At 34.4% G+C, this 60,948-nt stretch overlaps 6 protein-coding genes across 12 annotated transcripts; 3 read left to right on the top strand and 3 right to left on the bottom strand.

The window, feature by feature from the left end:
* Nucleotides 1-202: 202 nt before the first annotated feature.
* On the top strand, nucleotides 203-7,459 carry LOC101210668 (pentatricopeptide repeat-containing protein At2g13600). Of its 7 annotated transcripts, XM_011656208.2 has the most exons (4): nucleotides 203-528; nucleotides 620-710; nucleotides 972-1,108; nucleotides 1,641-5,244. In XM_011656208.2, the coding sequence occupies exons 3-4, from the start codon at nucleotides 1,059-1,061 to the stop codon at nucleotides 4,180-4,182; spliced, it is 2,592 nt and encodes an 863-aa protein (XP_011654510.1). In that variant the 5' UTR covers nucleotides 203-528; nucleotides 620-710; nucleotides 972-1,058; the 3' UTR covers nucleotides 4,183-5,244. The 7 variants fall into 7 exon arrangements, 6 of the variants coding, with proteins under 6 accessions (XP_011654510.1, XP_011654503.1, XP_031740502.1 ...); XR_004216216.1 differs by lacking the exon at nucleotides 972-1,108 and adding an exon at nucleotides 7,096-7,459 and having other exon boundaries at nucleotides 203-710; nucleotides 1,641-7,006; XM_011656201.2 differs by lacking the exon at nucleotides 620-710.
* Nucleotides 7,460-7,624: 165 nt separating this feature from the next.
* LOC101208386 lies at nucleotides 7,625-13,478 on the bottom strand. Its single transcript, XM_004139448.3, has 9 exons — nucleotides 13,240-13,478; nucleotides 12,467-12,627; nucleotides 11,699-11,803; nucleotides 11,438-11,494; nucleotides 9,516-9,596; nucleotides 9,147-9,181; nucleotides 8,725-8,814; nucleotides 8,487-8,646; nucleotides 7,625-8,276 (listed from the first exon to the last, which is right to left on the bottom strand). Exons 1-9 carry the CDS (start codon nucleotides 13,358-13,360, stop codon nucleotides 8,160-8,162), a joined length of 927 nt encoding a protein of 308 aa, XP_004139496.1. The 5' UTR covers nucleotides 13,361-13,478; the 3' UTR covers nucleotides 7,625-8,159.
* A 2,922-nt stretch (nucleotides 13,479-16,400) lies between these two features.
* On the bottom strand, nucleotides 16,401-30,043 carry LOC101208142 (mitochondrial fission protein ELM1). The gene is made up of 10 exons (XM_004139447.3): nucleotides 29,660-30,043; nucleotides 29,173-29,411; nucleotides 28,993-29,089; nucleotides 22,226-22,375; nucleotides 21,997-22,123; nucleotides 18,592-18,704; nucleotides 18,451-18,514; nucleotides 18,256-18,349; nucleotides 18,038-18,146; nucleotides 16,401-17,001 (listed from the first exon to the last, which is right to left on the bottom strand). The coding sequence occupies exons 1-10, from the start codon at nucleotides 29,840-29,842 to the stop codon at nucleotides 16,900-16,902; spliced, it is 1,278 nt and encodes a 425-aa protein (XP_004139495.1). The 5' UTR covers nucleotides 29,843-30,043; the 3' UTR covers nucleotides 16,401-16,899.
* A 4,151-nt stretch (nucleotides 30,044-34,194) lies between these two features.
* LOC116401791 (N-carbamoylputrescine amidase-like) lies at nucleotides 34,195-43,805 on the top strand. The gene is made up of 10 exons (XM_031880347.1): nucleotides 34,195-34,443; nucleotides 34,752-34,853; nucleotides 35,519-35,567; nucleotides 36,330-36,421; nucleotides 36,583-36,734; nucleotides 36,818-36,864; nucleotides 36,968-37,001; nucleotides 38,511-38,677; nucleotides 42,676-42,772; nucleotides 43,375-43,805. The coding sequence occupies exons 2-10, from the start codon at nucleotides 34,765-34,767 to the stop codon at nucleotides 43,440-43,442; spliced, it is 795 nt and encodes a 264-aa protein (XP_031736207.1). The 5' UTR covers nucleotides 34,195-34,443; nucleotides 34,752-34,764; the 3' UTR covers nucleotides 43,443-43,805.
* A 922-nt stretch (nucleotides 43,806-44,727) lies between these two features.
* LOC101210424 (protein FAF-like, chloroplastic) lies at nucleotides 44,728-45,498 on the bottom strand. The gene has a single exon (XM_004139537.1). The coding sequence runs from the start codon at nucleotides 45,496-45,498 to the stop codon at nucleotides 44,728-44,730; it is 771 nt and encodes a 256-aa protein (XP_004139585.1).
* A 12,604-nt stretch (nucleotides 45,499-58,102) lies between these two features.
* On the top strand, nucleotides 58,103-60,783 carry LOC101210173 (peroxidase 60). The gene is made up of 4 exons (XM_011650158.2): nucleotides 58,103-58,377; nucleotides 59,015-59,194; nucleotides 59,290-59,446; nucleotides 60,147-60,783. Exons 1-4 carry the CDS (start codon nucleotides 58,147-58,149, stop codon nucleotides 60,557-60,559), a joined length of 981 nt encoding a protein of 326 aa, XP_011648460.2. The 5' UTR covers nucleotides 58,103-58,146; the 3' UTR covers nucleotides 60,560-60,783.
* The last annotated feature ends 165 nt before the right edge of the window (nucleotides 60,784-60,948 follow it).

The raw sequence follows: 60,948 nt of genomic DNA, 5'->3' as shown, positions 1-60,948 counted from the left end.
GCAATTTAGAAAATAGAGTGAGATGAATCCTATTATCATAATTTCTATTTTATTTTTCTATTTTTGAAATGTCTCTCGGTAACATTAACCATATAATTTTAATTTTGAGGTTGATCCGTTTGAAACGAAAAGGGTGGGCTCCAATACCCGACCCGTTATAGGCTCTATAAAATGAAAGGAAAAAAAGAAGTATAATTTCCCCTCGCTGCTCTTCTTCCCTCCCACTCCCACTCCCACTTCGAGCAGGCCCTCACCTTTCTCCATTTATCTCTCTCGCTCAGATTCCCCTTTCTTCTTGCTTTCTCACTTTTTATCTCTCTTCTTCAACCTTCTTTCTTCCTTCCACTCCAATGGCTTCCGTTTCTGGAGATAAATTGTTTCCCGATCCGCCCACCTCCAACGACGCCGAGCTGCCTTCAATCTAATTTATTCCGCCGCCACGGTCACTCCCTCTCACATTCTCTTGCCTCTCCGAGCAACCAAAGTTTCTTATTCTGTTTTTTCTCTCGCTTCTCCGACCCTCCCAAGGTTTTATCTTTTCTTTTTGTTTGTATGTTTGTTTGTTCACTTTTTTGGGCTATGTTTTAGTTTATGACGCTTGTGTACCCTCTGTTTATAGTTTTGATTTGGTTCGAAGTGTTTGGAGTGAGGTGTAAGGCTGCTCTGGGCAAGATTACTTATTCCAAACACTTTTTCAGACTTCGAATAAGGTTCTAACCAAGTCCTAACTGTGATACCTTCATTTTATTAATCCAGGAGTTTTTTCTAATAATTTAGAAGTGCTTTATAATTCTACTTGATAGGTTTGTTTGTAGTGTAGCATGCTGCGTGTTTTTACGTACTTTTATGTTATTTTTGTGCTTTCGCCATCTGCCACCAATTTTGAGTTACTAGACAAGATTTTTGTGTATATATTATACGTGAATTAATGTATTTAAGTAAATTTCTTTGTTGGATGGGATTTGTTACAGGTAGTTAAAAGGTGATATGATGTATTAGTGATTCCGAGTGTTTTTACATTTCCTGGTTTGGCATAGGAAGGTTAATATCATACACAAATGCAGTGTTACACAAAAGTTGCATTATACACATCTCCCTCCAAAACAAGGTTATATCCCTCACTCCCTCCTGTCTACGGCTCTACCATAGACTGTAGTTCTATACTTTTATTCTTTCTCTACTTTTTGGGAAAGGCTAAATTACAGAAAACGTCTGTCCAAACTGTGTACTTTGTTTTAACAATGCCTCTAAACTTTTTAAAGTTCCTTTTGTTGGATTTACTCTTTCCTCTTTCCTCTTCTGGTGTATTCTTGCTCATATGTTTCTCAATCAAAACTCAATTTCTTATTAAAATAGTTGCTTTAACACGTATTAACTTCACATTATAATATTTTAGAACTTATCATATAAAAAATAGCAAATAAAAGATTAAACTTGACATAGAAGATACATCAAATGGTAATTAATCTTTGATGTTTATGACCAGTCAATATTTTTTTTAAACGTCAGTGTTATAAAATCTTAATCTTTTTTCGGTATCAAGTGAATTTTAACATGACCGTCGTCACTTTTTAAATTTAACTATCTCCGTTGGACAATCTAGTGCTAACTGTATTCATACAAATTCTAATTATTTCCAGGATCATCCTCAGGCTCTTCTGTGGCCTCCCACTTCAGGTTCATCATTGTCCAACTCAGGAACATTTCCTCTATGGAAAGCTCAATCTCTGTTACGACCCCTTTGCTCAGCTTTCTTACATGGAAGTCTCCCAAAATTTCTTTGAGGCTATGAAAGCTTGTACATATCTTGGATCAACATCCATTGCGTCAAAGCTTCATGGCCAACTTATTTCCACTGGTTTGTGCTCCTCTGTTTTCCTCCAAAACCATCTCTTACACATGTACTCAAAATGTGGGTTAATAAATGAGGCTCTTCAGATTTTTTTGGACACCAAGCAACGCAATGTCATTACTTGGAATACTATTCTTAATGGGTTGTTGGATTCTGGTCGTGTGAGGGACGCAGAGAAGATGTTTGATGAAATGCCCCTTAGAGATCCTGTTTCTTGGACTGCAATGATGTCGGGCTACTTCCGTAATGGTCAAGCTATGGATACTATTAAACTTTTTGTTTTGATGTTTCAGGATTCAGATTATGTTCCTGACTTGTTTTGTTTCTCTTGTGCAATGAAGGCTTGTAGTAGTGTTGGTTACATAAGGATTGCTCATCAGTTGCACGGTCTGTCAGAGAAATATGGCTTTGGAAACAACAAAGTCATCCAAAATTCTATCATCGATATGTATATTAAGTGCGATGCTATTTATGCTGCTGAGCAAGTGTTTCTAAGGATAGAAAAGCCAAGCTTATTTAGTTGGAATTGTATGATATATGGTTACTCTAAATTGCACGAGATGGGACGGGCAATTGACACTTTTAGACAAATGCCTGAACGAGATTCTGTCTCTTGGAACACAATTATTTCAGCATTTTCTCATCATGGTTTGCACATACAGAGCCTTGGTACGTTTGTTGAGATGTGGATTCAGGGTTGTCAACCAAATTCAATGACATATGCAAGCGTTCTTAGTGCATGTGCTAATATCTATGATTTTCAATGGGGTAAACATTTGCATGCTCGAATTGTCCGCGTCGAACCCTTTTTGGATGTTTTGGTAGGGAATGGATTGGTCGATATGTATGCAAAATGTGGACTTATTGATGCTTCAAAAAGGGTATTTAACACATTAAGGGAACACAATGTAGTAACATGGACGTCACTAATAAGTGGAATTGCACACTTTGGTAGTCAAGAAGAAGTTTATGACATTTTTTATCAAATGAGAAAAGATTGTGTTATTATGGATAATTTCATTCTTGCAACCATTCTTGGTGTATGTGAAGGGGAGACAAATATTTCAATTGGGGAGCAATTACATGGATTCACGGTGAAGACTGGGATGAATTCATCTGTGCCCGTAGGCAATGCTACTTTGTCAATGTATGCAAAATGTGGAGATTTTGAGAAGGCAAGTCTTGCTTTTGAAACGATGGCTGCTCACGATGTTATTTCATGGACAACAATGATCACTTCGTTCTCCCACAGTGGCAATGTAGAAAGGGCACGAGATTATTTCAATCGAATGCCGGAGCGTAATGTCATAAGTTGGAATGCAATGTTAGGTGCATATTGTCAGAACAGTTTTTGGGAAGAAGGTTTAAAATTGTACATTCTTATGCTAAGACAGGAAGTTAGGCCAGATTGGATCACCTTTGTTACCATGATCGGTGCTTGTTCTGAGTTAGCGATTTCAAAACTTGGAACACAAATTCTATCCCAAGCTGTTAAAGTAGGACTTGGTTCTGATGTTTCAGTTGTTAACAGTGCAATCACCTTATATTCTAGATGTGGTAGAATTGAAGAAGCGCAAAATCTTTTTGACTCAATACAAGAGAAAAACTTGATTTCTTGGAACTCAATAATGGGAGGATATGCTCAAAATGGTGAAGGCATGAAGGTGATTGAAATTTTTCAGAACATGTTGATGGCTGGTTGCAAACCTGATCATATCACGTATATAGCAATTCTCTCAGGTTGCAGCCACTCAGGTCTTGTAAAAGAAGCAAAATATCATTTTAACTCCATGACTAAAGATTTTGGCATCTCTGTAACTTTGGAGCATTTTGTGTGTATGGTAGATTTGTTTGGTCGAGCTGGGTTGCTAAAGCTGGCTTTGGATATGATTGATCAAATGCCATTTAAGCCGAATGCCAGTATATGGGGTGCTCTACTCAGTGCTTGTAGGATCCACCATGACACTGAAATGGCAGAGTTGGCAATGAAGAACTTGCTAGAATTGAACACTGAAAACTTTGAAAGTTACATTTTGCTTGCAAATACCTACTCTAGTTTTGGGAGGCTAGAATGCGTTTCTGAGGTGAGACAAGTGATGAAAGAGAAGAGAGTACAGAAAGATCCTGGCTGTAGTTGGATAGAGGTGTGCAACAGGGTCCATGTCTTTACTGCGAATGATACAAGTCATCCACAAGTCAAGGATATTTACAAGGCATTGGAAGACATTGTTAAGAAGATCAAAGATGATTATGGTTATTTTGATAGGTCGAGTTTTGTTGGGTATCGTAGTGAAGCTTGCTATTGCTTTTGGTTTGATCAACTTGCTTGATTGCATGCCAATCTATGTGATGAAAAACCTTCGAGTTTGCAATGATTGTCACCAGGTGATGAAATTGATTTCTCTTGTTGTCATGAGGAAATTTTTTATGCAAGATAGGTATCGATTTCATCACTTGGAGAAGGGAAGTTGCTCTTGTGGAGATTATTGGTAACTATAAAGTTAGAGTTTCGATTCTTTGATTTATGAAAGGAAAGATGCTTGGAAGAGAGATTGAAAAGAAATTGTGGATTGGGTTTGAAAGGGATAGACTTGTTGGAAAAGAATTCTTCTCTAAAGGTGGTAGTGGTAAACTATGTACTTAGCGTCGATTTTCCCCTCCGCATTCCATGGTCTTTTGTGTCCAACATTTGACTCAAAATTTAAATGGTACTTATAAGAATGACATTGTAGCTACTTTATTTTACAATGCATCGAAAACATATCGTGAATCAATGTTCTTAGAATTGTGGAGAAGTATTCTTGTATTCCCTAATGGTTTAGGAAAATATTTAAACGACGTTGGAATAACAGGATGCTCTCGTGTTCACTGCCCAGGAAGATAATATAACATGATGACAACAAATAAAGCACAGTCCATGAATTCTATACTGAAAGAACCTAGAGATTTGCTTATTGCTTATTGCTTCATTCCTTGAACATGTTCGAGCTTTGCTACAACGTTAGTTTTGGGAGCGTCGAGAAGAAAGCATTAGAGTGATGTCTACATTGACTAAATGGGAAAAGTTAGTTCTACAAAAGAAAAACAAGAACGAGCTTTGATAATGGTCAACCCAATTGACTGTTACCAATTCAATGTTAAAGATTTAGATAAAGAGGAGGTCGTAAATCTTCATACTCAAGAGTGCACTTGTAAGGAGTTTCAAGCTAAGCAACTACCATGCGCTCATGTCATTGCTGCAGCACGAGATCGCAATATAGATGTTTATAGTTTATGTGCTAACTATTACACTAATCCAGTCGGAAATCAGTCGGATTGGAAGACATGTGAAGAATTTGTACATATGACGCCTTACCTCCAAAAGTAGTCAAAAGTGCATTTTTATTTTGAAACTCCTACTGAAATTTTAATAGGTGCGAGATACATGAGAGATAAAACATTAAGGTGCGAGATAAAATATTAGGGCCTAATAAACTTGCATAGAACCATTCTAAACGCTTTAGAAATGGTAGCAATTTCATTTTGAAACTCTTACTGAAATTTTGGTAGGTGCGAGATAAAACATTAGGGTCTATTAAACTTGCTAAACATGCATAGAACCATCTAAACGGTTTAGGAAGAGTAGCATTTTCGTTTTGAAACTCTTAGTGAAATTTTTGTAGGTGCAAGATAAAACATTAAGACCTAATAAACTTGTTAAAGATGCATATAACCACTCTAAATGGTTTAGGAATGATAGGAATTTCACTTTGAAACTCCTAGTGAAATTTTGAAATGTGTGAGATAGGTGCAAGATGCATGTGAGATACACAAATTCATAAGAGGCTTACTAAATCAAATTGCTTGCACTTCTAAACCTATATTATAACACCTTTACTAAAATGATTAATAGTAGAAGGAAAGCCTATAGTTCTTATATTTAGGTTTAGGAACAAAACTCATTGAATCACTTGTTTTCACAGGACGAATCTTAAATAAACTGGTTGCACATGGGACGAATTAATATGGGGAACTGCTTGGTTGTACAAGATAACTAACCAATATAACAAAGATTACATTTTATTGAAACTATATCACTAAAAACATCAACAAAGTCAATAACAATAATACGACTTTTGATTATAATAACGTGATTAATTCTAAAAATGATAATGTCTTTTAACATTGTTCTACTAGTAGCTTTGCTGAATTTGGATGAAATACCAAATATGCTAGGATTAATGTCCTAAACTCCAAGGTGTATATATATATATATTTGTAGCATACGGAGGATGAAAATATGTGTGTCTGTAGGACATATGCATTTATTCTCTATAGGTATGTTACTTCCAATCATGAATTTCTTACTCACTAGAAGTTATGCATTTCTTCTCACAGTTTTACAAATAATTTTTATAAATCAAATGTGAACCAATCATGAGAAAATAAAACAATCATCATAACAAATTTCTTGCATTCCTTTAGTACATAATACTGTAGACATATGCATCAATTTGTTTGCTGAAAAATCTCAATGACATCAAAGAGAAGGGTCAGACAAATTTAATGGTATATCTAAAATGTGCTTAACAAAAATCTCATATCTCTACAGACAACTTAAACAACAATGATATATAAAAGAAAATAAAAACTCAGATTTTATTACTCACTTGACTTCAAAGAAGATGAATACGACATTGATAACGGAGAGAGGTGGAGAAGAAATGAAGAGGTCCGATGAAAACGACGCTGAAGTCGAAACTATTGGCTCGAAGAGTTCACTATAGTTTAAGTCGAAACTAAAAATAGAGAAGCGTTCACGGAAGTTGAAGTCGAAACTAAAAACAGAGAGGCGTGGAGAACAAATAGATCTAAGAGGCGTTCAATGAAGGCACCAAAGTTGAATGAAGTGGAAGTGAAGTTAAAGTGGAAACGGGAGAGTTCAGAAAGAACGAGATTTTTAGGTTAAAGAGAAGAAAAGGAGAGAAAATAAACAAAGGACAATTTGGACCTTTCACTCTCAATTTGTCCTAAAAATCTACTTTTTCAAAATCAATCTTAAAACTCATTTACTCCTTTCTTTTTTACCCTATTTTTGTCAATTTCCCAATCTTTTCTCCTTCCTTTGAATTCTTTCTCACTATCTGTTCATAATTTTTCCCTTCACAATTTTTGGTAAGTTTTTCTTTTTCATCTATATTTACCCTTCTCGCTTTCCTTCATCATTTCTCTCTGCTCACTCTACCATGTCCTCCATCTTCCAGGCCTTCCAAAAGACTTGCAGCTTCCTGGGCAATTCATAAATCAAAGTCCACATTCTCAACCGGGGATCTCAAAGGCATCTCCATCCAAGTCAGGAAAACACAACATAAAATATGTGTTTTTCAGTTTGATGAGGAATGAGAGGAAGCAATGACGAGCAAGAGAAAGAAACAAGACTAAATGGGAGCTGCATGCCTCATGCACATTCTTAAGACAAATATGTATTTCACATGTGGCTGACGTAATTAAGTGGAAAGTCCTTTTTTAACCTTGGACAAATTTTCACTAAGCCCCTAAAAGGAGTCATTTGTACAAATTGTCCAAGAAAACAACCTAAGATTACAGAAACTTTGCTGTGTTTTATTCTTTTGGATGAGCAAAATCACCTAGCATCAATCTCTCATTGCAATCCGTTTTTATCCTTTTCAACCTCACAAATTTAACAAAAATTTATACTGAAGAATTTGATTGATATAAGTTGATGCTTAAAAGTAAAATTGGAAGTTTAACCAGAAAAAAAAACCATAAATATTAACATACAACAAAAAAAATACATTTAGCTTTTATTGAGAATATCTTGTTTCCTATAAACAGATTTAAGAGTGATACATTTAAAAGAGCTACCAAGCAACTCCTTCCCCATGTATCCAGACCCTAAAAAAATATTAGTAACTCATAAAACGTATCAATCCCTGACCTATAGATTAAACTTAAAATGACCCACCCACTACAAGAATAACTGAGGTTCAGTAATGGCATAAACATGGCAGGCCATATCTTCTTTTGACAAAACGGCTAGCCTAGTAGTAAAAAAACAGACAGTTGCAGTAATTAAGGGGTCGTGTATTCAATACCTGGTAACCACCTACCTAGAAATTAATTTTCTATGAGTTTTTTTGGCACCCATGTATTATAGGATCAAATGGGTTGTTAATTGAAGAAGAAAAAAATCAACCAAACAAACATGAAATGGCATAGTACTTAGTCCCAAATACTTAACACAACCAACAGTTGCTTCATCAATGTGGGTGGATCAGTTTTTTACTTCAAAATTTGAGCGGTCCAGTCATGTCGAATCTCCATCATTTTCTGGAAAGACCAATCTCAAGTTTTCATTCTCCCTATAAACTTGAACAAGTGCAGCTGCTTTATAGACAAACATCCCAAGCATAGCTGGCGTAAGCTAAACACAGGAAGAAAATCACGACAACACATGAGTGCGTAATGTCCAGGGCTATAAGCTTCCATCTAAAATAAAGGTTTTTCGAATGCAATAAGGATAGTCTTTTTAACTTGAGCACAGCTTAATTGGTTAGGACACTATATTCTTCAACCAAATGGTCAAAAGTTCAAATTTCCATCTTTTTAAAATTAAAATGTAGTTTTTTGTTACCTGGAAGTCGAAGAAGTCGTTGGCAAGAAACTTATGGGAGAGAATCCATAATGCATATATTGCCGCAGGAATCATAAGCCTAGGAGATGAAAGGGCAACGCCACTTCCCTTCACTAATTTCTCAACCACGTTCTTGATATCTTCACTTCTTATTCCAATCCTGGTATAAGGAATGAATGATGATACAAACAAGTTATACACAATAAACAACTAGATCGACTATGGGATTTGTTCATACTTTTTTGTCTTTTTCTGAGTGAAAATATCAGGAATCATGTCTTTGGATAGTTTGTCAGCGTGCTGATATAATAGCTGGAGGTATAAGCAGCTGCATTAGATGTAATCCCATTAGTTATTGAAGGAGAGAAGTATTGGAGCTAAAGCCAACCTAATTACAAATCAAGAACGGACGCTACTTTTTTATTTTCTCCGTAGAAGGCAAAAATTGATTTGACTAAAGCTCACTTTGACTCTTACAAACTTCTCCAAGAAACTGTTTCAAACGAGTCCTGTTAATTAATATTTAGTATTCCATCCTGACCAAAAATCTTGCCTGAAAACTTCAAATTTTGGAATGAAAATCTAACTCGTGGTGGTGAAACATAGCACATCAAAATGAAGTTTCAAAGTAACAGCATCATTAAACTCATATCAACCAACCTCGAAAGGACTCCTACTGCATAACTAATGGCAGCCTGAACAGCAAAAACAAATAAAAAAATTCATCAGCAAGCATTCTCCACTCAAGACGTGAGTCATGTTTAGAGAAAGTGAGCTGTCACTTGAAAAAAAATGAGATGACTTAAGGTAATAAATGTTAATGATATAGACACTGGAGTCAACATTGTAAGTACCTTATGTTATAACTTGACTCCAACCTATAATTGTTACTCCCAATGGAAGAATGTATTAAATCAAAAACTACATCATGCCATTTCTACTTCCTTGTACTAAAGAATCGTAAATCAACTCAAACAAATTTACTGTAGCACACAAGACAATTCCCTTTCTTCTTCAATGAAAATATACCTGGAACGAAAATACTATCAGGCAATACCCACTGCATGCAGTTCCAATGCCAACAGATAAAAGCATTAGTTCCCTCTTGAGCTGTGTTAAAAGAAATTAATAATTAACTTCCAAATTTTTTAAACATCATTTTGAGCCATTATAAACTATTCTGGAGTTTCATAATGTAGCCAAAAAATAATTATAGAAAATGAAAGGGAAATTATTTCAAATGGCAAATCTACTTAAGATATTTACAAAATATAACAAAGTTTTAGAATCTATGATCTATCATTGATAGATAATTATTTTGATTCATTTTGCTATATTTGAAAACAGCCCAAAATGAAAAAGGAAGGGGAGAAAAATCTTTACATGCAGAGATTCAATAAGGGAGCACTTTAACATCCCATATCATCAACGCCCAAAACCACAGTAGGTTAGGGAGCGAAATTTCATTTCCACGTGAATTGAAATAGAAACATAAAATGGAAGAATCTATACACCAATAGGTATGCAAGTAAAGCATGTTTACATGTATTTTGGGTCTAAAAGGTTCAAGAAATTTCAAGGTCAACAGTCAACTAACAAATTATTAAATGAACTTCAAGAAATTTTTATGTTAAAGTACCATTTTGATCTATGTATTTTGGGTCTAAGAGGTTCTTCCTTGATATATCAATATCTTTCAACAAAATACAACATAAACACTTCGACCAATTGGAGTAGGTGGCAATCTCCCAACTGTTCTTCACTAACCACAGAGTCTACACAAAGTATAACTTGACTCAACACACAAACATAACTTTGCTTAAAGATTAACTAACATAAAGGACATAAAAGCCAGTTATTGAGGTGAATTGCCCGTTTTTCCTTCCTCACATAAGTATTTACCATTGAAGGCCTAACAATACCCTGAGAATGAGAGACACCTAGATCTTAATGTGGAGTTTAGGAAATTGGTTGTGAAAGTGATCGTAGCTTTCCCATGTAGTTTTGTGCTCAGGTACAACCCTCCATTGAACAACAGTTCCCATTCAATGGGATCATTGTTTTTCCTCCAACACTCCTAGAGACAAGCCTACTTAGCACAATCACAACAAGCAAACGAAAGGGGGACAAAAGGTCTCCCTATCTAAGACTTCTTGAGGCCAAAACCTTGTCCTTGGGCCTTAGGCAACCATTATTAAGGAAGGAATACACGATTCTCGTACATCTCCACATCCACATCTTCCATTTGTACCCAAAAACTTTCCCAAATCTTATCCAAGAAATTCCAATCCAAGTGGTCATAAGCTTTTTCAAAATCAATTTTGAAATATTCATAATGAATATTCTGTAGAATTATTAATGACTTATCATTGATTTCCATTAAAATCATGACCTTTGTCGAGGAGCTGCTATGGGCCTTGAATCCTTCACTTGAGATCTAAAATATTTTATATTATCCATTCACATTACACAATGAATATTATTTAGGGTTGCTTTCAAATATGGAAAAGTGAACCAACATATTACAAATACAACAAAATATCATTGATAAATATTGATGACACTGATAGACTATGAAATTTTGTTGTATTTGTAAATATTTTCAATCGTTTTGTCATTTAAAATAATTTCCAATTATTTATGTAGAGTTATTAATGACCAATATATCAATGATTTCCATTTTAAAAAATTATTTAAATTTCCTTCAATCAGTTATTAAAAATATAATGAGGTTGAGGGTTGAGAGCCTTCATTTTGCAGGCCCCAATCCAATCCAGCCCCAACTTATTTTGTGACCCATGCATATATGTACAAACATTGAAAGAAAAAGAATGAAAAACTGATTTTGGATAAGTTTAGTGAATGAAGTGCAGAGATCAAATTTTATATCAAGATGGTCTGATACGAAGTAAAAATTAAACCAATGAACATACTGTGTTTAAGCATCATACCGCTTCATATTTGAGAAAATTTAGTTTCTTCTTTCTTTCACGGTCATCTGACAGTATCTGTTAAAGAAAATAGAGGAATTAGAGAAAATCAGTCTACTACGAAAGCATCAATCATTGGTCTTATCTGGCAACTGATCCAGACCAATTAAACTGGTTGTTCATAAAAACAAAACATAAAATGACTTCTGTAACTACCACCTGAGACCGATGCTCGTGTGACCTTATTACCTTACAAAACATGTAAGAACTGGAGTAGCTCACCTTATTACCAGCTTTTTTATTGATTGGTGCAGAATTACCACCCGAGATCCATTTTTGAGTAACAGACAATTTCAAAAACCCACCATCATCATCGTTGTCATCAACCTACGAGTCGTAAATCAAGCATTAAGGGAAAAGAAACAAGAGTTTGCCTGATCCTCTGAAGAAGATAAAAGAAGCTGACCAGAATTTTAGTTATTGTCATAACCATTCAAAATATAGTTTAGTTTTCCAAAAGTTAGAAACGACCTCAAAGTTATCTGAGAGTCACCAATTTTGTGTAATGTACAGTACATCTATGATCTAATGCAAATAGAAATATCTTTCTTGCTCTTGACTGCTCTTTTCAGATTTTTCAAAAAATCAAGAAAAAAGTTGATTTCAAAAGTAAAGTGGAAACTCATATTCAGTGTTTTTTCCTTCTACCATATCCACCTCTAATAACCCCTCCAATAAGATGTTTTACAAACAATTCTTGAGTAGAACATTTTGGTGTTATTTGTTCAACTTCTTGGAAATTTCTATGAGCATGGACCACAAACACATTTTTTTTCACCTAACTTGGCATGTTGCATGTTTTTTATCTACTTATACTAAGTTGGACTGTTTTGACTATCATAATGCTACAGGAAAAAAATGCTACTAGGGGTACTAAAGTGACCATACAACTATGTCCGTTCAATATTGTAGAAACATATAAATTTCATGCATAGTCATCCCATAAATTGAAAATTGAGATTGAGCATTAAAAGACTAAGCATATTGTACCAGTCCTTGAGAAGTATCCATAAATCTGTCGTCAGTGACATCTTCAAATTTCAAGACTGCCCTCTGCCACAGCATATCAGAAGTTTTTGATATAAAATCCGAATTTAGCTTCCGTTCCTCAAAGAATGCTTGTAGAACATCCTCCTCAGCAATTTCACTTACTGAAAAACAAGAAACGTTGTAGGTCAGCATGTGGTAGTCATCCAACTTAAAGTTAAGAGCACTGGAATAGACAGCCAGAAAATAACAACAACAAATTACTTGTAGAAAAAAAAAAAAAAAAAAACTGCTATTGGAAGTGCATGCCCCAAGCATTGTGTCGACAATACAAAGCCAAGAGAAGAGGATAATGTGTTAGTAAATTAATAAGTGGTTTTATCTGATATAAACTAGAATACGCCAACAACTCAAATAAAGGCTTACTTAAATATAGCTTTTCACATGCTAGAGTCCTTGAAGTTGGGATCAACGAAAGCTGAGTTACAGGGGTACCCATTAAGCTATTAATTCCCTATTCTACGTTCGAACTAAGCATAAAGTGGTCAATTTCTTATCAAAATGATAAGTGGCGTCCTAGTCGAAAAACGTTCAAACTTCCCCGTTATAGTCTTCCTCTAATTGAAGAAACAGAACAGTCTTCTATCAAATCTATCCAGAAACCAAAATTTCGAATAATGAGTCCTAACTTCGATTCTAAGTTGGCGTTCTTAAGCTCTTCACAGTTCCAATGGAAAAGCAAGATAACAATGTGAAAGAAGTATACGAGAACTGACCTGCGCGAATTGGCTTTGATTTCTGGAAATGGGGTAATGAAGTAAATGTACGAGAAAGGAATCTGGAAGGAGGTGTAATCTGCTTGCCGGTAAAGCATGTCACCATAGAAAGAGTTTCCATGGCTTATCCGAGCACCACAATCCTGGTTTGCTTCCTCGAACCAAAATATCTTTCTCAAAAATCATTTTAAAAATACTTCGGAAATGATTCCATTTCTCAAAACTAGTTCGGAAATTGACAAAACCGTACACATCTTCTAAACAAGCTATTGCAAAAATAAGCAAAATAATAATGATAACATGAACTATTGTATGTTCTAAATTACAAAAAAATATGCAAAAAAAAAAAAAAAAGAATGTTATGGACGTTTATTTTCTATTTTTTTGTCATCTAATGCAATTTCTCTTTTCCAAATACTTTCAATTGTATGTTTGAGACAAGAAGTTGGAAATAGAGGTGTCTAGGCCTACGAATATTAAAAAAAATCGATAACAGAACCAATTTGAATTATCCAACCTAAATCGTGGGTTGGGTTGGGTTGCAAATTTTTTTAAAAAGTACATGGTTGGGTTATATGATTTAGTAACCTGACCCAACCCAATTGTGTGTAGTAGTTGTTATGGGTGGTGTTGTTGAACTTGGATTTTACATGAACTTAGGTTTCATGTATTTGAAGATAAACACTTTTAGATATTACCAAAAATGTTTACTGTAAATTTTTGAAAATTTGATGTAACATATTTAGCTCATTTACGTAACTAAGATCTCTATGAACAAGTATAGAAAAGATACGAGTGTTTGTAGCATAAAGGTGCTAAAAGATTGCTTGCCTTAAATAAAGGATGAAACATGAACATTGCGACCTAAAGGATTTAGATATGAATTGTTTAATGACTTCAGTATTTGCATTCTGAAAGATGAGCAAGTGTGGTGAAAGCACCGAGAGGTTATCCTCCTTAATTTATAATTAATTAAATAGTTTGTATCCCCTTAAGGATTACAGTTTCTCATGTAGTAATTTAAAGAACTTTTCTTTACTAATCACAATCTTCAACAAAATTAGTTCAAAATGTAACGCTCGAGATTAGGAGGGAGACATGTATGAATCGATATCACATCTGAATGAGAGGAATCCTAAGAACATGAAAGTAATGTTAAGAAAGACTTAAAAGAATTAAAAGTTAATACCTATACCAACAAACTACACCTTCCTTTTCGGTAGCATGATTATAGGAACTCTAAAGTTAAGTGTGCTTAGCTTGGAGCAATTCGGAGATTCGAATTCCAAATCCTTGTTCGAATCTTAGGCCTGAGGTGTTACAAACAACATGCACAATATTCCACCATCATTCCCCTTTCACTACACACCTGTTGATTCACTCAGGAAACTTCTCTTTTACTTATACTTGGACAAGAGAGAAGAAAACTTGTACACAACAACCTTTTATTGCATGTGCTTAATCTTGTCACCTAGGTTAGTTGCATAATTAGAACTAAAATATTAAATCTCTCAAAAAAAAGGTCACAAAGCATAACGAAAACAAGCAAGATCCTTGAGGTTTTTGGTAAGAAGTTGAAGGCCAAGAGAAGTGGTAGCTTGTGAAGTGTGGTACCTTTTTCTTGAGTCCATCCCAGAAAGAAGATGAACATTTATAGCCAAAAAAAACTTCTTCAAATGACAAAATTCAAAGGGGTAGCTTTTTATTTTATTATTTGAAATAATGCCAATTGTGTCTTACATCTCAAAAGAGCATAAAGCCTTTCACAATCAAAGCCTATTTTAACAAGTTGCTATTTTTAGTATTTCTACCTTAGTTACTGTAACTATTTATCACACCCCCTCGTGGATTCAAAAGGTGGAGTACGTCAACTGAAATCATTCAACTCCAAACAATTTTAGCTTACCTTTACTTGAAAACATAAACATTTGTCAGCGAAAATCTTTAAACTTAGAAATAACTTCAAAATCGTAGTGTAAGCCATTTAGATAGTGACTTTTATAAAAATGAAGTGTAAAGATATATATATATAGGCAACTAAGAAAACCTAGGGAATATAAAATTACAATAAAGAACAACTATACATAATATAAATATGAATACAAATGTTGTAGTTTGTATCCCGTTAAGTTGTGGCAAATATGCAAATCATTTCCAGTTTGTTGCACAAATAGTTTATTCATGCTCCGTTTACTACTTTGGTAAGGATATCTTCTAATTGTTCTTTAGTCTTTAAATACACCGGAAATATCAAATCTTCCTATATTTTCTTTCGACCAAAATGACATTACCCTTCAATATATTTAATTCATTCATGAAATACTTGGTTGAATGCAGTGTAAAGAGTAATTTGATTATCACATCATAATTTAGCTAGCATAGTTACATCAAAGCTCATCTTAGATAAGGGTTGGTGTATCCACACTATTTCAAACATAGATTACACCATCAATCTATATTCTGACTCAACACTCAAACGTGACATTAGATCTTGTTTTTTCTTCTTTCATGTCACTAAGTTCTCTCCTTAAAAAACACAAAATCCAGAGGTTGATCTCCTATCTTCTTAAGATCCAATCCAATTGACATCTGATAAACATTCAACATTTGTATGATCATGATCTTTATATAAGATCCCAAATCCAAGTCAACTTTTGGATAGCATAGGATTTGTTCTACTCAAACCCAATGATCCACCGTCCAAAAAGTCATAAACTGAGTCACAATACTCACAGAATAAGCATAGATTGAGCATGCAATTAAGATCTCTCTCTATATATATATATATATGCACATGCATAATTAGTTACAACCCTTGATTTGTTACAATCTTGCCATGTGGACTTTGCACTTGATTTGTTTTTCTTGCAAACAATGTTCTCGGAACGAATAGAGATTAGGGTTATTATTGTAGCTGAGCAAATATCTTGCTTGGGCTTATGTTTATGCCTTGATTGAGGATGATCAAGTATTAAGTTAGGAATAATTTGAAGGCAACAATGTGTGTTATCTCGCTCAAATTAACTTGAAATTGTTATTGTTTAATTCATGATTTTGTAGATTTCATGTGCCTAAAAGATAGAATTGAAAGTTAGGGTAAAAACAGAGGTAAAACAAATCATTTGGACTCCTAATGTAATGAAACAACTTGATCAAGAAAGGAACGAAAAAAATTAAGGCTTCTCTTGGCATAGCGTCACTACACTATTCCCACAAAGTTCAAAGCTCAATTAATAAACCATGAACCACCTGTCAAACTCATTCAACAAATTATACACATATCTGTTCTTTCCAACAGTGGCTAGCGACAAAATAATTTAAACCTTCACTTATTTTTCTCAATAAAATGAAAAAATTTACAAGTTTATATTCCACCGTACGGTATAAAAATTATCCTCAACAAAATCTAAGAACCGCCAGATCTGTGGTAAAGAGCAACCAAAAGCCTCTGCCTATAATACAAGCCGCACTAACAAACAGCTGCTGCTAGCTTCATTATTTCTTCTTTCAAATTTCGTCCAAAAATTGGATTTTAAACTGTTAATGCTTGTAATTCTCTGTTCCTATGTGCACCATTGTACAAAAGTAATGCTCAAACGATGAAAGGGCCCCCTTTTTTTTCCTTTTTGACAATTGGAGCCTACTTTGTGCTTCCTATGGCTATGGCCGTATTCCCCAGCCACGCTTGGCTAGTTCTTCCCTCACTCGAGTAGCTGCTTCGGCCGTGTCGTTCAGCGGAGGATAACTCCAGCTCTCTGAGATCTGAAATGTTAAATAGAGTACATGAAAGGAGGATCAGACATCCATAGATCAACATCAGAAGAGATGTGAAGTGTTGTCATGACCGGTGAACTTTTATTTACCATCAAACAGAAAAGGCAGACATAAAGATATTCTTTTCAACTTCAAGGTCAGTCAAGCAGAAAGAACAGAATAGGCAAACACTATAAATTATATTGAAAAGGACACATAAGATTTGGAATAAAAATTTAAAATAGTATCATATCCATAGGTTTCCAGCAGTACACTGAAAAGAATTTCAAGAAGATATAAAACCGGAACTAAATGACAGAGAACCATCATAATCTTTCTCGTCCATCCCCTCCAAGAAAAACGACTAACTCAACTGAAGAGTTGCAAAGTTTTGAAGGAGAGAAAGAACTGAACAAACCCTAAAATGTGTAAATGCAAATAGAATCTGACTGGACCAATTTTCCTGAATACTGGAATTAACGTGAGAGGTTATTTTATTTTAGTTCTGAAATCAGGGCGTATTTTTATGCAATTTCTTCATTTTATTTTATTCCATCCTTATCTATCATTTTCACCAAAACGGCACGAATTAGGTAAACTTAACAGAAACTTTCACAGAGAAAAAGTAAAAGAATACAAGGACATAAAAAAAGACCAGAACAAAACCATGAAAGGCACACCCTATAGAAAAGGGGACCAATCAATCACTGCCGAAATTTACAGAAAAGTTTTGAATTCGAAGCCCATAAAGAATTAGATTTTTGTTTAATATTCCTCCTCGTACTCAATGGTGTATCACCCCTGTAAACACTATGAATTAGAAAGGAAAAACTTAAGGAGAGGTGTCCTTCGTCAAAGCCAAGCAATAACAATAAGATGAGATAAATTCAGAATATTCCTTCCACACTACAAGTTAGCATTTAATTTTGCGACATTGAGTTAATTAGATCACACATTCAAAGAGAAGAAAAAAACATCAAAAGATGTGTATCACTGTGGTCAGAGTATGTAAAGCAACATGAAAAGAAAGAAAAAAAATACTCACATCCTCAGTCCCTGTAAATGGGCGGATGACTCCTCTCTCCTTCAAGGATTTATGGAACGCTGAATACTTCCACTTACAGCGCTCAGTTCCAATGACATAGACAGGCTTCCTGCAATAATAACACAGAAATTATCAAAAGAAAAAACAGGGTATAAACACTGGGACAAAACCACTAAAAAATGAAACCAGGGGGTTAATCATGAGACGGACGATCATACCCAGTACTGCAAACCTCACTTATCATGCTAACTGAATCTGCTGTTACAACAAATGCATCTGCCCAAGCTAAATGGCCCATGTGCGGATTTGGTTCTGACAAATGTTAATATTGAATTACTGAATTAAATTTGCAAATATGACAACACTTCAAAACTACAGACAAACTTATTAAACTCATTTCATAGTAAATGAACCTTGTCTATCCCAGATGTAAACTTTTGGATTATCCCCAAGCTCTTTCACAACAACATTATACACCTGTCAAGTAAAAAACAAACTATCGTGTAAGAAAGGTCACATCTGGACATTGCTAAGAATTTTTTACTCAATACTACCTTCTCGGGAGTTCTATCGGAGAAGGATATTCTGACGCTTCCACAGCTTGCAAGAACACTCAGCAAACCAGTGACCAGCTGTTTTGCAAGATCCACACCATATCGACAGCGACCTGCAGAAAAAAGTATTACAATTCATGAGCATGTTATCATTTTTCTTTTGAAAACGAAACTTGTTATCAATAAAATGAAAAGAGAGTAAGGATAAAAGTACAGGGAAACCAAAAGCAAAAAATCAATTATAAGTAGAAAAGAAAAGAAGAAAAGAACCTAGGAGAAATAATCAATTCAGATATAATGTGAAGAGGCTTGAACCAGAACTAAATCAAAGCAAGGAATCTAATGAAGAAACTTATCCTGTAAAGACCGTTGAATTCTTTCAAACTAAGCTTTACCAGAAATCTTGAGTGCTACCTAAGCTTGAAAACAAGCAAACAGAATATTGAAGAAAAAAGGGCCCAACATATCAACGACAAACTTTGTCCATCTTTAATAAAAATAATCCTGTAGAGGGTAGCTTCAACCCAAAAAGACTACCACCGAATCAGAGGGCAAAGGAGCATTCCTTTAAACCGAGGACAAATTTAACACTCACCCAACTGAAGACGACGAGCTTCTACAATTGAAGAAAATATGGGATAGAATCTCAGAGAGAGACAAAGGAGATAAATTCAACCTTATATCTTGAACAAACTGCTCTTCTAAAATCCTATGGAACAATAAGTCAAAAACTTTCCCTATATACTCTACTGAAAACAGTCGATCGGGAATTTGGTTCAACTGATGAAAATCTAATTCTTCACTATTCACGCTAACAAAAGCGTCCACATCACAATCATCAGGGCAAGAGAGATCCTTAGAAGAAGAGTGATAAGCAACATCTCTAGTAAATTGAAACTTCGTCGATTCACAAAAATACTTTGAAGAAAAATGACACCTATCTGAACTTTGAAGACAATTTCTCAGAACAAAGGAACTTGAGCTCGAACACACTTCTCTAACAAGTCAGAATTAGCTACATGAAACTAGGAAGAAGAATGATCAACTCTCCAGGTATAGTGCATAGGAAAAGCTAGCACAAATCTCCTAGAAACAAGAAAATCTTCTTCCAAAGATATGCATTTGAAATACCATAGAAGCTTCTTCATAAGCATTGACTTCCTCAACTCTACCACCAGTTGTTTGCAAAGACAAAAGGGTGCCACACTTCCATCATTCCCATGCTTGCTCTCTTGTGACAAGTGACAACCCAGATTGATTTGCTAATAGGTTGAGTTCTTGAGGTTTGTCCAAAATCCTTTAGGGATAAGGATATCAAACAGGCCCTTAGAGTCCCAAACAACAGAATCAACATCGGCACATCAACTCTTTTGAGACACCTCAATTTCCAAAGGCCACAGATAAATATCTTTGTCTAAAGGGGAAAAAGAACCAGAACCTGGATCTGTTTCTGCCAATAACCAGCTCCAAAGTTTAGGTACCTGAATGCTTCATTAGGTCAGTAAACGTTGCTTCTTCACCAAAGTGTCAATTTTTCTAAATCCTCCATCTCTAACTCAAAGGCATCGTTTCTACAAGGTTCCCCTTGCAAAGATGATTTTTCTCTCAAGAACCAGCTTGAAATTTCCTCTCCTATCAGTGTTAGTAGTGAAGATTCAGCCAAAACCACCAGCGAGGGTGACCTTAAATTAGACTCAGAAATTGAAGGGATGGACCTTAATTCTTTGTTTAATGATGAGAGCTTCTCGCCAAATAGAATTCCCCCGGATCTGCCAAAAGATTTGTTCTCCAGTCCATGATCACAGAATTATTTTGGCTTAATTTCGAAGTGCAGCCATCCCAGCAATCATGAAGATTGTCTCCTGGAACACTAGGGGTTTGAATGATTCCACCAAATGTGCAGCCCTAAAAATTCATCAAAATTGCAGCTCGGATAAAGTCATGATCCAAGAGTCCAAGAAGGAAATCTTTCATGTGATTTTTGGACTTCTTCTGGTTTTTTCGAGCCTCCTCTGGTTCTCGGACTAATCCACCACCCAAACACCCTTCCAAAACATTTTACGCCCATTGCCTAGATTGACTTTGTCCCATCTCTCATCAATATACACACATTAAAAATAGACTGTCAATGATCTCCTGCTTCATGGGCCTTTGATTCAGGAACCCATTCACCCATTTTAAAGGAATGTTTACTGACAGTGATATCCTTCGATAAAGAACCTTTTTCAATCATAAATCTCCATCCACATTCCGCCCAGAGACCCAGATTTCTGGATGTCAGGTTGCCTATTCCAAGGCCTCCACTACAACTTACAAATTCACGAAGATGCTCCCACATTCCTCAATAAATCCTTTCCTTTCCACCTGAAGAAGAAAAAAAAAGAGAAATCTGGAATGATTTGCTCCAGATTCTTCACTATTCCAGCACGATTAAATATGGACAGAAATCAATAGGAATCCTCGAAAGGACAGTATTAGCAAGTGTAAGCCTGCCTCCTCTTAAGCACATAAAGTTGCTCCATTTTACCAACTTGGTTGCGCATTAACAAACACCAAGGAGAGATGTTCGTAAGTCACCTTTTTATCCATTTGATCCATCTTTCAACAAGGCGTTTTCTTCAAAGGACTTCTAACAAAGATCCCAGTCCACCATATCGTAAGCTTTTCTTAAAGTGCAAATTCATGACCTAACCTTTCTTCTTGCATCTATAATAATACACAATCTTATTTGCAATAAAAATGGAATCAAGGATTTGTCACTCTTGCACAAAGGCCGATTGATTCTCCTCATTCTGTTTGCAAGGACTTCAGCACCACCTTATACATACTTTGTCACCAAGCTTACGGGTAGATAATCAACAACTTCAAACACTAGATTTCTTAGGAATTAAAAAAGGATAAGTTCTTCAAATGTTTCATTCTCTTCTATTTTCTGTTTACTTTCTTTTGGGTTGCTTCGTTACTTGGAACTTGCATCCTTGGGCAATTTTTCCGTTTCATGTTTCAACAAAAATTTGTTTTTGGTTCAAACATATACATATAACCCTTTCTCAAACCTAGCTAGTCTTTGAAATGTTCTCTAAAAAAATCACAATTAATATAATGTCAGCAACAGACAAAAATTCAATCAACAGCTGAATCTACTCATACATCTATTTTTGGTAAGAATTTATTCATGCATCTATTTTTGGTAAGAATCTACTCAGACATCATAGTACAAAAAGCAAAAAGAAAATCCACCACTATATAGAAATGCATACACTGGGTATAATAATATAATTATTACAAGCAAATAAACATGGAACAATCCATTTCTGTGGAAAATGAATATCAACAAAAAACAGTGGATAGGGAAAATTTTAATTAAAACCAAGTATGACAACCCAATAGATTGGAAAAACTCACTAGTTGGCCCTCCTATGTTAACCACCAATAAGGGTTTTGGAAGAGGAGCAAACACATCATGCCATGCACTAGCTGCACTACGTAATGCAGCAAAATCAATCTGATGCAGGGCTCCAACAGTCAATACCTAAATTTTGAAAATTTTAGAACAGACTGTATTTTCTCAATAAAGAGAAGGGAAAATTACACAATAAGAATAAAAAGAGATATTTATGGTCAGCACACTTACCACACGTTGATCTGGTGGTTCCCGTGGAGTTATCCACTTCCTTATAAATCGAGGAACTTGCTCTTTTGCTTGTGGAGTTAAAGGATAATAATCATGATGCGGGGTGATGACCAAGTCGAACCGATTCAAATGCAACCTTGGATGTTGAATCTTACTCCAAAAAGAAAAGATAAATACATTTTTATCAGAAAATGAATGATAAATATAAGAACTTAGAACTTTAGTGTTCCTTAAGAAAGTAATAACAGCTTATCAACATACACAAAAATCAAAATGAGCAACTGTTACAGCTACTTCAAAAATTATTCAAGCTTTGAAGTATATTCAATCTGGACATGTCTAATATCGCCAGAGAGGCTTCAATCACACAAACTTTTAATAGCACAAAATAGAACTTTTATTACGAATAGGAAGAGATACCAAAAAAATCCACAAGAGATGGTGAAACTCAAAAAACCACTTGAATCAAACTCAGTAACTCCCCCAATGAGTAAAGAATATTTTTTCAAAAAAAAAATGGAACTAAGAAGTTGAGAGAGCCCTAAGAAATATATCTACAGAGATCAAGATTTATTCTTCATCCAATAAAATAGTTATTTACAAAGATATAACCAAACATTCCGTCCATATGCCAGCTTTATGAAGCGTTCTATCTTTTTTTTATAAGAATAACAACTTTAATACATGGGCATAAAGAAACAAAGCCCACAAAAGAAAGGGAGACCTTTACAAGAATGGAATCCAACTCTACAGAATTGAGATCAAAGGGTAATTACAAAACTTCGAAATCCAAGCCCACTGAAAAACATGCAAGCGAATCAAAGCCCAAATTTCTCTAACATCCCTACCAATGCCCCTAAACGCTCTTCTATTCTTTTAATCCCACAAAACTCAAACAATGGCACACACAAGCAAGCCAAAGAAAACGGCCTTTCTTCCCAACAGTGGATTGAGGAGGAACTCCTCAAGCATATCTCTTATATATCTCTTACGAATGCATATAAAGCCGAACGACTAAAAAAGAAATCTCAAACACATTAGGAAAAATCACAATACAAGAGAATATGATCCAAGTCTTCTTTGGCCTTCCTGCACAGGATGCAACAAAAAGACTCAACCAACACAGCATCTTCCTAAAAGGCCTATCCAGCGTGCCAATACGGCTGTGGAGAACCTGCCAAGTAAAGAATCTCAACTTTCTAGGATCTTTATCCTCCACAACGGTCTCACCCCAAGAGAAGGGTTCACTACACATTGGAAGTAGGACTTACACACGAAGCCATCCAAAGGATTGGGTCACCAGACTCCCACATCTCTCCTCCCAAGACGAAAAGGGTGGGTCTCAAGAAGAGGAAGGAGGGCAACCACATCAACTGTTTCCCTATCGAAAAGGGCATGACTGAACTCGAAGGAGAAAGAACAAGAGCTCTCAGTCCACATAAGTACATCAAACAGAAAATGATTTTTAGGAGATAATAAATGATACAGCCGGGGGAAGAACCACAAAGAGGTCCTTCACCCACCCCGTGATCTTCCCAAAAATATGTTTCTCTCCTGTCCCCAACAAACAATGAACCAAAAGAATAAAAACACGAAGCTCTATCGAAACATCTTTCCAAAGATTCTGCATTCCAGTAAGTCGTTAATCCCTTTAGTCAACCTCTTGAAAGGATGGGGCCATGTTTACTAGCTATAATCCTACACCATGAAGAATGGGCTCAAAGGAGAAGCATGAGAGCCATTTGGCTAAGAAGGCTTTGTTTCGGAGGCCTAAGAAACCTCCTATCTGACCATATGAGCCCCTTCTCCTTTCCCCTCATCCACGGCTTCCCAAAGGAAAACACCCATTAACCTCTCCAAACACTTGCACACTTCCCCGAGGCTCTAAAAAGAGAAGAAATAAACCGGAATGCCACTAGGATTGATTTGTTAAAAATAAGACGACCCACTTCAATAAAGAAATTCTTTTTCCAAGAAGCCAACCTAATTATTTTTTTAAAAAAATAGAAACGAGCCTCTTTATTAATGATAATAAATCAGACTAATGCTCAAACTACAAGAGTAATATACTATGACCAATAAGGAGAAAAATGACTAAAAGGACAATCAAAATAACGATATAAACAAGCCAAAATCCTCTATAACTAAAACCAAGAAGGAGAAAGAATAACCAAGCAAAATATGCACTTTTAATAAGAACCCAGTTTCTGTGGAAGAATTGCACACTAAAAGCTTCGAGAAGAAAGTAGATGGAACATCAATGGGAGACAAAAACGATCTTGAGCCTGAGAAGACTTGCTAACAATTTTCAATCCAACAAACTGCAAAGTAACATCAAATTCTTTGAAAGAGGAAACCATTCTTGCATCCGATGAGAGAAGATGAAACGAAGAAACCAACTCAACCAAAGTGCCGCAAACTAACTTATGATGCCCACAATAAGCTTGGAGATGAGAGAAGAGGGAACGCCAAGAGAACAACCATCCTTGCTGAATCTTCACTAAGATGAAAACAAAGAATTGCAAAAAATTTAATTGTTCAATCGCCTGGAAACAATTCATGAGCCCAACTTCTTCAATGAATCAAGGGGGAGAACTAGTTCTTAATTAAAAGATCAGGAGACGTGAATCCCAACCACTTTATCTGCAACCTTCTAACCTCACAAAGAAACCAATTATTGAAACAAAAAGTGACTAAAATCAGATTTCAAACAAAAACTAGTTTGCATTTTTCTACTATCGACTTTAAATGGGCTGGAGCTTCGCAATCCTTAGACTGAGAGGGGTATCCTGAGGTTTGTTTTCCATCAATCAAATCCTCTTCATTCTTAAACAAACCATTTAGATCAGTTTCTGAGGGGTCCTTCAAAGAATGATCCTCTAACTCATGTAGCTTCCACAAACAATCATCTTCGACACTGCTTACACTAAAAGAAGAGTCAAAATCTGAATCACAATTCTTTATGAATGGAGGACCTGGAGTTTGGCAAGGGGAGCCTCTCAAAACTTTTACTTTTGAGGAAAGTAAAGAAAAAAAAACATTTAAAATGTGGTTGGCAGGATCTCAGACGGTCTGATCTGGTTGAAAGAGAAAGAACTTGAATCCGTGTGCAATTAACCTCCAAATAATCAGGTTTTGATCTAAGCTCCATTTTGCCCTTAAGGCACTCTTTTCTGAATTCTGGATGTTTGCCCTAATTGAAGATGAAGCAGCTTGGCCTTGAATGTCTATTACCTTTAAAATAATTATTATTGAACAAAAAAACTGATTATTGAATAAGACAGCCCGCTTTAGAAAACAAAATGCGTTCGATGTTTCCCCTAAAAAGGATGATAACCCAAATATTTCACCGGAACTACATAATAGAAAACGAAGGCTAAATAAAAAATTATCAATGAACTTGCACCATAACCAAAAGAAAAACAGCAATGTAAAAGAAGGTGGTTTGATTCTTGCATGAAAGCGCTGGCCTGTGGAAATATTCCACTGCAACTACAGAGATTGAAGGAGCCAATAAAAAATTTGAGAATTGTAGAGTGTGAAGCTCATTAAAAAAATTCTCTGGTTGTTGAGAAATGTAGCACGCCTGCCACCAAGATTTTGCCAAACCATTTTAGCCGAAGTTGGAGCATCAATACAATTCATTAAACCCGTTTGAAAATATATTATTACATAACCAAGAATTTGTGAAGAAATGAGTTGAAATAAACCCACAAAAGGAGACCAGCAAACCAAGTTGAGGAGAGCCAAACGCAAGACGGATCGCACAAATTCAAAAAGGTCAGATCATGTGAAACACATTTTAGAATTTGAGCACACTTGTTGGGTCAAATTGTGTAGATTCGTTCGAACTAATCATGCATTTCCACGTATTCTACCTCATTGTCTACCAAGAAATCAGCTGCAACCAAAAAATTGAACTTCTTCAAATCAGTTGCCCATCATTGTTATCCTCTTCGTCAAAATTGCCTTTATCTACTATCACAACCACTTTTCCTGCCTCTTACCCCTCATTACCATTCGCCTATCCATGTCACCACCGTCTCCAGTAATGATTGAAACTGTGGTGGGTCAGACTCTCTTGGCTTCTTCTTCTAATACCAAGTTAACCACCACCTTTCAGACCTCAAACATGGAAGACGACCGCTTGGATCTCAATCAATGCCTACCTATTGTCCTCCCTTGGCCTTTCAAGAATAAACTCTGTGTTATGTCTATGCCTACTGCGAAGAAAAACCAATTGGCCAGAAACCAAAAACTTCTCCTTCGTGAATTGGAACTTCACTCCTCTATCAATCACAACAGACCTTCTTCCTCATCCATCCCCAGCAGGATCATTGATTTATCATGATCATCATCTCTTGGAATGCCAGAGGTTTCAGTGACAGGGAAAAGAGGGCTCTCATCGAAAGGGAGATCGTCAAACACAACCCTTCAATTGTCATCCTCCAAGAGACTAATACTGAAGACATCAACAGACTCTTTATGAGATCCCTGTGGAGCTCTCAATTCATTTGATGGAACTCTCTTGATGCCAATGGACTGTCGAGAGGTATTCTTATCGTGTGGAATGACCCCGCCTTCACCACCTCTTACATCACCATAAGCCGCTTCTCCCTCTCTCCACAAATCACTATTGTTGACAGCTTCTCCTATTGGTTGACTGGGGTTTATGGCCCTTGCCGATACAAGGATAGGCCTACATTCTAGCAAGAATTGTATGTCTTATCAGCCTTATGTGGATACAACTGGATTGTAGGGGGCAACTATAATGTATCTAGATGGAGACATGAAAAGTCCAAAGGACCAGTCACCAGAAGCATGAGGCAATTTAATTTCTTCATTGTCAACAGCAATCTAATTGATCTCCCCCATCAAGCGGGCTCTATACATGGACTAAAACTGAAAGTAGAGACAACCCCACCATGAGTCTACATGGACTAAAACTGAAAGTAGAGACAACCCCACCATGAGTCTATCTTGACAAAATTTAAAGAAGCTTCAGTGAAATGACTTAACAGGCCTACTTTGTACCATTATCCAATTTTATTACAGTTGGGTTCTGCAACATGGGACCCACCCCCTTCATATTCGAAAATATATGGATGGAACATGCCTCCTTTATTCTTTGATTAAAAAATGGAGCGAAACCCCTTTTTGCTTGGTTGGCCGGGCCATGGGATCATACAGAAACCCAAGGCCCTCAAAATTGTTATCAAGGAGTAGAACAAATACACTTTTGGAAGTCTCACAATATTAAAGAATCAGCTTTTGTTTGACCTGTCTGGATTAGACTCACTAGAAGAGATGGGTATTCTCTTCCCTACTGACTTAGACAAGAAAAAAACTCCTCAAAACCCAGAGTAATTCTATTAATACCAAAGAGGAGATATCTTGGAGACAAAAAAGCAAACACATATTGCTTAAAGAAGGATATATGAACTCTTCTTATTTCCACCGCCTTATGAATGCTAGAAAGAGAGAACACTATGAGAGAAATCCTCTCCAGAGATGAAAATAGTTTACTTCCTGAAGAAGAGATTGTAAAAGAATTTGTCTCCTTCTACGAGACTACAAAATAGATTCTAGACACAAGTATCTTCCACTGGTTTTTTATTAGAATCCTATCTCCCCTCAACAAGCAAGACTCCTTTCACTGAACGTGAAATATTGGCAGCGATGAAGGATCTCAGTACCAACAAATCTCCTGGTCCTGATGGTTTCACTGTTGAATTCCCTAAAAAGTTCTGGAACATTCTAAAACAAGATACCATGATCCTCAATGCTAGCCTCAATGGAGCCTACATCTGCCTCAGACACTCGCGGATATCAAAAAAATCAGAGAAAATAATCCTGATCCAAATGAATCAAGAAAACTAATCCTAGTCCTAATAAACCAAGAAAACTAATCCTAATCCTAGTCAATTGAGGATTAGACAAAGTCAGGAAGATACCCTAATTTACCCTAATCCTACTACATCAGTTCAGTCTTCAACCACATGAACAAACTCCTAGACAAAAGAGTAGCCCAAACTACCAACCTCCAAAGCATGAGAATGCGAAAGAAGGGCAAGGGTAGTTGACAAAAAGGGGCAAATTTTCAAGTTAACAATAAACTTGATTCCCCCACCACACAGAAATACACAGAAGAATCAACTATGATTCTCTCTCTAATATTTCAATGCAAAATTTCACCCAAAAAAATAATAGTAAATTTCACAAATAAATACAACAACCTCTCTGAGAGGGTGCACCAACAGCCTTCTCTACCAACTTAAGGCTACTTTTGCAGATAAACATTTCATCTCAACCAATCCATCCATACGGCCATACTAGGATGACTGTTGTTCCTCTTATTACCAATAACATCCACCTTCACAATGTCATCTTTTTAATGGAGAAACCAACTCCAATTAAGATGAATGTAAGCAAAAACATGAACAATACACGTCAACACAACACAGGTCTGATTAAGAAAGTTGGAAAATAATGACAAAAATCAAGTTGAAAAAGGGGGGGAAATGGATAATTATGAAAGGTTTTAGTCAAAAGCATTCAAAGGGAGGGGTTTGAAAGGTCCCAAACTCCAAACCTCCTTCTAGAATTCCTTCAAACCCCGTTCATCCCTCCAACCAAATACTTGATAGGATTGCAAAAAAAAGTAGCTTTGCAAAAGAACTTTTCCATTCACATAATGATCATCAAACATATCCCTTAGCCAAATGCAGGTAACATATGAAATATGACAAGAATAATAACTACCATACCTGCACGACAAAAACATTCTCTGATACGAGTCGTCTAATGGAACTCGTAATAGTTATTGTATCTCTACCAGATGCAACCACCAACAGAGGTCCACTCCTGGAAATTATACAAGTACACATCATAAATGAATTCTGATAATCAAATTTCTTCCTGTAAAGATATTCCAGAAAAGAATTTACTTTTCATAAGTCTCCCGAACCATAGATACAATATGCTTCAAGTCGGCTTCTAAAATGCATGACAAGCCCGTGCTTCCACCATTTTCTGAAGATAGAGGCACAAGTTTTCTTCCTTTGGATCGCAGCAGGACCCGGGTGTAAACACCTATCAGGGTCATGATATAATCTAATTTTTTGTGAAGAGAAACTGGAAGCCAGTGCAGCCAATCATTTATTCCTCCTCTAGGCCTTGTAACCCGCTGCATGTAAGGGAAGCAAAGATACAGTTGTTAGTCTCAAGATTTCATTATCGATGATGAGTTTTTCATTGAACTTGGAAATACCAGAGTTGCTTCTGACTACTAGATAAATTTAACACCCAGACCCGGATGTGAACGCACGTAACAGCAATACCCACCCCCTCCCCTCCCAAATTAAACAGTAAAATTTAATGAATTCCAGATGAAAACAACTCAACCCTCAAAATAGGTGAATTAGCTGAACTTACATAGAGCACATGCTTGTCAGCGAGGCCAAGCGCCTGAACCAAACCGATACACTGATTTTCAGCACAGGGAGAGCCGTTACCGATGACAACAGCGCGCCTTATAACGCCATAAACGCCTCCTTCGAAGATTTCTGCTTTGGCCATGGTAGGGCTAGATGGCTCCCTCAGACGTATCGGTCTCATCGATCACAATACGATTGTTTCAGTCAATAACCTAAATCTTTCAGAAAAATATCAACCTTTTTCCAGAAACAAACGTGCATAGAAAGTTGAAATTCGTTGTGAAGAGGAAAACAAAACTTGCGCAGGTCTGCAGAATAATGGCGACGGGAGTTCTCTCTTCGACTGGGCTTGCGTCTTCCTTACTTTTCTTCTTCCCATTTAGATTTTCCTTTTTTTTATATTTTTATTTGGAAAATTGCCAAGATTTTCTATCAAGTTTATCTCTTTTCTAAAAACACGTTTTTTTAAAAGATAAAAAACATGTTCTTTCTTAACAAATTGAAATATTAATCATTTTTTTACTTCTTCCCTTGGTTGTTGAATTCTTGTATTTCTTGTTGTGCGACTGTAAACATTTCTTTTTTCTTTTATGGTGTCATATGTAACGAGTTCACTAGACATACATTTGACAAACAATTTAGATTTTGTGTTTAAAAATTGTTTAGATTCTATGTGTAAACTTCGAACCTTGTTAAACTTGGATCCTTTCAAAAGTTAAAAATGATTAGGTTTAACTGAAAAGTGGGCTTGAGAAGTCTCATAATGAGTGTGTTATGATGAGTAAAAAAAAGGAAGGTTAAGTGGCTATGGTTTAAAAGCTAAAGAGAAATTAAGTTGGAAGAAAGAAAATTTTGGCTAAGTATGGAAGTTTGGTGTTTTGGCTTTGGATTAGGTGTTTAGAGGTTTTGTTAGGCGGCATAAAGAAGAGAAGATAATCCCTTTAGAGGTTATCTTATCGTGTTAGCTGAATTATTTTCATCACTTAGCTAGTGTATGTTGTCAACTGCTCGAGATGGTAAGTAGCAAATATGTGGTTGACATGTATAAGGAAGAGTTTTTTCAACCTAGCGAGATGACTTCCAAATTTCGTATCTCGAAAGGTGAACAGGAGTGGACAACAGGTGTCAAAAGGTTGCTATCGTTAAACGTGAAGCTCTATAAGTAGCAGAAGCAAATACTTCTAAGTATACCTCATTTAACTATACTTAGTCATTTGGATCCCAAAAGGAGACCAAGTGTGGTGTTCAATAACTATGAGAGGAGCATGTCTCAACATAAGCTAGTTTAGTGATGTATATCGCATTGAGGTGGTCATATAACTTATTCGCCTGATAACCTTATACCGCCCTTTTCACAACACAAGTTAGTGCACACCCACCTACACATCCTTTTTTCTATCAACCACTAAATTAAGTCACATTTACAACATCTCTAGGATGCTTAGACAGTTATGATTCTTTTTATATTTTTTTTAGCTCATTTGTCATAACGCCTAGTTGATGGGTAGACCTTATAACTAAGTTTTGATATCAATTACATGTGTGTTGATCCTGGTTCATATGGAAAAACTTATTGTTTCACTTACACTTGGACAAACAATAAAAAAAACTGGCATGACAAGGACTTGGAAATATGTGGTGAGGACATTGAGAGCATTTTGCATGTAATGATCATGTCAACTCGCGTGATGTGAAGAGAATAATGGACAACATTTTGCATGCAATAATCCATATTCAATGACACATCGTAAGGAGTTAAATATTAACAAGGTTGTACAATGTTTATCTAGCTAAACAAGTCTTCATGCATTAATTTAAGGCAAGTTTTAGAGAATATTATTCTAAAAAACGACAAACAAGTATCAACATTGTTAGGTTGTCGGCGTAGTTGAGTGGTGGAAACCCTCAAACCAAACAAACAACCTTCAATCAAGCGAAATAGACCATGTTGCATGGGATTAACTTTTTGCACCGGGCAACAGACTCCATCTTAGGTCCCATGAAACAAAATCTCAATTTCAAAATAATAACATCCAACAACCAATACACTTTTATGTGAGAGTTTCATGAATAAACAAGCAAGTACTGATTTAAGAGTTGAACTAAGTTTTTGTTGGTTCCTTCCATGATATTCGAGTTAGTGTTAGGTGTCGATTGTCACCTCATATTGCGATGTTGACATTTCTTTCGCCTATGGCATATCACATCCTCTTTTGATTCCAGTAGGTGAATTGAGATGGATGTGATGCATAAATGATTGGTTGGTATTTTAGCCATTAAATCGTTTGAAAAATTAACTAATCAAACTAATATGAACTAAATAAAATAATATAGAAAACATGAAATATCTTAGTAAAAAAGGAATAAAGTGACTAAAAAAATTCACTAAATAATGCATATTCAACATCTAAAATTTAAAAAGGGTGTAAACAAATGAAAAAGTAAAAAAAAAAAAAAAATCCTTGAATTTAGTAAAAGTATTCTTAATTAAAAAATGGAGGGGGAAAATATGAATGGAAAATTTATATTAAAGAACTTGTTCTAAAGGTTACAAAGGTTTTAACTACTATAGCCTAAATAGGGTAAGTTGGACTTGATGTTATCAAATATTTCATAAATGTTTGATTTCAATTTTAACCGAATGTAGAGCCAAAATGACCAAATTATCCACCTTTATTATTAGTAATATATTAAAGAAATAGAAAAATGAAATAACAAAAGTGGACCATCACATAAGAAAATGGAAACATGGAACAATTTTGGAAAAAACTACATTCAAATTTTGGGAAAACCTCCCTTGTTGAATAAACTTCCAAACAATGGTCTTCTGCATTTGAAAATCTACGGGAAGCATCATTCTTCTATTTTATGTGTAAATCTACCGGGTAGAGCAAACGATTTTCGATGAAAGACTAAAGCAGACAATATTCGATCTTATTTAAACGAAGAGTTCCAATAAGTAAGAAACAATAGAAATATATGTGTGTTTACAAATAGTCATTAATATGTTGTAGTGATAGAATTTACTATACATTGTAAATATTTCGTAGAATCCGCTATTTTTCAAAATTTCCTTGATTTTATAGATATTTAAAATGAATCTCTAATAAGTGATATTCTATAATTAAATGAAAATAAAGATATTATTTATTTAATACATTAAATAAGTAAGTTATAAGATACATGGTAAATGTGATATAAAATAATTATGGTATTATATTATATATCTTTTAAAAAACAAAGAATATTTATAATTAATGTGAAGAACAAAATGATCAATATATCAAAATCTTATTTAAGAAAATTAGTGAGATTTTGACTCATTTGTGTAAAATTACATTTTAAAAGCCCGTGTTTTCTCTAAATTTTTATAAAAAGAAAGATGAAGTCTAAACTCAATTTAAAAGCTTAGATATAAATAAACTTGGTTAACAAACAAACCAAAGAAAGAAATAGAAAAGATCGAAACATAGGAAGGAAATGAAGAAAGAACTTTCCTGTGGTGGATCACACATCTTCTACTCTCTATTTTATTATATATATATATATATTATATTGGACTTCACACTTTATTATTTTATCATTATTTATATACATTATGCGTGAGTCCCACACATTATACTTTTTCTCATGATTTATATATACATACCCACACACATATATATTTTTAGAATTTGAATGTTTAATATATATATATATATATATATATATATAAATAACGAGAAAAAGTAGAATGTGTGAGATGTATATATAAATAATGAGAAAATAAGAAAGTGTGGGCCAATGTAATATATATATATATATAAATAAAATAGAAAATAGAATATGTGAGGTTCATTGCATGAAAGTCGTGGACGGCCTACACGACTTCACCTATTTTATCCATAATTTTGTATTCACTCTATTTTTGACATATGTTTCAAGATTTACTATTTTAAAAAAAGTTCGAACAAAGAAGAGGAATGAACGAACAACCGAAGAGTATTCAAATAATTAAATAAAGAGGTAGTTGCAAATTTAATAATTAGATTCAAAATAATTAAATATATAACAACATTTTAAAAAAAATTGCAAATATAACAAAATTGGTCAAATTCTATCAATGATAGAAGTTTATCACTGATAGATTATGTTACAAATATAGGTCTATCACGGATAGACACATCCGAGCCTCTCGGCAATACAAGTTTATCAACAATAATTTTGCTATATTTGTAAATTTTTTTAAATGTTGTTATATCTTTAATTATTATTATCAAAACGATTATGAATTACAACTACCTAAATGGAATGTAATAAATTAGTTGGGTCTGTTTTGGTGAAAGTTATTTGAGTAGTCTCAACCCCTCACCCTAAATTTACTTAATTTTTTTTCTTCAAAATTATTATTTTTAACTGAAATTAATGATTAAAATAAAAAATTGGGAGTCTTAAATTGTTCTACAGAGTTTCTAATAAATCAAACCATACCATAACCTCACTGCCTATGCTTCTGCTCATTTGTCTTCAATTTTTAAACCCATTCTTTCTTTGATTTCCTACCCCCATCTACCTGGCTGAGAAATATTTGATTAGGGATCGGATTTTTAACTAACCAATCCATTCTTTCTCTCCAAACCAAAATAGAATCAAAACTCATTTGAAAAAGAAAATGAAACCACATATAGTTTGTAGTCAAAGGTAACAAAATGAGGCCACTCAAATATTTCACTACTAAAAGCAAAAAGAATCTTTACTACAACCTCCCACTGCCAGCGCCAATCTGCAAAACTCCTTCTCAAGGTCTGTCAATCTTTCTCTCTGTTCTTCATTTTCTTATAAGTCTTATGCACCAAATTCCTGTTCTCGACATATCAATCCTCCCAATTTTCCGTCTCGGTATCTTCTTTCTCTTCTTTGTGTTTTCCAACTATAATTCAACAAATGGCAAATTTGTTTAAAATGTATTGTATCAAAACAAATTTTAAATTCTGTTTTTTTTTTTTGTATTCAACCCAAACGGATGAAATGATTTCATATCCAGTGTTTTCAAGTTGGGATTTGGTATAGAAAAAGAGGGACTCATACTCTTTCTTCATCAACCTACACAGCGAAGAAACCAACATGGCGACGCCAAGAAAAGCGGTTGCAGTTTCAGCCATGCAATTTGCCTGTACGGACGAAATCTCTACTAATGTTAACACCGCCGAAAGGTTTTTCTCTTTTTCTCAATGCTTTTTTTACTTGGGATTTCTATTGCTTACTCCACTTCCTTGAAGAAGCTTCAATCGCTGCTTACTTTTTCATCGCGTTGATTTGTTTTGCTTCTCTTTGCTTTTGGTTGTTACTGTAAGGTGATTGGTTCAAATTTTAAGGGACTGTGATAAATGGGTTCTTTTTCTTGTTATCTTCAGGATTATCTTATCATGGCTGATGAATATTAGTTTGTAATTTGTATTTGATTGCAGAGAGGACTTTCTGTATTTACAATTTGGTTTTATTTATTTATTTATTTTCTGTATTTATAATTTGGTTTTATTTTTTTTATTTTTTTTCTGCATCACTTTCTTTGGCAATGAATCTGGGTAAATCACATGTGAGCTTATCAGATTTCTCCTCTATACTCTTTCTTTCTGAGATTTTTTAGTACAACCTGGTATTAAACCTTCAACCTTGATTTTGAGAATTCATTCAACTTTCATGTATATATACACATTCATTTGTTCTATGCTAATGCTTCCACTTGAAGGCTACCTTCGAATGATGTCCCCTTTATGTTTTATGTTAGTGCTTCCACCTGAAGGCTACCTTTGGGTATTGTTTGGATTTGGTTTTTCTGTATATCTTTGATACAGCTTGGACGTTTAATTCTTTGCAGGCTAGTTAGATCAGCTCATGCAAAGGGTGCAAACATAATACTAATTCAGGTATACAAATTAGAAACTAAACCTATGAACTTTTCCCTTTGAAATGTTAAGTTTTTTGCATTGATGCTTGTTTTATTAATTATGTATTTTAGAATTTAGTTATAGAGCATTGCTAAAAAATTTCATAAAAATTAAAGCTGTCTCGTATGAGAAATGGATGAAGAATAAAACTAGGAAAGCCGCTTGAAGCATGCCCTCTTTGCAAATTACCAGTGAATAAACAAATGGTCCAAAAATTTGACATCATTTTTAAATCAAGGAGGCTATGAGAAATAGGGATTTCCTCCCTTTAAGACATCACACACAATTGATCTTTTCAAATCAAGAGGCCAAAGTAACACTCTACCTTGGACTGAATGCTTTAAAAGGATAAAAAGACCAGTATTTAACTGGAAGCGGTTTCATTAGAAATATTTATGAGAAAATACATCCTAGACCTCAAAAACTGTGAAGAAATCATCCAGAAAAGTTGCTTCCAGACAAAGGCATTCTATTAAACTTGTACAACCTAGAATTGAAGCAAGGAGCCAATGAACCTATCAAACAACACAATTCAAAGCCAATATGTTATTAAAGGAAAAGGACATATATGAGAGCCTGAAACAAATGGTACTGCAGCAGATGCATAAATTCAGAGAGTGTCTGGTTGGGTTTTATCATGTTGCTGTCTTCTTGCTCATCTATTGTAAAGATCCTGACAGACGAGATAGGTGATTCTTTTTCGTCGTACTCAACTGATAGCAACTAGCTGTATTTCCCCAGGAACTGTTTGAAGGTTACTACTTCTGCCAGGCACAAAGGGAGGATTTTATTCAACGAGCTAAGCCTTATAAAGGCCATCCTACAATTCTTAGGTAAAGCTAAATGGCCAATGACCCATCTCTTTATGTTGGCATTTAGGATAGGGCTACACTTTATCTAGACCTCATAGCAGAAGGACAAAGATTCATTCATGGCATCATCTCTTATGTATACTTTTCTGTCAAACTTATTTCACTATCTGCCTTTTGTTTAGGATGCAACAACTTGCAAAAGAGTTAGGTGTGGTAATTCCTGTTAGTTTCTTTGAGGAAGCTAATAATGCCCATTATAACTCCATAGCCATAATTGATGCTGATGGGTCAGATCTTGGACTTTACAGAAAGTCCCATATCCCGGATGGACCAGGTAGAGAAAAGCATAAGTTCAGTTCACAAAAATTCGTGTGTTTACTTCTTGTTGTTTTTATATTTAACATGATTTTTCTACAGGCTACCAGGAGAAGTTCTACTTTAATCCTGGTGACACTGGGTTTAAAGTGAGTACTTGTCTTTATTCTTCGTAGTCTACACATTATGTGTAAATGAATTGAATTAATTAACAAGTGGAGCTCATCGTGAGCCTTTTTGATGCTTGAACAGGTTTTTCAGACAAAGTTTGCGAAAATTGGAGTTGGTGAGATATTTGTTTACTTCTTTCACTAATCTATAATTTTATAGCTTTGTCTACTCTTTTAAAAGTTCTTGGCTTGGTCCTTGATCATTTCAGACACTATAGCTAGTCTGTACTGTTCACTACTAGAGCAAAGTTAAATCATAAGGAAATGTATGGTGTTTGTTGATTGATGAATAAATTGATTAATTTATTTTTTTAAGAAACAAAACTTTCATTTGTCAGATAAGACAATGAAGGTGATTAGTAATCAACACAAGAAAGTCAAGGGAATGGTCCAGGTGTCATTGATAAACATTGTAATTCTAATAATTTTGAAAGAGAGCTCTGATAAAATTAACACTTCCTACATTCCCTTGCTTTCTTTTGACATATCCTCGAACTATTTAATGTTCCTACCGATCTTTTATCTTTTATGCATCTGCTCATAGGAACTCTCCTTTTCTTTCAATTGGCATCCAATAATTTTCTAAAAGCCAACGAGGCTAATTAAAGAAGACACCATGTCAGTTGAAAATTTGCAATAGAATGATTTTGAATCTAAGACATAAGAGTAGTGGATAAATAGATATCTTGACTTTTGTTTTTTTTTGAAAAGGAGACAAGCTTCTTTAATATTAATAAACTCAATGTACAAGAGAGCTATACAATAAGAATAATAGGGAAGCCAAGAAAGGGGAGAGAGAGATATATAGATAGATAGAGCTACGATCACTAGGTGCACCCGAACATCTCAACTTGGTTGACACCCCCATAGCACCCTCATCTTATCCAAAATACAAAGAAAAGACCTGGTACAAGAACAATACTAAGGACGTGAAAAGATCAAAGTAACAACCAAAATAACAACAGAAGCTACCTACGGTAGATAAAAGCAAGGCTGAAAAGTAAAAACATAACGGCAGAAATACATATAAAACCCATCCAAACTACAGAAGCACTAATTCTGAACTGGCAGATATCTTGACTTTTGTTATTACCTGTGTTTTAGAAAGCCCTCCTAGGTGTGTATAGGGTCTGGCGCCTCACCTTGAAAACGCAAGACACACAAAAGAACGAGAACACTTGCCCTAAGGCTCAAAAACCTAGGCCTTGAGGTTGTTTAATTATCTTTGTAAAAAATAATTATAAGGGTTTTTGCTTTATTAATCTTAAAATAAAATGTACTAAGCCCAAATGTAAACAAGGCTTTTCATCGATGAAATGAAAAGAGCTTAGAAAATTTTGCATTTTATTTTATAGATTTAAGCTTATTTTTTTCTTTTTTCTTTTTTCTTTTTATTCAACGTTCAACATTCAAACATAAAATATATCAATGTTTCATCTGGTTGGTGCTAATTAGTGAGGACAATTCCATTTTTATACTTGATTGTACTTCTAAAACAAGAACTTTATGGTCTAATTTGAAAAAGAGAAACTTGACTGTTAGAGGTAACATGTAGTTTTTTAGAAGTTAAGAAGTGCATGTCATACTTGAGAAAATTTAATCGTTTAAAATCACTTTTACTTCAGCAATTTGCTGGGATCAGTGGTTTCCCGAGGCAGCAAGAGCAATGGTTCTTCAAGGTGCGGAGATATTGTTTTATCCAACAGCTATTGGTTCCGAACCTCAAGATCAAGGACTTGATTCTTGCAATCACTGGAAACGTGTAATGCAAGGGCATGCTGGTGCTAATGTGGTAAGTTTCTAGACGAAAATATACCTAAGTATACATTAAATTAGCTTAAGAATTAGTTTCTTTTTTAGTTATCTGCTGTGTTTGAGGGCCTTGAATGAGTTGTCGTTTCTGGATCCCCCCTTGGCCTACTAATGAACAATCATTGAGCAACTTGAATATTGATTTTGTTTGTTGTAAAGTTTTTGCTTTTAAACGTACTGTTTGTGCTTTTGTTGGATATGGAAACTTACCTTAAGCATGAATACCTTGGATTCTCATACAACGAGGAAGGAAAAATGTCTCTATAAAATCTCCCTCAACTCCTCTCCTTCCTGTACCCGCCCACTTCCTCACTGCCAAGTTCCATCATGATCAGCCGCCAATCATTCGCCTATCTTTGAATAGCTAGGATCAAAATCCACATCTCCTTCTCTTTCAATCTTAATTTTTATTTTGATCGGCCTTTATTGAAACACCCAAACCTGAATTTCATTGTTCCATTGTCAAGGTAGTTAAACAAATGCCTCTTGTAAAACTTAGGCCAAGGTCAAATTGCACTTGCCAACAATAGATTTCAAGAGTGCTGGAATTTCACAAGGCTGATACTGTGATGATGGTTCTAAACGTGAGTTTCATTCATCAAATCTTCCTTGGTGGGAAACAGAGCATTAAGATCAGTGTCCAGGGGTTTCCTTCCAGTGCCGAGTCTCTTTTTTATCTGAACTTTCTAATTGAACATCTTCCTCACTACTCACACTAAAAGGAGAGTCAACATCTCTATCGACGTTTGATTTGGGTGGAGGAGTCAGAGTGTGGTTGAGAATACCTCTCAAGAATTTAATCTTAGAGTTAGGAAAGGAGAAAACATAGTGTGTAAATTGAAGAAGAATGGAAGTTTTGGGATTCTGACCTATTAGAGAGAGATGAAGAATGGGAATGGGCACATTTTTCCTCCAACAAATCAGCGTTTTGTTCTGATGTTAACTTGGCCTTTAAAGATCTTAATCTTGTGACCTCCTTTGATCTCTTTCTTCTAACAATGTTTTGGGAACGGTTTAAAAAGATGAGGGAATCTTTTTCTTTTTTGACCTTTTGTTTTTAATTTTAGACTTTGATCTTGCCAAGGAAGAGAAAGATGTGGAGGAGAGAGAGACTGAAGATGAATAGGTGGATGGGATTTTACCAGGAGGAATTCTGATGGGCACTGGAGCGTCGGTTGAGGAAGAAATTAACCGCTCTACTTGGGCAATGGACAATTACTGTTTCTTGGGAGAAAATGGAAAGTTTGGGAAGTAATTGGATGCCATTTGGCCTTCTTTCGGTGGAGTATCACCCGCATTTAATTTCATATAAACCGTGTGCGTGTGTCCTGATTTTTCATTGGGCATGACAGATGGCCTAGCCGAAAAAGTCTCTCTCCTTATCGGTGCCTCTTCAACTTTTGCAAGAGCTTTCCCTCCTTTGAATTACTTTCTCAACTTTAATGCAGTGGGGGAAGAATTCCGGCAGGATGAGGATGGTTCACCGGCCAGGCAGGCTTGTGCTGAATTGAGGAACACACTCTGATTGAAAGGATTCCTTGCAAAATCTGGTTTTGAATGGGGTGAATTGAGAAATGCCCATTCCGGTTTCAGAACTTTCAAATCTGTTCCTTCATCCTTTAATGCTTGATCTATTCTTCCTAAATCAATTGGATTAGTAAAATCCCTGATAAAAAAGAGTGTTCTGAATGGCTGCAGTCTCTTCAATAGCATTAGTGTCACCAAATTTAAGAAAGAAATTGCCATGGACTTCATCCTTCAGTTCAATAGTTGCCGGCAACAAGCCACTGAGGTTCTGTCTTACTTTTATTTTAGCTTCCAACAAATTGGTCACATTCATAGTGTCTAAAGAAATATTTTCAAGGCCTCCAAAATAATTTCCGATTGCAGTGAAGATATTCGTTGTTCAGTAATCAAGATGGAGATTTTTGATGGAGATCCACCCATCAAAACCTCTAATAAATTCCGACCTACCATGCTTGAATTTGTTCCAGTTTTTGATTAGAAGGTAGAAAGGCCCATATCGACCATTTCCCCCGGTTCTTGATCAAGTCTTCCAATTTTCCACTTGATGAGCGTATTAAAGCTTTATGCTCAAACAGAGGATTGAGGCCGGTGTTGATTTGAAAATGTTCCTCCAAGAATTTAATGATATCCCTCCAATCAATATGCATGAAAAGTTTTGAAACAACCCGTAAGCTTCTGAAATCTTCCTTCAAAACTTCATCATTCTTGTGGACCCAATACTTGTCCTCCAAATTCAAAAAGAAAATTTCCAGCATCTAAAAGAATGACGATCACTCTTTTTTGGCTTCCCCTGAGGAAACCCTAATGGTTGAGTATGCACCTGAAGCCGGCCAAAGATCACAACAAAGAATCCAACGGGTGTCAGCTCGGCACTGAATTTGGATAGTGTTTGATAGTATGGGATTCCATCTCAAAACCAATTAACAATGGAAGAAGTAGCCCATCTATCTTATATGGAGCGTGGGTCTCCTTGGTTTTTCCAATGTCAGACTCTCGACATCTCTAACATGCCCCCTCAAGATGGTGCCGCTTTGGGTTCACCTATCTTGGACCGAATACCCATTTGAGTTTAATAGGCTCTGATACCATGTTTGATAGTGTGGGGTTCCATCTCAAAACCAATTGACAATGAGAGGAGTAGCCCATCTATCTTATATGGAGTGTGGGTCTCATTGGTTTTTCTAATGTGGAACTCTCGACATCTCCAATAGATAGCTTCAATCTCTTGTGGTCGAACTCTCCATATCTCTGAAAGAAGCGATCTTCTGTATCTCTGCCAAGGTGTCGGAATATCATTTCAATTGATTCTTTGAAACAACCAAGATGATCTGAGCTTCAAGGTTTTCTAAGTGGATTCAGTTCATTCTCCATCCAAACACAGTAGTATGAATGAAAAACCTTACAACTTCCACTGTATAACAGTCAAGAAGCTCAGCCGTGTCAAAAATGAACGTCAGAAGGTTGTCAAAGAAGAGCTGTACATGATGTTGGAGGGTGGAGGTGAAGCAAAGGATCGCCGCAGAAGATGGGTTGAAGAGATCAGACTGAACGAAATGGGGTAAGAAGAGAGAAAGGAGAGAGAGAACTTACCTTTTTTGATTTTAGGTTTACATGCCATAATACACCCTCTTACAAATCCATCTTCCAAAATAGCACTAATGTCTCTTCTTCACTCTCCAAAGCCACCCAACAACCACTTTTCTTTTGACCTTGGCACCCTAAAACAATCCTTTGTTGTCATCCTCTGTAGACAACATTTCCATGACGACTGGTATTAGGTATGTCTTATTAAACGCCCTTGAACAGAGCGTCAATGATTTCTGCTCTTAGAGCCCTTTAAGCCAATGAGGCCATCATATTTTGTGAATGCCCCAAACAAGCAGCCTAGTTAGCGAACATCAATCGCACAGTTAGAGATTAGGAAGTTAGTTTTGAAAATGGGGATAGACACTCTCGCAAAAGACTAGAAAGTCCCTTCTTATGGAGGTTGGATAAAGATAAAAAAACAAACTTGCCTCTTTACAGATGGAGCATAGTTTGAACTTCAGTAGAGCTTGTGCTGGCCTGATTGAAATAGCAAAGAAGATTTTACTCGAACGGACACGATTCTTGTTCTTGACACAAACCAACCCTTCTGCCTCTTTTGCATGAAACCACCGTTTGTCAGAAAAATTGCATTCCCTATGTTTATGGAACATCTTATTCATATTTCTATATCTTGGTGTAAATTTACCCTACTTCTATGACTATAGTCTGACATCTCTTACTGCACATTGGAATAGCTTTTCTTATAAAACACATGGCTTCTATAGCCTTGTTTTAATTTCATCTCACCAATGGAAATTTTGTTAAATGTTTCTCAAAAGAAAAAAAAAACTTATATTTCATTATACCACACAGTCACATGCATTTTGTATGATAAAGAAAACTCATTAATGTAAGAACCTTCAGGTGCCGTTAGTGGCTTCAAACCGCATTGGAACAGAGATTATCGAGACAGAGCATGGAAAAAGTACGATCACGTTTTATGGGAACTCTTTTATAGCAGGTACTGTGTAAATAATATGTCATCTACAAAGTTGAAACATCTTGGACTGAAGTATGCTTTTTCTCTTTTTTAAATACAATTGGATTTGTGAGAAGGTGTTAAGAGTGGAGAACATAACAGTTCATTTCATTGCTGGTTTAGCATTAGCATCCTCTCAGTGATTCTTTTATTTGAAAAGAGAGCTTTCCAAGTATTATTTGTTATGATATATAATTAAGTTTACCTTCACCCATCAACTTAAGTTTTTGAGTCAATTGATGATTTAAGATGGTATCAAAGCAAGTTGCTTCAGGATGTTCTAGGTTCAAGCATCTGCAATGCTATTCTTTCCTCCTCCCCAATTAATATTCATTTCCACTTATTGGGTCCTTATCATATTTAAAGCCCTCGTTACATACAAGTGAAGGGAAGTGTTAGTGATATATAATTAAATTTACCATTATCCGGTAGCTTAAGCTTTTGGGTCAATTGGTAATTAAGAATATTCTCTCCTTCAATCATGAGTAGAGGTTACTTTGTTTGGTGGGGTGGTTGCCCCATTTCTGGTTTCAGAAGAGAAACAAAAAGAAGGTTCTATATTAATATGAATTATTTAATAACAGGACCAACTGGAGAAATTGTTGCTGCTGCTAATGATAAAGATGAAGATGTTTTTGGTAGCAGAGTTTGATCTGGATAAAATAAAGTCCAAGAGACATGCTTGGGGAGTATTTCGCGATCGCCGACCAGAGCTATACAAGGTGCTTCTGACTTTAGATGGCATCAACCCCATTTTGTAAACTTCGATCTTAACCCTGTCAGTTCTCTATTCTATGAAGTTGTGAAGTCCAAGGCATAAACAACTTTCTTTCCCTTGTTTATCTTCTAAAATCTGCAGAAAGAAGTATTTATTAAATCAATAATCTAGCTTTGAAAGTGGAAATATATATATATTTACAAGATTTCTGTTCCTAATTTCATTTAGTTCATAATTTTCTTGCTGCTGCAAACACTGGGAGATTCTTACAGTTCTCAATTTGCACGCATATTTACAGAAGTTCTCTTTTTCTTTATTACTATAGTTTTGGGCTTTGATTTCATGTGATCTTTGCATACTTTCAGTTCATCTTAAGAAAAGCAAGTTGGTTTATATAAACCAACACGGGCCCATTTTTCCTTCACACGCTCAACTCTCAAATATATTAGGTGTTATTTTCTCGTAGAAGAGTCTTCTATTCTACTTTGCTCTCTCTATTTCAATCTAGGGTTCCAAACTAGGCAAAATCAACACGGGTCATGAAATAAACTTTGAAAGATAGTTGCATTGCTTGTCAATCATATTGAAGGTTCATTGGCTACTAGTTCAAAACATTTGAGCTCTATACCTTCCCAATTTTCACCCTTGTTTTTTAGAAACTATTGTGCAAATTTCTCAATTAATTTACTGTGATATGGAGTATTAGTTTCTTTGTTTTCTTGAACCTTCTTCATTCTTCCTAAATATAATGTTTGGGATTATATTCTTCCAACTTTGCTATTTTCTAAAAACATCATCAGCTTTTCAGAGACTATTTTGCTGTGTAGTGCTGAGGTTTCCATATTCTATTTGTTGTAGATATCAAGAATGGTCTTGAGAATTACAATTCTTCCAATTTTGTGAGGTTTGGATCAATTCATAATTGATCATCAACATTCTTAATTATTGAGTTCTGATGATTTTGCCCCGTGGAATTCAGTTGGTATTACTTATTAGTCCAGAATTCCAGATGGTGTTTGGTAAAATATGAAACAGAGAACATCAAAGTTAGAGTGAATCGAATTGGGCACATGATAATTCCTAGGGAACAAGGCAATCAATCAATAACCTGGTAGGAAAAAGAAGGTTCAAACGACAATATTCATCATTTTATAGAAGAGAAGTTGACAAGTCTAATCTTGAAATATTCTACCTAAGAAAGTGATTGCCTCTTATTTCATCATGGCCTAGTTTCAACCTTACATTTCCCAATAGTATTTTCACAGTTCTTGTTGTTGTCGTCGGCCTCATCCTCACCTTCTCTGGTCTGCTCATTTGGTACAAGAATATGCAGTTTCAAACGTCCATTTTCTCTGGAAGCATGTAGAAATTCGTGGGTGGGAACTCTCACTTCCTTCAATATAAACCTTCCACCATACCTATAAGATTTGAAACCTACCCAAGGCTTTCCACTCTTTCCCATACAAGAAATTGGTGGAGGAAAATCTTCCATATTTGCTAATTTTGTCCTGTTAATCATTCCAGGCTTCAAATTTGGATAATTAATCTGTTTTTTTAAGGTCCTTTCCTCTTCATCCTCCTGCCATTCCTTTTCATCCATCACCCCTTTCAAATCCTCAACATCATCTAAGCTTTCATATCCAAGCCCTTCTGTGCAAAGTTGCAAGCTTTCGGAATTGGTCGACGAGAAGCTATTGCTTTTCCTATGGAAGCTGGATGGTTCACGTTCACCATTTGACGATGGTTCTTTCCATATGTCATCAACAGCGGATGGAGAGTTCGATGATTCTGTCAAAGACGACAATGATGAAAAAGAATGGGGAACGAAACTCTCTTTGAAATGAAGCTCTCCAAAGATCTCTGTAAATGACGATGGTTCGGTCGGCTTCAAGGGCATTATCTGGTTCCATGATGAGAGGTGTTCAAAGAGAGTTGAATTTTCGGGTAATGGGTTTTCAAAAATGTGTTGCAGGCTTCCACAGGCAGCCATGGCTATCCAGTCTCTGCAGTGTTTGCAGAGAGAGAGATATATAGATAGAAAGAGAGAAAGAGAAGTTGATAAACTGTGCTGTTTATTATATGGTTGAAATGGAAAATGAAGAAGATGAGGTTGGGATTGTAATGAGGTTTGAATTGATCAAAAGAAATTGCCTTAAAGAAGGGAGAGATCCTGGCTTTTGGGGATCTGTTGGTTTGAGTGGAATGTGGTTGAGTGGTTTTAGAACCAAATATAAATTTTGTGGTTATTATGAATCGGTTTTTGTATTGTCTTTAGAATATATTCAAATTATTGTGTATGTTGGTTTTATTTAAAACCAGAAGACATAGCCATAAGTGGTTAAAAGTGCTTAAGGTTAAATTAGTGTAAACGCGTGAGAATCTTTTTCCATCTTTCTAAATCCAGATAAGAGGGATACTAAAACATTGAAAAAAGGGATGATATTAAGAGTATAATTGAATCTATTCTCAGCCACGGTAAAGGGAGTTTTTCTAGACATTATTTTTTGTTTCGTAGAGAAAATGGGAGTTTTTCAGCCAAGCTTGTATTAGATTAATTTCTATTTTTTTATATAATAAATATGTATCTTGATGTTTAAGGGATGGAGTTGTGATTGAATATGGAAATAAGAAAGGGATATACAAGCTTTCTTATACCCTTGTAGTATACATCATATAGAGAGATTGTTTTGTAAAGGGCTGGTAAAGAAAGTTCGTTAAGAAAGTGAGTTAGGAGCTTATGATAGTTTTGTGATTTTCATAATATCTTTTACTCTCATTTCTTTTGAGAGATAAAGATCATTTGTTGCTTATGTGAAAATTTATGTCATAAAATTCGTAGTTTGTAGTTTAAATTATATTCTATAGAATAAAGTTGTTATTGAGAACTTATTAGGGAAAATTGAATACTCTAATATTGAATCCAATAAGCTAAGGTCTGTATCTAATATTGAATCCAATAAGCTAAGGTCTCGATGTTATACAGTGTAGACTTGAACTTTATGTAGAAATATGGATCAAGTTCAAGTATAAAGTCCTGATGCTATAAGATTGATCGCCTTATTTTGAGGACATTATAGATGAATCCTACTTTATAGTTAGTACAAATGATGTGATTCAGAATGATTCATGTAGAGACATGGAAATGGGGGCATGATATGTAGAACAATTAAATAGTCACTTTTAAGTTATAACATCGTTGATTATATAAAAATGATTATTTCGATTATTGATAATATAGGTAACTTAATCATAATCTTGAGCTAACTATGAATTTTTGTTCACACAATATTATTCTTAGATTTGCATAGGTGAGGGTGAATTATTACAATGGTTAGTGGAATGTTAAGTGTTGAGATTTGGTGAACTAATTACGTGCATTTTTACATGTAATTAGGTTATTTAAAGGATTTATTGGAAATATTGAAAGGCTTTTTGCCAATTTTTATTTTACAATAAGATTTTTACCAAATTGATATTCCTCTTCCAAATCTCAAACCTAAGTTCTTCCTTCATTTTTCATCACTCTCTAAATTTTCTTCACTTATTGGGTCCCACCATTCGATTCTAAGTCCGAAAAATAGCGGGTAAAATCTAGTGGTGGTCTCGAGTTTGTGTTTGTGAGGAGATTACGAGGATTGGAAAACTTCAAAGGTATGTTTTTCCTTTAATCCTAATTTCATTTAATGAGGGTAGTTTTGAAGCATATTAATAACTAAATAGTTTAATTATAATTAGAGTAAAATTGATCCATTTTTTTTTGTTGTGCATGTCTCGTTTTTTATCAGATTCGACTTGACCTATTCACGTTTGCCTGATAACTCGCATGCTTGATGGTCTGAGTTATTGGATTGGCTTGGTTCAAGGTGGTTTTGGGCCGATTCAATGCAAATTTGATGGTTTTTCACCTGGTTCGAAGAGTTTCGAAAACTGTTATGTACTACACCAAATTATTAATGTAATAATTTTGAGGTTACCTTAATTTAGGAGCTAAAATCAGTCCATTTTAAGGTGTTTTAATTAACTATGCACTTGTTTTAATTAAATATAAAATTATATGTAGATAAAGTATGCCATATAGATTTAAAATTCCACCATAAGTTAATAGGTTAATGCATTAAAAGTATGTTATAATTGTTATAATGTATAGTATGCATGTTAATTAATTAATTGTTTAATAAATTTTGATTAATTACGATTTAATAAAATTAATTAATCATTTTTTGATTATTTAGTTTAATTAAATAGGTCACTTTTAAAATATAACAAAGCGACAAAATATTTATGCAGTATAGAACAATTTCAAAAGCGGCAAAAGCCCACCGACCAAAGGAAAAATACAAAAAATGGCTATCATTTACATTTGATCGTTTAAATTTGACAATCCAAATCTAAACAATTATTTTTAAGATTCTTTTGGGTATCCAATATCTCAACATTTTTTTTTCACGATATTTTATATTTGGAATAACTAAATAGCAGTTTGAAAAAAATAAAAGAAAAACTGCAAAAAAAAAAAAAAAAATGATGGAAAGAAAAAAATAGTAGAAGAGGAAGAGAAAAAATACGATGAAAAGGAAGAGTAAACCTGGAATCTTAAAAAATGGCTAGTTTCATGAGCTTTTTTATTTGGTTACACTAGTCTATATTTATGAAAATTAACCTTAATTAAATATAATTTAATTTAATTAAAGGGATGCTTGCAAAAAAAAGATAAAACAAGTTATAAGAATTAAGTTAAAAGCAGACAAATTTATTGTTTGCAAAAATGACAAAAACAAAGTCTAACCCATGTACACAGGATATGAAATGTCACAAATGCCCTTGTAACAAATATACATTTGATACACCTGATACATTTTAAGACATACCTAATACACTTGATATACATTTGATACTTCTTGATAACCTTTGGACTTTGATACACTTAATGCACCATGATACTCTTTGGTACATTCAATACCATTTGATACACTTGAAACACCTTGATACACATAATATTCCTTGTTACACTTGATATACCTTTTAGGCCTTTATACACTTAGAAGATTCACCGATAAGTTTGATACACTTGATGCACTGCTAATAAAATTGTTATGTTTCCTTGGTACACTCAACAAATTTCATACGCTTGATGCACATGATATGTTTTGTATACACCTGATGTAAGCCCTCATTCATTTCTTCTTTTATTTATTTTAATATCTTATACTTTGCGAAAAACAAGCAGGAATCCAATTTTTTTAAGTTATGCAAAGGTTAAATTGTTGTGATAAGAAAATTGGAATAAATTTAGTTTGAAATTAGTGAAAATTTTATTAAGTTTTGAAATGAATGAAGATAAGGACAAAAAGGTAAGTTTAATATGGAGTGAGGGGCATAAAAGTCTTTTCCTAAAATCTTTTTATTATCGCTAAAGTTAAAATATGAAGAAAATGCATATTATCTTTTTCTCTTCTTCTCCTTCCTCCGTCTTCTAGAGATTGACCACCCCTCCTCCTATTTAAAATTTCTCTCCTTTTCATAATCTCTCTCACACACAGTGACACATTTTCGACGACGACACACCCATCTGCATCGCTCTCATGCACGTCGGAAACAACGTGACTTGTTGTCGACGACATGCCCGAAACCCTCTCTTAATCTCTCGTCGAGCCGCTCCATTTTTCTTCTTCTATGTTCTCTATCTATCTTTAATCATGTTTGTTACTATTATTTTTCCTTCTTTTTCTAAAGAAGGTTTATGTTCTAACATAGATCAACATCACAAATTTGCATATTTAATTATGGTGTGAGACTCTTATTTTGGATCTCTTTTGGAAGAGGCTCGAATTGAAAGTTACGAACTATCTTTAATTCTTTAAACTTGAGTGTGGATCAAAAACACATTTACAATAGTCAAGTTAAAGATGTGAGAAAGGTTGGATTTTAGGAATTAAAGATTTCAAACCATTATTTGTTCACTTTGGTGGGATTGCAAGCTTCAAAAGGTCTTGGTCTACAAAATGGTTGTAAGTACTAGTTTCTAATCTAGGAAGTTGTTAATGTGCTCTCAAGGTGATTTCGACAAGGTATTGATAAGGTTTTAGATAAATTTAGTGGGTTTTCTCATAGTTCTTAAATACATGGGAGCCCTGGAACAATATATAACTCAATAATAAGGTGCATGGATTGGGCTCGGAGCATCAAGATTAGTTAAAATATCAGGTTGTAAGTGAAGCAAGAAACTGGAGAAGAACCGAGGAAGAGCGAGTGGAATTTTTACCCCAAACGTACCAATATGCCTTAACAACTGCAAGTAAATAAATAGCCTAGCATCCAAAGTCAATTCAGTACTAATTCGATATAAAAACGTAGCAAGAGCATTAGAGACACTTGATGCATGGGATGAGGGAAACCAGTTGGCAATTCCAATTTCGTGTAAAATGGCATACTTTAAACTCAAGGATGCAACCAAAATTCCATTGATAGACCATACTGTAAGCATTCCTCCAGTTTAAACATATGCTAATTCCTCATTTGAGAGTGTGGATGATGAGGGACCAGAAGGAGCAGCTAGTCTAAGAAACCCTATTTATCACCGAAGGAGAAATGTTGAACTGAGTCCCTCGAACATGAATGGTTTGATAATTTGAGCTGCTAGGGTCATCAAAGTTAGATGGAAGATTGGCAATAAACTCTTAAATCAACTTAGGATAGAAAGATCACACATTTAGAATAGTTCTTGACAAACCAGCTTGGCTGATATGATCCATAACACTGACACATGATTGATATTTGTTAGAAACATTTCCCTCATATGCTATCCTTTGCTGCACAACATACTTCCACCTTTGAGGATTTTTTTCATGATGGAAAGAAATCCCATCAATAGGTACTGAGGGAATGTTGAGGGGAAGCTTTTGGCATCCTGTCTTAGTGGTAACAACAGGAAGGCCCTTGGAAGACTTGACATTAAGTTTCGATGCTTGGACGAGATCTTCAGGGTTAGGTTGAGATAGGTTTGGGTCATTTATAGGAGATGAGAGAGGAGCCCGAATAGACACATTATGATCACCAGAAGCAACAGTCTCAGGAATGTCCTCAGATTCGGGGAGCAAATGGTCAGATGGATTAAATACAGAGTCATCAGAATTGTGATGTGGTAGGGACCCAATAGAGCTACTTTCAAAACTAGATGATCGTGTATTCATAGGAGCATGACCTTTTTCTTTTGACATCGAAGAATCAAGTTTCCTACGACTATCACGAGAAGGGGAAGGTTTATGAAACAACCCCTTTTTCATAAACTCAGCCAATGGGATACCATCTTTGGAGTGGGACTTAGGTGACGAACAAGAATGGGCTTGTAGAAAATTAGAGCATTCAACATGTATAGACGTAGAACTATCAGAGCTTATAGGTTTCAGATACTTACGTTGATTAGTAGGGTGAGCATATGGATGTCGGGTAGGAATGCTTTTAAATCGTTTGCCTTTGTATTCAAACTCTATGCATGTTGATTCAAATGTTAGGTTCTTTTGTATTGACAGAAGAATCTTGATGATTTTCACGCCAAGTATTCCCCATCTTGAACACACTGGGAGGAGAAATCTTGTAGAAAAATCTTAAAGACGAAGTGGTTGCCGCAAAACACAAAAGCATTCCCTCATTTTTAAAAAAAAAGTATAATTTGTAGACCAAGAAAAAATCATAACTCCCCAACCATGCTCATCTCGAACTCTAACTACATGATATTAATAAAACTACTTACATTTTCACCCATAAATCCACCAAAAATGATATCATCAACATATATTTGAGCCACAATTATGTCTTTGTCTTTTCGACAAATAAATAAGATTTTATCAGTTCCTCCTCTAACATAGCTCTATTGACGAAGATAAACAATGAGGCGTTCATACCAAGTCCTCAGTGCTTGTTTAAGATCATAGAGAGCCTTATTTAATTTGTACACATGCTGAAAAAACACTGGATCTATTAACCCTTTTGGTTGAGCTACATATACTTCTTCATGTAAGTAGTCATTTAAGAAGGCACTCTTGACGTCCATTTGATATAATTTGATCCTCTGCAGACATGTTGTGCCAAGCAACAATCGTATAGCTTCAAGTCTAGCTAATGGTGCAAAAGTTTCATCAAAATCTATGCCTTCAACTTGAGAGTATCCTTGAGTAACCAATCTTTCCTTTTTTCTTGTAACACAACCTTGTTCATCAATTTTGTTTTTAAATATCCACTTTGTGTCAATGACATTAACATGTTTAGGTTTAGGCACCAAGGTCTAGACATTATTTCTTTGAAACAACAAGAGTTCTTCTTGCGTTGCATTTATCCAGAACTCATCTTTAAGTGCATCTGCAACAAAAATATATTCAAGAGATGAAATATAACAAATATTAGCCATTAACTTTTCGTAATCTATTCGATCCTTTTTTTAGGTTGTGATCCCATTGTTGAGATTGACAATTAGACAACTCGTTGGATGATTTCTTCGTGACATGCGATGATGAAACAACAAGATGCACCAGAGTCTCTTAACTCTGATGTTGAAAATAAAACAACAATAACAATAACAAACACTTCCAAAGATATGAAAAAGTTGATCAGTTTTCTGATGTTGAAAATATGTTAGAGCTAGCAGTTGCTACACAAATAATTTATTCAATTGTCAGAATGCAAACGACCGGAATAAGCAGAAAAAGTAGATGATCCTAACTACGGTAAGTATCAAGTCATTAGTCACCATGTTGAAAAGTGTTTCTTGTTGAAGGAGCTGATTCTAAAGTTGGCTCGTGAAATGACTTCATGTTGTAGTCGAATCATTAGTCAGATGAATCATGTTGTAGTCCAGATGACTTCAAGTGTTCTGCCATCAACATTGCCTTATGATCAAGGAAAAAACTTGATTCAGTATTGGACTTTTGAATCTACACTTGTTCGATTCCAACAAAAGATCGGGACGATAGACTCTCAAAACAAAGAAAAGCCTGTTGAAGATGATTGCGAAGGTTGGAAAATTTTGACTCCAAGGTTTAGATAGTAGGAATAATGAAACACCAGTTACTAATAAAGTATACGCTTTGGTTTGTATATAATTTGCTTGGCGTTACATTGACCATCGTTACGTTTTGAGTATTAATAGTTCAAAAGGAGTAGAGAATAAGATTTTGCAATAAGAAAATTTCAAGGTTGTAACAAACTCGCACCCTATTTTTACTAGTTCGGCTTTTCCTCGTCATACGGTTTAGGGTGTGACACTGCTTGAGCTTCTTTTAATTTCAGCTTCAATGATGATATTGTTGGATCGGTATGGCAACCCTAGAGGGGGGTGAATAGGGTTTAAATAAACTTTTTGACAAATAAAAAGTAAAATCAACTAATTAGATACTTTTTAAATTTAAATAAAGAACTTTGTAAACTTTGTTAAATAACAAGATTGATAAAAATATATGAATGGAAGTATGCAATCAAACTCAACCAATAAGAATATGTAACTAAAATTAAATTAAAAAATAATTAGAAAAGAGTTAGAGAAGAAGACACCGTAATTTTATAGTGGTTCGGTTAAACTCAACCTACATCCACTTTCCCAAGCACCTCTTGGGATTTTGATTGAAAATCTTCTTTTGACTCTTTCCACGGATTTGAGCCGAACCGATTCTTGCTCCTTTTTCGGGTTCAAGAGCAAACCCGATCCTTTCCACGGGTTAGGATCCAACCGTTACAATATGTTGAAGTTTTTAAATCACACAAACGAAAACTCTCTAAAAGAGTGAGTATACAATTTGAAGCTCACAAATTTAATCCTCACAATACAATAAGAAGCTCTCAAGAATAAGATGAAAAGAAAAAAAATTGGAAGCTTTAGAGAGAATAACAATGTTGGCTTTTTGCTTGAGGATTGTAAAGATTTAATGATTTTGTCTTTTAAAATTTGGAAAAAGTAAAGTATTTAAAAAGAGAGGAAAGATAAATTCAAAATCATTTTTGGGTCATTAGATATAAGTAAAAGAAAAATGAATGGTTGAGATTTAAACTTAATTAGCCGTTAGACACAATACAAATAATAATATAATAATATGTCTTTTCAAAATATTTTGTTTAAAAAGAAATCAATAAAGCAACTTCACTCTCTTTTAAAAAAACTAGCCGTTAGACACAAGAAAAATAATAATATTAAAATCATTTTTTTTAAATTCATTTTCTTTATAAAACCCAATAAAACATAACAAGAAGCCACATTTGTTAATCCTTCATTGCTCCAAGTGGCTTTGTCTAATTGGTTCAAATTGAATGCTTGGTCACCACGTCACCATCTCGGGTATTTTTCCGTTAAGCTTCTTTTAGCAATATTTTCTTCATTTGAACTTCGATTTGGGTGATTCAAGAGGCGTTAGAATCATTCTTCCAAGCTCTACGATATGGTCTATTCAAATTAATAAAATGTCAATAAAAAAAAAAGCAGATTTGTTATCATCAAAACATAAATTAATTGAATAATTAAAATAAATTAATTTGAGATTAAGGGCCAAAAAGCCAACAAATATGACAGTTAGTAATCTTTGATTTTCATCCATCAATTCTTGAATTTTTTCTTTCTGAATAGCCCGAGCTAAGGAATCCTCCTTCCACAGTCGTCTATTTGATCAAAAGACATATTATTTTCGATTTGACAGTCGATGTCTTCCGTATCAGACACAAGATCACCTTTAGATATAATACTGATAAATGCATTGGAAAATTCTTCTTCCTCTTCACTTCCATTCGATTCTTCATCAGAGAGAGTGACACCAAAACTTTTCTTTTATCTCCTCAGATAAGTTGGACATCCAGCTTGATAAAGGTCATTCCCACCACATTCATTGCATTTAAAAAATCTGTTCTCCCTGCCATTTTGTCCTTCAAAATCTCTCATTCTATAATTATTTTGTTCTCAATTATTTGACGCATAGTTGTTTAGATCTCTGAATTTTTTTATAACATTAGAAAATTGTTTGGTCAACATAGTGATGGACTCATTTACTTGTTCATTTGAATATTTTCCTTTCTCAAAGCATACGTCTTCATGAACAAATTGAAAGACAATCTATTTCCCTTTATTGTCTACTCTATCAAATATGACAATTTTGAAAGCACACAAAGATCCAAATAATTCATCTAGTGTCAGAGTAGTGATATCATGTGCTTCTTCAATGACCATAACTTTCATATCAAACTTTCTAGGCATTGATCGCAACACCTTTTTGACAAGTTTGGATTTTGGGGTTCCCTCACCAAAATTAAAGGAGTCATTTGCGATTTCGAGAACCCTCACATTATATTCAGTGATGGTCTCTTCTTCCATCATTTTCAAGGTTTCATACTTAGACGTTAAAAGTTGCATGCGAGAGATCTTTACTTTAGAAGTACCTTTAAATGCCAATTAAAGTGCTTTCCACGCGTCTTTTGCAGTACTGCAAGAATTTATCAGTTTGAACACATGTAAATCCACTCCATTGTATATGGCATTTAGAGCTCGAGACCTTCCTAATGAGGCTTGCTTTTCTGCATCTGTCCAATCCTTTCAGGCTTTTGAACAGATTTACCATCAACAGTAATCATAAGTGGCTTCCACCCAACAGTAACAACCATCGAGGCCTTCATATCAATAAACTTAATAAACAAAGTCATACGAGTTTTTCGATATGAATAGTTTTTACCATCAAGTATAGGTGGTCTAGTAGTCAATCTACCTCCTCTGAGTGTCTCTATAGATACTGAACCCGTCCTAATACCAATTAAAATAAGTAAGATGATAAAAAATAATCTTTAGCTATATTTAAAGTAATTAACTAGAAGAATAGTTAAAACACAAAAGTAACAGATAACACAGAAGGCTTTGGTAACCTAATTCGACAAGTTCACCCAATGTCTAGGGAGTTTCTTTGCTTAGATAAGAAATACTATTGAGATTCAAAAGTCAGTAATTTAAATTTGAAGCTACTTTGATAAGTTATCACCACAACTTAAAATAAAATCAAGCCCCTCTGAAGGTAATCCCAAATCTCCTCGAAGATGAATTCAGGCTTCCCTTGAATTAATTCATCAGATCTTCAATCTTGTGGTCTTCACTTATACTTCTTATAATTCAATGTTGCATCAAATGAATTGACTATCATTAATATACGTTAATATACGAGAAGGTATCTATTGTACGTTCGAAAAGGGATTGCATGAAAGTCAAAGCCTTTTCTTCAATCAAGTTTGACTTCGTCAAAAGAAGTAATCACCTATATAAATGTGTGTGTATGTATCTTCCCGAACTTATTAAAAAGATGCACACCCAGATTCCTAAAATAAAGGAGAATTGTTTATTTAAATAATAACAACTCTATCTTTCCATAAATTTAAATAGAATTCTTAATAAATCTTTTGACACATTTAACATGGTTTCAATGTTTAGTTCATCATCTTTTTTTTCCTTTTATTTTAGTTTGGTTTTCGACAAATGTTATACTAGACATAAACAGAAGAAAAAACAAAGAAATAACCTAAGAAAAAACAAAGAGGTTGTACTAGAAGCAATCTCAGTTGAAATGCAACAAAATAAATAATAAAGAATAAATAAACCACATTGATAAAAGTCTATCAATTTTTATCGAATAAAGTTTAAAATTTAAAATTTTACTATATCTTGTAAATGTTTACCAAATCTTGTGATTTAAATTAATTTTTCTTGAAAACATGACTTTATAATTTTCTTTATTTAATAACTAAAAAATATCAAAGTATTTAAGATAACTTAGTACAATAAATAAATAAATAAATATATATATATATATATAAATAAATAAATAAATATATATATATGTAAAAGGGACAAAATGAGAAGTAGAAAGTTTCTACTCATTATATTACATCTACATCGTGTACATAGTATACTGGTAATATATATGTGTGTATTTCTTTATTTAATTTAATTTACATTGTAAATGAAACGTCTTGGATGTAGTAGGAAACTAATTTGAGTCATAATTTTTAACAAAGAAATAACATTTTAAAATCATTATGCTAAGTTGCATTGCATTGCATTGTCAATGAAATGTATTGATTGGGGTAGAAAACATAATTATAGGGAAATATTTTTTTAAAAAATAAATATGCTTTGAGTATTAAAAATTTGACATGAAATTTACAAATATCTAAAAATAGAAAAAAAGAAACAAACAAAACATATGATCGAATAAAATTGAAGTTCATATGATACAATTGAAATAAAACGATATATTTGTATCGAGAAAACAATGTTACCTTCTTTATCAACTCTAGTTTTTTTTTTAAATCTTTTTTTTTAAACATGTGTTAATGCAAGGTAAGAAATAAGGTTGTTGAAAAAAATCATAGAAGAAAAGAAATTACACAAATAATATATAGCTAAACAGAAGAACACAATAGCCATTTATGAAAGAAATATACAAAATGAGGGTGAGAGAGATACTCCACCTATTAGATATGGTAGGAGATATATATATCTATATATAGATGTAGATTATCTTTTCAAAGAAGAAAAATTTGAATCTACTAAAAACTTATTTAATTAAACAAAAACTAAACCCTTGCATATGTTTATGCATTTTTAAATAGTTTTTTCTTTTTTTTTTTCACAAGTAGTGATATAAATAAATATTAAGTACCATATGGTAGGATTATTATTGGAAACTCATATTCCAATAATAATTGACAACTCCAATACTTGCAACTTGGGAACATGTCACCCTTTTTTTTTTTAACTTTCTTGTGTTATGTTCTAATTAAAAAGTTCAACTTTGACGTACCACGTTTCAATTCTTCAGTCATTATTAATAAATATTAAACAATTAATAATATATATTTATTTATTTGAACAGCTAGTCGAGTGATTTCAAATATATATCAAAATGAAAAAGAAAAAAAGGGTGACATAAATGTTCGCTTTTGTGTTTATGCGTGGTGAAGAGATGAGACACATATATATAAGACACATAGGTATATCATGTTCGAAAAATGTTTTACATTATATTATATTCATATTAGTGTCATTTTGATGTTTATTTAATGTGTTTTGTGAATTTTCATATGAAGTAATGAAAATTTTAAAACTCATAAAATTATGAAAATATTAGCATGCATCGATGAAAATTTAATACTATATCTAGAACCCAAGAAAAAAAATGTTTAGGTATGAATCCAACGACTCACAAAAAAAAATGTTAAAATTGTCCGATTAATCAAAGTTATCAATAACGAACACAGATAAGCTTTTGGGTTTGCTAGAAGAATTTCAATTAATAATAATGAAATGATATCAGAGTTTTTATAAATAATTTAAACAAAATCAAAACAGGAAATAATTCATATCTTCTTCTAATCATATATAAATATATATATACACACATAAAAGTCAAGAATTCATTATACTACTGATCTATTGCACGTCTTGCCATAGAGCTGTAATGGTGAAATATAATCGTGCAGGCCATTCAATTCCAGGCTTCCATCAATCATGAAAATATGCTTCTTTACATTATATATTTATATATATAGAGAAGTAGCTACAAGTGTGTGCATGGGAATTGTTAGCAGAGTTTGATTTTGCAGCTCTCATTATTTAGCCATAACAATGCCAGCCAAAATCCCTTTACGGCTCCGTGGACTACCCACAATAATAATTCTCCTTTTGAGCTTCTCACCACCTTCCTTTGGTGCTCTCGAGGAGGGTTTCTACAAGGGAAAATGTGGCTTTAGAGATGTCGAGTCTATTGTTGGAGGCGTTGTCACTGCCGCACTTAAAAGAGATCGAACTCTCGTTGCTGCTCTTCTGCGTTTACACTTCCACGACTGCTTTGTCTCTGTAACCTCTCTCTCTCCATCTCCTGTGATTTTCTTTTGTGTTAATTTTAATTTATGTCTTTCAAGTTTAGGATATTAAACTAATAATTATATGAAGTTTAAACTTTGAACTTTTCCGACGGTATCAAATAAAACATAAAACATAGATAGAATTTCTTTTAGCAATTGTCCACACCATTAATTCTAATGGTTCATTTTGTAAAATATTAAGAGTTAATGCATAAATAATTTTCTTGTAGTTACGATGTATTGAACAACCTGAATTAATTAACTTCAGAAATTTAATTAACAATTATAAGCTCTCACAATTAAATATGAGAAGAATGTAACTTGATATACGCATAAAAGTTTAAGGTTTAAATCAATACAATTCATAGTTTTAATAGATACAATTCTTTGTTTAGGATTATAATTTGATATTTGTCACAATATATATACTAGAAAGGAAATATATCCGTATACACATCTTTAAGCATCACATTATAGTCTCTAGATAATAATTAATTAAAATATTTAATAAATGATGAAAGATAAATTTTTAATAATAGGTCAAATAATTAGCATTGGACAATGTATTTGTGCAAAATGGGATTCAAGATACATTTAAGTATTTTTCTAAAAATATATTATTTTGATAGGGATGTGACGCTTCCCTCCTCCTAGATGGAAGCAATAGCGAGAAGGATGCCCCTCCGAACTTGACTGTTCGAGGCTATGATCTGATTGATGCAGTGAAGAGTCAATTAGAGAAGACATGTCCGGGTATTGTATCTTGTGCTGATATTATCGCCATGGCTACCAGAGATGCTGTTAATTGGGTTAGTTTGCTTCTCTTTTATCCATACACACAAATCTTTCTCACATACACACTGGGACTTACATTCAATCATTACTGCACTGTACTCTTTTGCAGGCTGGAGGAGGACGATACAGGGTCGAAACCGGACGACGAGATGCCTTACAACCAGCCAACATAATTGATCTTCCGGGGCCTTCAATATCTGTCAAAGACTCAATTGCAGTCTTCTCCAAAAGAAACCTTACTGTTACAGAGATGGTTTATCTTCTTGGTGAGTACCCCCAGCTTGTCTACCCAACAAATTCCCATTTTTTATCATACATTTTTAGTGCAACATAGAGTTAGAGAATGGAATCTTTAGTTGAGTATTTTTTTTTATTTTAATTATTTTTTAGGAGATAGGATTTTCGAACTACTAAACTTTATTAGTTGAACTATATAGGTCATTTTGACAACATTTATTCAAAATAAATTAAATGTTAAAATTGTAATCTAGGAAAATATATCATCAATTTTGTAAGCCTAAAATTTGAGGTAGGTATCAATTAGAATTTCAAACCAACAATTGAATTAATTTAGTCTATCAGTCAGTAATTTCTAATTACAAAAAAAAGAGAAAAGAATGTTATGTTATGTTATTATTTCTAAATAAATAATGAAAAATAGTAGGAGAGGAGAACACATGAAAACAGCTCAAACTTAATGAGAACCCCGCGGCTATCGTAAATTTGATCCTCATATTTTTCTCTCCCCTAATGCACAAACCCCAAACGTTAGGGTGTGCGAATAATGGGTCTTCTTTTTTTTTACAGTAAAAATTTGCACAAAATTTATTAACAATGAATATGTTCTTAAGAAACAACGAAGCAATAGCTAAAGTAAAAACAATAAAAGGCTTAATTTTCACAATAGAAAAAAAAAAGGCTTGAAGTTTATGATCACTTATGTTTGCTTGAAACAAACACAAACAGGCAGTCACACTGTTGGTGTATCACATTGCATTTTCTTCAAGGATCGCCTGTATAATTACAAGAACACAGGGGGACCTGACCCGACCATCGATGATCAGTTGTTTCTGAACGATTTACAAACGCAATGTCCTGAAGATTTCGGCGACGAAAACACCGTATTTCTCGACCAGAACCGTATGAGTTCTTTTGCAGTTGACAACTCGTTCCATAGGCAGATATCACGACGGAGAGGAATACTGGAAATTGATCAACAACTTGCTTTGGATCCGTTAACAAAGGATTTGGTGTTGAATGTGGCGTTCCGATCTGACTTCGGCTTCAAGTTTGGACAAGCAATGATCAAAATGGGAAGATTTCAAGTTCTTACTGGCTCTGCAGGGGAGATTAGAAGTACATGTGCGGCTGTTAATTGAATTTATGATGGAATATTGTAAAGATCGATCATCATATTCACATGTAACATCCATACTCCCTAATAAGTTTTTCCAATCTCTACCATCATCCTAATCTTTTTTTGTGTGAATTCTTCTCATTTGTTCAAACATATAACTTTTAATTTCATTTTTACGAATTCAATGTTAATCAGGCAGCACTTAGGGTGACAAATTAATAATAACTTATCAGCTTTTTTGTAAAACTTATTTAACTTAATAAGCCTATAAAGCATGTATCATGTTTAAGATACCAATTATTTAATATATTATATTGTTAAACTTAAAAGCATTTTAAATTTTGAATTTTGGATCGAGCATTCACAACTATGACAAAATGATTCAAAAATATTTTTAAAATATAACAAAAT

The sequence above is a fragment of the Cucumis sativus genome, chromosome 1 (assembly GCF_000004075.3).
Source record: "Cucumis sativus cultivar 9930 chromosome 1, Cucumber_9930_V3, whole genome shotgun sequence".
NCBI lineage: Eukaryota > Viridiplantae > Streptophyta > Magnoliopsida > Cucurbitales > Cucurbitaceae > Cucumis > Cucumis sativus.
The sequence above is the reverse complement of the archived record's forward strand: the minus strand, read 5'-3'. Positions and strand labels throughout refer to the sequence as shown.

Coding starts and splice junctions, on each gene's coding strand:
- LOC101210173 (XM_011650158.2), top strand. CDS start 58,147: ATGCCAGCCAAAATCCCTTTACGGCTCCGTGGACTACCCACAATAATA. Junction 58,378..59,014: donor TCCACGACTGCTTTGTCTCT/GTAACCTCTCTC, acceptor TTATTTTGATAG/GGATGTGACGCTTCCCTCCT. Junction 59,447..60,146: donor AGAGATGGTTTATCTTCTTG/GTGAGTACCCCC, acceptor AAACACAAACAG/GCAGTCACACTGTTGGTGTA.
- LOC101208386 (XM_004139448.3), bottom strand. CDS start 13,360: ATGGAAACTCTTTCTATGGTGACATGCTTTACCGGCAAGCAGATTACA. Junction 9,182..9,515: donor TGATAGTATTTTCGTTCCAG/GTATATTTTCAT, acceptor TTTGCTGTTCAG/GCTGCCATTAGTTATGCAGT. Junction 8,815..9,146: donor GCAGTAGGAGTCCTTTCGAG/GTTGGTTGATAT, acceptor CATCTAATGCAG/CTGCTTATACCTCCAGCTAT.
- LOC101210668 (XM_011656201.2), top strand. CDS start 1,059: ATGCAGTGTTACACAAAAGTTGCATTATACACATCTCCCTCCAAAACA. Junction 1,109..1,640: donor ACATCTCCCTCCAAAACAAG/GTTATATCCCTC, acceptor AATTATTTCCAG/GATCATCCTCAGGCTCTTCT.
- LOC101210424 (XM_004139537.1), bottom strand. CDS start 45,498: ATGGCTGCCTGTGGAAGCCTGCAACACATTTTTGAAAACCCATTACCC.
- LOC101208142 (XM_004139447.3), bottom strand. CDS start 29,842: ATGAGACCGATACGTCTGAGGGAGCCATCTAGCCCTACCATGGCCAAA. Junction 29,090..29,172: donor GTTCGGGAGACTTATGAAAA/GTAAATTCTTTT, acceptor TATAATTTCCAG/GAGTGGACCTCTGTTGGTGG. Junction 18,350..18,450: donor TTACATCTGGGATAGACAAG/GTTCATTTACTA, acceptor AACATTTGTCAG/AACCAAATCCGCACATGGGC.
- LOC116401791 (XM_031880347.1), top strand. CDS start 34,765: ATGGCGACGCCAAGAAAAGCGGTTGCAGTTTCAGCCATGCAATTTGCC. Junction 36,865..36,967: donor CTGGTGACACTGGGTTTAAA/GTGAGTACTTGT, acceptor ATGCTTGAACAG/GTTTTTCAGACAAAGTTTGC. Junction 38,678..42,675: donor GGCATGCTGGTGCTAATGTG/GTAAGTTTCTAG, acceptor AAGAACCTTCAG/GTGCCGTTAGTGGCTTCAAA.